The sequence below is a fragment of the Hirsutella rhossiliensis genome, assembly GCF_020360975.1.
Source record: "Hirsutella rhossiliensis strain HR02 chromosome Unknown scaffold00022, whole genome shotgun sequence".
In the NCBI taxonomy this organism is placed as follows: Eukaryota; Fungi; Ascomycota; class Sordariomycetes; order Hypocreales; family Ophiocordycipitaceae; genus Hirsutella; species Hirsutella rhossiliensis.
The window spans coordinates 30,639-95,108 of NW_025408688.1; the positions used below are offsets into that span (position 1 = coordinate 30,639).

Sequence of the window (64,470 nt, forward strand, 5' to 3'; positions counted from 1 at the left end):
GCTGGTTCTCAGCGCACCGTACTGTCCGCGAATGGCACCGACATTGACGATACCCTAGCTCGTTACGGCGATATGGAGTCCGCCGCTGCGCTCCCGGGTAGTGACCTCGATGAACAAGGCCCTCGGATGCTTGTCGACGTCAGTCCGGTCACTAGCTTCGTGGAGATGGGACGCACCACCGCCGCTAGCTTTACACTGAACTATCTACAGACCATGGCCCTTCAACTCGTTTGCGTATTTCTGGACAAGTATACTGCCGATCCGGACTCAGCTGGTCAGCATCTTCAATATACCGGCGGGCCGGGAGGCACGGGAAAGTCAAGGATTATCGATGCCCTGAAGGGCGTGTTCGCGGCGAGAGACCAGCCACATCTTCTGCAGATAACCGGCACATCAGGCAGTTCGGCGGCCCAGATTGGCGGCACGACGATCCACTCGGCCTGTGGGTTAGATTCCCATCGCGATCCAAACAAACCGCCTCCCCTTCTCGGAGGCGAAGAAATGGATATGGAAACTGAAGCTGGTACTCGTGATTGACGAGGTCAGTATGCTGGGAGGAGCCACTCTGCACAACGTCAGTCGTCACCTGCAGGCACTCCGTGACTGTCCGGACGAACCGTTTGGCGGCATGCCCGTCGTTCTACTGATGGGAGACTTCTACCAGTTCGCCCCCGTGCGGGAAACAAGCCTCCTGATCAACAGACCGCCGGACCGAACACAGACCCCCCTGCGACAAGCCACCATCTCTCACCACAGCGGCTGCAGATTGTGGCATCTGTTCAAAACCGTGGTGCTCCTCGAAGACCAAGTCCGCGCACGCAACGATCCCCAACTCCGTGCACTCCTGGATCGAGTTCGTAACGGGCGCCAGACCCATGAAGATCTGAGCTTGCTCAATGCCAACATTGTAGGACGCTCGCAAATCACCTTCCACGATGGTTTGCGCGCTATAACGCCGCTGAACCGCACCCGGTGGGCCCTCAACATGGAAGCTGTTGTGGGCTGGGCGCGCTTCAACCAGCGGCATATCCGTATCTTTGTCTCGACTCACACCTGGCGTAGCGGCGCGCTTTCTCCAGACATCGTAGTGCGAACCATCGGACAAGGCGACGACTCTGCCTGCAAAGTCCCCGGCGTCTTCTTCTACGCCCAGGGCATGCCCGTGGTTGTGAACAAGAACATCTACACTGGCCTGAAGGTTGTGAATGGGGCCGACTTTACCGCCGTGGACGTGATAATCGATCCCAATCACCCGGGATACTGCTTGGCAGATGACGTGACCATCCACTTCGGGCCACCGCTCGGCATTCTTCTGCAGTCCGAGGAGACGAAAGCCTTGGCGATACCATCCCTCCCGGTCGGGACAGTGCTCATCAGACCCATGTCGCATACGCTCGATTCGACTAGCTCTCACTTCAAATTCTTGTCGGCAAGATGCACACGACGTGGATTACCCGTTGCGCCAGCGTTCGTCCTCACTGACTATAAATCTCAGGGTAAAACATTTGTAGAAGTACTCTTGGAGCTGCGTGGAAATCGTCTGACCAATGGCGAACCCTCCAAATGCGATTTCACGAGCCTCTATGTTCAACTGTCCAGGTGTACTCGGGGGGTTGACTAGCAGGGGTCCGCAAGGCCCCCCCCTCTCCTACGGAGAGGGGGTCACAAAACTTGTTTCTTTGACGGTTGTTGGAATACTAACCTGCTGAGTAACCCGTGCAATCGGGATACCATCACGGTTCATGCACGACTCCCACGTGACACCCTACCCCGCGATCAGGGCACGCAGCCCCGGCTGCATGCCCCCATTACCGGGTGCACATTCCGTTTCTTGTGAATAGCTTCCTCTTCCTAGTTAGTTACAATTGAAGTCATCACCGGTTACCCTACCTGTCGTGACTGTGACTCAGCCTACAGCTTGTGCGCATGCGTATCTGTAGGCACATAGGTGCCTACCATCACTGATCAGTGGTTCCAGGTCCCGAAGGAGCCACAGAGCAGCAAGGTAGACGAAGAGTCACCGATCTGATCCGCCTGCAATTCACCGTGCCGTTCGGAGAAAGTGATACTTTCCTCTACGGGTAGAAGAGACAAACTCCGTGATTCGTTCCGCCGAGCAACTCACCGACCGTTCGAAGACGACAAGTTTGTGCTAAGAGCAGGAGACACTCCTTATTCCGATCCGCCTTCAACTCACTGTGCCGTTCGGAAGAAAGAAGCAGAACCTACGGCTAACCTATTGCTATTCCTAACTGCCGTTCCGCCGAGCAACTCACCGACCGTTCGAAGGAAAGGAAAGACATAGCTTAGCTGCGTCAGCAACGCATTCCGACTCCTCGCGATTGTGCTTTAATCAGTACAATTGATTACTACCATTCACCTCCGACACTATGTCTGCAGGACCTAGCAGCAGTGCCCCGGGAGGCAGTAGTAATACCCCGTCCCTACTATCTATATTGCTCGCGATCCCCAAGCCAGGAGAGAGTGCAAGGATGGCTGGACAAATATACTGGCATACCGATCGACCTGTCAGACATTGACCTATCCTCTGGCATACCCCTGTGAACCCAGAGGAAGAGCCAACGCCACGCCACCTGATCACACAACTCGCCCGTGCGTGGACCGACTATGAGAGAGCCAATGTAGGAAGAATCGACACTCTTATTATGTTCCAAGAGCACTTCGAAGGATGGAATAGTGCACTCTTCGGAAGGATTGAGCCAACGATTCGAGCTGCATTCGTCAACTATCTTCGTACGAAGGAAGTGATCACGGGCCCTTTGAAAAGATGCCGACATGACTATCTTCTCGCTTCCTCGTCACCGAAGAATATTGGGAAACCCAGGATACCCCGGTCACCTCCATCGACGAAGGAGCACAACCCGTGCCCGCAGCCATCCCTTTCCCCCCTCACCACCTATTCAACCGCCTGTACAACCTGTCCAGCAGGCCACTCAATCCGTCACCCCAACCGCTTTTACAAACGCTCCGACGAGCTACACCTTCCCTCACCGCACAAGGATAGCTCCCCAGGTAACACCAGCTCCCCCTATTACCTACCCCAATTCAGTGGCGATTCCCCCAAGAGCCAAGTCAGATCCGCCACAATACACCCCATACCGCACATTGCCACCACGAGACGTGCCGAACACCCCGACCAATGCCCAGACTCTCGCCCTCTTCGTCAAGATTTGGAATAAGGAAGATACCTACTCAGGTCAACCTTACGATCTCCTTGACGATAAGATCAGGAACTTCCTAACCACCTGCCGTTCGGTTGAAGTCCCCGAGAGTCAGCTACACGCCTTTCTCCCCCGCGCCCTTACAGGTCGAGCAAAGACCTACTATGACCTTTATCTTGACCCAGACCTCACGTTCGCCGCCGCTTACCGACAACTTAAGCAACATTTCGATACCAACGTGAATCTGGAGCATTACCATACGGACTGGTCAACTATCACCTTCAACAGTGTCCGTAGCAAGCACAGTGACAAGGACCTCCACGCTGTGCTTGATATAATGCTTGACAAGCTCCAATTGTGTCAACGAGCGATTGGGCCGGAAATAGCTGGCGAAAGCAACCTCCGCAACGCAGTCATCCGCGCTTGCCGTGGAACGCCTGAGCTCAAGCAAGCCTTGTACAAAGCCCCCGCCCATTGCGAACAACTCTTTGCCGACCTCCGCGCCTCTATTGAACTTGCGATCACGGACAACGGTAGCACCCAATGGTATACCGACCGCAAGTATCAACAGAATAGACCCCCCTTCCGCAACAATAACAGCGCGAACCCCAAACGACAGCCGCAGAGAAAGAAGGCGTGCTTCATCTGCGGCAAAGCTGGCTGTTGGTCTACCAAGCATACCATAGAAGAACGGAAACAATCACGGATGTATTTCCTTAATGCCCACAATGCCTCCGACACGACCCCGGACTTCGCCATGTTCCTCGCCGAATTCGAAGGTCATGAACTTGACGAGACCCCTGTCCCTGACTATGATACTGCCAATGAAATTGACGATGAAGACCCAGCGATTGGCTCGCTGTTCTTCACGCAATCATTCCTCGCAGATTACGCTGTTTTACACCGTCTGACTAAGGAAGATGCCTATAGCGCTCCTCAAAGGCCCCGGCACAACAATTCCTTGTCGATGACCGTTACACAACGCGTTATCAGGGCATCATGCTCGACACAGGTGCTTCCGACGTTTCAACCGCTGGCCTAGACCAATTCCATGCCTGGCAGCGCGAAGACCACTGCGCTACCCTCGATACCACCCGCGCAGGCCAGGCAGGCATCTCCTTTGGAGATGGACCCCGGATTGTGTCTGTCGGTGCGACCGCGATTCGCACGGCATTCGGGCCCGTTGATTTCCACGTTCTTCCCACTAAGACCCGTTCCTCCTCTCCTAGCCGATATGGACCGGCTAGGCTTGTTTTTCAACAATCAGACCAACGAAGTCGTCCGCGATGACATTCGCGTTCCCGCAGTACGTAAATGGGGCCACGCATGGTTCCATCTAGGTGAAGAAGAGACTGCGAGAGTATTCCTGACCGAACGCGAATTGCGACGACTTCACCGACGATTCGGTCACCCGGCCACAGCTAGACTCCACCGACTGCTTAGATGTGCCGGGCATGATGATATTGATGAGCAGTCAATCCGTGAGATCACGAGGATGTGCCACCACTGTCAAATCAACGGCACCTCCCCAACGCTTCAGGTTTACCCTTAGAGACGACCGCGAGTTCAATTTCGAGATAACCGCGGATGTAGTCCAAATAGGCGGAAAGCCTGTGCTACACGTGATCGACGAAGCCACAGCGTTCCAAGGCGCCAGGTTCCTCCCTCGATGACCGCCCGAGACACCTGGGAAACGCTACGGATGCTGTGGATAGACACCTACCAAGGCCCCGGACTTTATGCGCCACGATGCCGGCACTAACTTTGCAGCAGAGGAGTTCCAAAAGAGGCATCGCTGATGGGTATCACTTGCAGGCAGGTGCCTATCGAAGCCCACAACTCGATTGGAAAGGTAGAAAAGGCACACGGCCCTCCGCCGCGCCTACGATATCCTCCAAGCAGAGTTGGGTGAGTCGAGAAGCCCAGATGCCCTCCTCCAAATGGCTGTAAAGGCAGTCAATGACACAGCCGGCCCGGATGGCCTTGTCCCTACCCTCCTCGTCTTCGGCGCATACCCACGAATCAACCACGATTCACCGCCCTCCCCTATGATCAAGCGCGCAGAGGCTATTCGGAAAGCCATGGCAGCCCTGCACCGTGCTGCCGCTGCCCGTCAGGTTAGAGATGCCCTCAACACGAGGAATGGACCAAATGTAGAGCGCGCTGCAGAGCTTCCTGCAGAGCGAGGTCCTCGTGTGGAGAGAGGCTGACGGCTGGACCGGCCCGTGGATCGTTATCGGCAATAACGGCCACGAAATAACAATCAATCATGTCAATGGCCCCCGCAACTTCAGGATCACAGCGGTCAAGAAATACCACCGTGATCCTCAGGCCCCCTCATCACAACCCCACGACGACTCGCAGCCAAATCCCCGACGAGTCGACCCCAATGCACCCCCTAACCCCGATCAAGATGATGCCCCTGCCCCTGTGCTCCTACCTGAACAACGCCGACGAGGACGCCCCAAAGGCTCCAAGAACAAGCCCAAGACCGGCGTAGCCAACCTGTCAAAGAAGGAAGTTAATCACTATGATCACGCTGTTCAATTGCGCCGCGAAGGCCACATCACCACACCAGGTGCCCCCTTTGAACAGTCCGATACCCAAGAGATTAACAACCTAATCGCACAGGGTGTGTTTGAGTTCATTCGTTTCGACCCCGTGGCCCACAAAGGCCAAAGACTCTTTAAAGCACGCATGGTCCGCGAAGTTAAAGGACTCGGACCAACCACAAGGCCCTACGAGAAATCCCGTCTCGTCATTCAAGGCTATAACGATCGTGATAAAGGGAATATCCTTACCCAGTCGCCGACCGTGCAACGGGCAGCACAGCGGCTACTCCTCTCAATTGCCCCCTCCCTCGCAGGTGAAGCCTCCGTCTTCCTGCGTGATATCACACAAGCATATATTCAGTCCAAAACCCCCCTGAATCGTACGATACTCGCACGCCTCCCAGCGGAATTAGTGCCCCGCTATCCCCCAGACACCATCATCCATGTCATCCTTCCCCTGTATGGCATAGCAGAGTCAGGTCTCCATTGGTTCGTGACATATTATAGGCATCATCGTGAGCGCCTCGGTATGACACATTCCACCTTTGACCCCTGCTTGTTGATCTCCAATGATCAAGCCGCCGGCTTCGGCATGGTCGCTATGCAGACGGATGACACCCTCCTCCTCGCCTCCCCTGAGTTCGCGGCCGCAGAAGAAAGAGAGATCCAGAAGGCTAAGCTCCGCTCGAAACCAAGGAGCCAGCTATCGGCCGCGACTCCCCTCGAGTTTAATGGTTGCACACTTCTAGCCGAAAAGACGACCTTATCATCCAGCAGAAGGGCCAAGGCCAGAAGTTAGCCACCATCTTTCTCTCCTCCACGGATCGCGCGCAGCAATACGCCCAACAGCGCGCGCGAGCATATATCGCATCAATCTGCCAGCCCGAGGCCACGTTCGACTACTCAGTCGCAGCACAAGTGCAGCAGCCGGAAGCCCCGGACTACAAGACCCTGAACAAGCGGATACAATGGCAGACCGACAACCTGCAACGAGGACTCCGCTATGTTCCCTTGGCCTTTTCGACTGCGAAGCTAATGGTATTCACGGACGGTTCGTTCGCGAACAACAAAGACCTAAGCTCACAACTGGGCTTTGTTATTGTGCTCGCCAACGAGGAACAGAGCCCTGCTGATTTCACGATCAGAGGCAATGTCCTGCACTGGTCATCTACGAAGAGCAAGCGAGTGACCCGGAGCGTGCTAGCCTCGGAGATCTACGGCATGGTCCAAGGTTTCGATATGGCCATTGTCATCGCGACCACCCTGCAGGCTATTGTCAAGCAGCTGGACCTACCCCGACTCCTCATTGTCTGCACCGACTCATACTCGCTATACGAATGCCTCGTAAAGCTCGGGACCACGAAAGAGAAGCGACTCATGATTGATATCATGGCGCTAAGGCAGTCCTACGAGCAGCGCGAGATGGCAGAGATCCGTTGGATCAATGGGGATGACAACCCGGCTGATGCGATGACCAAGCAGCACCCAACCGTGCTTTGGAACGGTTGATTGAGACGAACAGGCTGACGATTCGAGTGGAAGGATATGTACAACGACCCGTGACCGCAGACACCACCTAACGACAAACGACTCCATGATGACGAGCCTCCCTTCATTGAGACCGGAATGAAGGGCAGGCACGGCAGTCTTCGGATTCCATCACGAAAAGAAAAGACTGCCTGTGTTGGAATACTAACCTGCTGAGTAACCCGTGCAATCGGGATACCATCACGGTTCATGCACGACTCCCACGTGACACCCTACCCCGCGATCAGGGCACGCAGCCCGGCTGCATGCCCCCATTACCGGTGCACATTCCGTTTCTTGTGAATAGCTTCCTCTTCCCTAGTTAGTTACAATTGAAGTCATCACCGGTTACCCTACCTGTCGTGACTGTGACTCAGCCTACAGCTTGTGCGCATGCGTATCTGTAGGCACATAGGTGCCTACCATCATATACCGCTGTACAGCCCCCAGCAAGCTGATTCGAAAAACGCGTTCAGATCCCTCAACATCTCAATACTGCGCGAACAATTGGAAGTGACACGAATCGAGTCAGCTCGCGATTTGGAGGCTGTTAGGGACTTATCTACTCCTCGAGCCCAATATGACTGCTACTTGTTTGTCCATACAAATTAGCCGATCAGGAAGTACCCGAAAAATCTGCATGATAAGGATATATTGTGCCAACTAGCCGCGTTCAGACGCGTTATTTCCGCTCAGTTGACCACCTGTTAATTCTACTGCTGTCGGAAAGACAGGGTCGTCAGCCCATCCACCTTTGCCTGCGTGGCGCAACGGTCTTCGCGACAACTGCCACGACATTATTTTACCACGACCTCGCCTAATTCCTGCTTCGATATTCCGACAGCGGCTTCGGATCAGCCCCCGAATCAACGCCCTGACCGACGACCTATCCTACCCGTTCAACCCCGACTCCTTGACACTTTATTGTGGTTTATTTGGTGTCGTTCCGACTACCTGTGTCGCGTCCATTCTCGAGCCTTTCAGCCAAGATCAGGTAAAACTTCATTACTCTCAAATCTACCCTCCTTATTTAATTACCTTACGAGTGGATAGCTAATTATAACATGATACGTAGTATGGCCCTGCTGAAACAAAAACATCTGCCGCAGCGAATTTCTTTGCTCCAAGGACCCGGCGTAAATTGCCAACGCAGAATTATGCCCGCATCGAACGTCCTCAATTCAACCTCGGAATCCCGCGCGCGCGCTGATTCTAGCGCAACTCCGGCTCCTTCCTCTCCTCTTCCAACTGGCGAAGATACAATTGTCTGCGCGCCCCCGGGTCATCCTGACTGTGAGTCAGATGATGACATGCCCGACGCGGATACACCAGAGCCGCCATTGAACAGTAGTCATATGACGCTCGCAGAGAAAGCCGGACTTATCAAGAAGTGGGCCGACAACAAACAAAAGCATGTTCGCAAGAAGAGAGACAAGAACAGCCACGTCTATTGGTATATGCAGAGGAAGCTATAGACAGAAGCTTTTACTCAGAGGATAAGGATGGGCCGAAGATCTTCCAAGAGTTCCGGTGGACTTGTATAGAGTGCCTTCAAAATCCCAATACTCTTCGGAAGAGATTCCAGGTCCTCGAATCGAACCGCCGAGGGTTACCTCTGGCATGGGAGACCATTTAAAAATCCACGGTATTACGAAGGAATCTCACCACGCTCGAATTAATGGATACGGCCGCGCCATTGGTGGAGGAGATTATACAGAGGCAGACGCATGGAGCGGTCGACCTAGGCAGAGAGCAAGACTCACGGCAAAGGAGTCTATCCGCCGGTGGTTTGTAAAACACCGACAACCCTTCTCTGTTGTCGAGACTCCTGCTTTTCAAGAGATGTTCTTGGCTCACAACACAACATGTGTGTACAGGAGTCGTATAACGTTACGCAATCATATATATACAGACTTTGTCGAACGCAGGAGAAGCTGAAGATTGAGCTTGAGTACAATTGTGCCACCATCTCGTTCACCCTTGATATCTGGACAGCACCGAATCGGGTGCCCATTTTCGCCATTATTGCGCACTGGATTACACCGGAGTTTGAGGAGAGAGAGGAAGTTATTGAGTTTATTGAGCTCAAAAGATCTCACACTGGCAAACAATTAGCTGAGATAGTTGAGAGGACGCTTGAGGAGCTCAGGCTCAAGCCTAAGCTTCTCGCCATTACGGGAGACAACGCCGGCAATAACGGCACGCTCTGTCAGTCTTTGTACGATTCTCTCAAGACCAAATTCGACGACAAGGTGAGCCCAATAGGAGGCCCCGCATGCGCTTTCACGGCAGGAAGAGTTGGATCCGCTGTCTAGCTCATATTACCTCGCTCATTTGTGAGGGCGTCTTGCAAGATCTCAAAGCAGGCACAGCGAAGGAAGCCAAGAAGATGCTTGACAAGTGGGACGAAGAGAATAAAAGCAACAACTACACCATTCCGGGAGACTCTAGTCGAAGTGGGATTGCCAAAATCCGCCTCCTCAATCTCTGGATGTTGAGATCCGGGTCTAGGGAGCAAGACTTCAAAAGCATGCCGCGCACGCACTACCGGAAGCCAACCTACGATGTCGACACTCGCTGGAATTCGGCCTACGACATGATTGACCAATTCCTCGAGCTTGAGGCAGAGTATACTGAGTTCGTTGATACTCACCCGCAAGTCAAGTGCCTCCTGCCCTTATCAGAAGAGATTGTCGCTCTCTATCAACTGCGGAAGGTTCTGAAGCCGTTTAAAGACCACACTCTGAAAGTCTCCGAAGTTATGCCGCCGATCTCACAAAGTCTCGATATCTATTGGGATTTGGAAGCTCTCCTTGATGATGTAGTCGAAGGAGTTGGCGACTTTACAGACCTTGATATGTCCATTCGAGACGCCTTCTCGAAGGGCAAAGCAAAACACGTTACTTATATGAAGAAGCTTGACGATCAAATGATGCTATTCGCAGCTCACATCCTGGATCCGCGTTATAAAACTCACCAATTGGAAATGATGATACCGGATCAATACTCTGAGATTATGGCTAAAGTCAAGAAGTATTTCAAAACGGAGTGGCCGGAGCTAGCAGCATTGAATGCCACAAACTCAACTATGAGCCAATCCAGACCAGCTGAGCGTCCTCAAGGAGTCTCCATTGCGCAATGGAGAGCCATCCAAATGAAGAAGGCGAGGAGGCGGAGACGGGCGCGGCGATCCCTATTTCGGAGCTTGAACGGTGGCTTGCAGCTCCTCGAATAGAGTTCGACGAGTCTATTGCAAAGTCTCCAGACTTCCTACTGAAGTGGTGGAAAGAACACAAGGTCGAGTGGCCACTTTTGGCTGCGGCGGCGCGTGATCTTCTCTCTGTCTCTGGCTCTGAAGTTGACGTGGAACGCCTCTTCAGCGGTTGTAGAGACGAATTCGGTATCCGCCGTCACGCCTTGAAGGCAGATACGGTGCGAGTACTAACACTTTTACGGAGTGCTTATACTCAGGAAGATAAGATCGATCAGGCGTTGATCAAGGCGGCCATGGAGTATGACATCCTGCCCTTTGCCAATAGTATTATTTGGAGACCAGACCACATTCCGGGCAAGCTGGAAGATGGTATGTATGGATATACCCTCATTATATATGTAGGTATATGCTAATCTGTGTTCAGGCGAGAATCCTCCTCAACCTCTTCCTCCCACCGAGGCTCCCACCGAACCCCTACCCCAAACCTCCTGCATCCCAAGCCGATAAGTCTGCGATATCAACCCCCTGTCTAGATACAATGGAGGCTTCGGAGGATTGGGGCTCTAAGAGTGTAGCCGTGTACAGTGGCGGATTCGAACGCGTTGTACCGACGTATTTTGAGGATTCGGCAGAGCTTTGAAAGTGCTTATTTTCAGTCGATTTGCCTAGGACAGGCGGATCAGTATTTATGTAAGTTAATTTTTGTAGTATTCGGGATTATCGACTTCTTAGAAGGCTATAACTTAAAACTATATACTACTTATTGGCGTTTTTGAGGCATCTTTGCAATCGCTCAGGTACACACCAAATTCACTTCGTTTAGGGATCCTTCAAACCATTCATGAATGGTTTGAATTGGCCCAAACCCAACTTGAATCGCGAAAATTGGAGCTTGAAGATTTTGAATCAAGATCCAAAAAATTCAATTCATTTGATTCATCCTTCATTCAAAATCTTCAAAATCTTCACCTTCGTCTATCACCCCTACGCAGGGTCGTGACACTACCCCCCGTCTAAGGCCTTGATATGCGTATCAAGGTAGTCAGTCGTGGCGGCGGGTTCTTGGTTTCACGGCTTTCTCTGCTGTGTCATCATCGTCTCGTTCCTCGCAGCCCTCCTCCGCTGCAGCACATTCGATCCAGTATTGCAGGTTGACGGGTGGGCCTGCTGCGTCCGGATGTTCATCGTGGAATACCTTCAATGCTATTGGTGCGTTACGGAAATTCCTAGCCGGGTACCAGGTCTCATCAGGTCACATCCCTTCCATAAGACCTGGTATTCCAGTCGTCGACTCCTACCGGTTACTCGAGACTGCTGGACTTGATCAACCTCCCACTCGGGTTCTCCGTTGATCTCCTCGGGTGGCGGAGGTGTCTGGATCTGCTGGGGCAAGGGGTTATCGGCTGCTTTTCGAAGACGGTCGGCGTGGAATAGGTTCTTCATTTTGTACGACTCGGGCAGCTGCAGTACGTAGCTATGACCGCGTTCTTCCAGGATTACGAACGGACCTGACCATTGGTTATCTAGCCGAGTAGTCGGAGCGTTCGTGGCGAAGCCTTTCCTGCTGAGAAAACTCGGTCACCGATGGCAAAGTCGGTTGGTCGTCGTTTCCTATTAGCCTGTTCCTTCTGACGTTCTTGAGCGGCGATGGCAGCATTCCTGGCGTCTTCCTGGGTTTCCTGGGCGGTCTGCACAAGTTCCTAGCTCTGGCGGCGGGTCCGGTGGCAGCGGTCTTGTTAGTCGGGGGCAGTGACAGGGGGTTCCGGATATCTCGGCCTAGGGCTACTTTTAACGGTGCCATGTCGATGGAAGAGTGCCAAGACGAGTTATGGGCGAAGTCGAGGGCGGGCAGCAGGAACTCCAGTTGTCTTGATGCTTCGTCACGTAGAATCGTAGCTTTGATCCAGGTATTGATTTGTGACTTCTACACCCCTTGGGTCTGAGGGTGTAGGAGCTTCCATGACGATGCTTCGTTCCCGTGAGCCGGTTAATCTCTGCGAGGAAGGCAGAAATAAACTGTCCAGCGTTGTCAGAAATCCATACGAGGGGCATACCGAAGAAACGATAGAGGTAGCGGAAGTAGCGGCTAGCTAAGACTTCTGCTGTATCGTTTTCTTTCCTGGGAGCGTGGCGATAATCCGGCTTAGCTTGCAGACGAAGGTCCAAACATAGTCATATCCGTAACGGTCTTTCGGCATATCCTTCCCGTCACATTCGACGTGCTCCCAAACAGAAGTCGGCACGGGCAGTGGATGGAGCAGTCCAGGGGTCTTGTCTCGAGGGGTTTTGTTGCGGCGGCAGTCGTGGCAGTTCCGAATATAACGACGGATATCCTCCTTCATCCTTGGCCAGTAGAAGTCTCGTTGGAGCAGCTTGATCACCTTGTTCTGTCCGGCGTGAGCGAAGATCTGGGGCTCGTGGGCTTCGCGAATGAGCGCGGTCTGAAGAAACGTCTGCTTGTCTGAGGTCTGGGCTGGTACGATCAGGTGTGTTCCATGGGTGCCGAGGTCTTGGAGGAGGTTCTCTTGGCGGATCAACGAAACGAGTTCGGCTCCCTTCGGGACCGAGTTCGGGTCTAGTTCTGGGCGGTCTTGATCGGGCGTCTGCTGTATCCTTGGTCTTCTGGGGTCTGTAGGGCACTCGTGGCCCTCAGAACTAATGGTCTGGTAGGCTTAGGTTCGGGACTAAAGTTCTGAGGGGCAGGTGGCCGGCGGCCGTAGGGTCTAGAGAGTCGGTCGCGAAGCCTAGCCTTTCCGGAGGGATCAGGGTCACCGTGCGTTCCTCGGCTTCCCGGGCCTTTACGGTAGGAAGCTCGGCTGTCTTCCTGGAGAGGGCATCGGCGACTACGTTCAGTCGACCGGGGCGGTAGAGGAAACGGATGTCGAACTGGGCGAGAAAGTCGGACCATCTGATCTGTCGTACCGAGAGCAGGCGCTTCGTAGAGAAATGGACTAAGGCTTCGTGGTCGGTGATCACATCGAACTTCTGGCCTAAGAGCTCTGGGTAGAAGTGCTCTAGACTCTGTACGACGGCGAGGAGCTCTCGATCTTGGATTGGGTAGGCTCGCTCGGCCGGGGTCATGGTCTTAGAGAAGAATCCAACGGGCTTCCAGGTCTGATCAGGCTGTTCCTGCCATAGAACACCAGCTGTGGCATTCCGGGAGGCATCGGTCTCCAGTCGGGTCGGCAGTTCTGGTCTAAAGAAGGCGAGGACCGGGGCTTCGATAGCCAGGCGCTTGAGTTGATCAAATGCTTCGCGTTGCTCCGGGCCCATCACAAAGGCAACATCCTTCTTAAGCAACCGGTTCAAGGGTTCTGCCACTCCAGAGGCGTGGTAGCAGAAAACACGGATGAAGTTGCATAGGCCAACGAATGATCGGATCGCGGTGCGGTCTCGGAGGTCCTCAAACTTCCAGTCTTGTATCGATCGAACTTTCCGAGGGTCGACACTAAGGCCCACACCGGCTTCAAGCAGAACGCCGAGGTAGTCAACCTTGGTCACGTTAAATCTAGACTTCTTGATGTCTCCTGGAGGTTTGCCTGATGGAGTCGCCAGATCACTTCTTGACAGTCTTTCCAGTGGTCTTCTTCTTTATCCGAGTAGATCAGGACGTCATCTGCGTAGGCGCTGGCGCACCGGTCGAGGAGATCGTGAAGCTGCGCGTTGATAAACTGCTGGAACCAGGCGGGACCTACCTTCAGACCGAACGGGAGGACTTTCCAGCGGAAAGTTCCGAAACGGGTGCGAAAGGCGGTCAAATACTCGGAGTCAGGGTCCATGCGGAGACGGTGGAAGGCCTGGATCACATCGATCTTCGTGAAGCGTTGAGCTTCACGGCAACCGAAAGCAGTACCTTCGAGGGACGGAGCGGGCGTGATGCGACTTTTAAGATGATCGTTCATCCAACGGTAGTCGATGCAGAAGCGGCGTGCGGACTCGGATCGGGCTCGATGAAGTCTATCTCCCGGAGGTGATCGACAGTCTCTTTCTCTAGAGGCAGATACTTAACGGGCGTGCGGTACGATGGGGGTCCTGTCGGCGAAAGAGGCTTCTCAAGCTCTAGGACTACATCGTGACCGGGTCGGCTCGAAGGTAGGGTGTGGGCCTCTTTCTTCGAGAAGAATCACTCTAGATGGGTGAGCTGGGGCGGTAGACGACTACGGACACAAGCAACATGCTCAGGGTCTTCTCCTGAGGGAACGGAATGCTTTGTCCCTGGTAGGTCTTTTGATCCGGGAGACTTTAGCAACGGTTCGAGCACTAGGGACGGTCTGGTCAAGGCCGGAGCTTGGCTCGAGCTGGACTGGATCCCGGGGCATCAACGGTTCGAGTTCGTTCCACTGTTCGAATCTCTCGTGAGACTCTACTTGGCAGACCAGGGCGTTAATCAGGGCTTGATCTTCGGAGGCTTGGATCGAGGCGACGGAGACGAAGTCGGTAGCAGGGGCGGTCGTGAGCTGAAAACGGACAGACTTCTTGGCAGACGGAGACTTGGACTGAAACGACGGAGACGGAGTCGGTAACGGGGTCGGGACAGAGGCCGGAGGAGTTTGATCAGAGCGGCCCCAGTTCTTGTGGAGGATCCGGTAGCGTTTCTCCTCTTTCTCGAGCAGGCGGTTCCGCCTCTCAGCGTCGGCCTGGATCTTAGGGTCGATCCGACCCGAGAGCGGGGCTTGACGAGAGAGCTGGATCGTCGGGAGAACTTGGCGAGGCAGGAAGATCATCTGGCCAGATGATCTGTCGGGCGGCGCAGTCAAGCAGGAGGCGCTTCTCCGCATCCAGAAAAGACCGATAAAGATATCATGGCCACACTCAGCTATATCAAATGTCTCGTTTGCGAACGAACGGCCATCGATGACGAAAGTGGCGACCAGCTGTTTCTGGATATAGCCGGCTGGCTTTCCACGGAAGTCTTGGAGGGGAATCCGACTCGGGAGCTCCTTAATCTGGGCTCCGAGTCTTTGGGCGGCGGACTGGGCGAAGGTTGGGCTAACCAGCAAACGGGTTTCGGCTCCGGTATCACAGAGGGAGCGGGCAGGTAGGCTCACACCATCCACTTGGACTTGACTTGGCAGAGTGAATGACTTGCTAGACCTACTCGCTGTCTGTGACACCTTAGGGACCATCAAGGAGTCTTGTGATGGTCCTATTCGTTTCCCGAATCTTGATCAGAGTCGTTGGCAGGGACAGGGACGGAGGCGACACGGGAGACAGCATGGGTGCGGTCGGGACACTCGCGAGAGAGGTGCCCTGTTTTTCCACAAATAAAGCAGGTGCCATTATCCCAATGGACCCTTTTCTCATCGTCGGTCAAGGCTCTGCCAGCATCACGCGAGGTGATAGGGGTCGAGCCGGTCTTGTTCGGAGTCTTGGCGGTAGTCGGAGCAGTCTTAGTCGGCGCGCGGCGAGATCGGTCGGAAGAGCGGGAGTCCTGTGTCTGCCTCATACTCCTCTTCTGGCAGTGGACAGCGTCTTTAATGAACCCACAGAAAACCTCGTAGGTCACGGACTCGTCGCGGGTCTTGGTCAAGAGGCTGTTATCTAGGTTGGCCGGGATGTGCTGCCACAGGGTATGCTTCATCTGGTCCTCGGGCACGACCGGTCGCAGTTAAGTAGTCAAATTCCGCAAGAAAGTCCACAATGTCGGTCTTCCCATTCACGGTAAACTGGAGGCGTTGCAGGCGGTCAAGAGCCTCGGAAAGCTCATTCGGATTGCCATAGGCGGACTCAAGGGCTTGGATCATCTCTGCCACTCCAGAGAAGGGTCGAGTGTCAGAGGAGAAGCGGGTTTCAAGTGCTCGGCGGGCTTTTCCTCGAGCAGGTTATACAGACAGACCATCCGGCTGTTCTCAGTCCGGAAGGTTCGCACGTCTTCGTCAAATTTGTTCTTTATGCTCAGGATGAAGGAATGGAACTCGTCCTTCTTCCCTGAGAACGTCGCGAGACCTTGATGCGCGATTTGGCGGCGTCGCTGTACTCGGGGTTCTTGCCCTCTGGGAAGGGGGCAAAATAGGCCAGGCAGCTTTGCCTGTTGGTCGGAAGGCCGGGCCATTTGGGCCGGCAAAAGCAGTCGAGGCTCCCGGTGCTGTCGATTTGATTCAACAGACGGAGAGCGTTCATTTAGACGGGCCGTTAAGGCCGCATCTGTTCTCTCATCTCGCGGATGAGAGCGTCTTGGGGGTTCGGGGCAGCCATGGCTACTATTTCGGATTCAGTGGCTTGGCCAGCAAGCCGGGTGGAACGGCGAGGCTGATCCGATGGCAGGGCTTCCTCAGATATCATAGTCTCGAGGTCAGAGTCTAGGGTCGGAAATGATACCACGCGGAATCACGGTCAGATGCCTGCACGAGCAGGGACGGTCGGAGGTCAGACGGGACGAATCCTTGGTCGGAACGGTTGGTCGGACGACTACACACACGCGTAGTCTTGGTCGGAACGGACGTGATCTCAGCCTTGAGGATCACTTGGTCGGTGGTCGGAGTCTTGGTCGGAACGGTCAGAACGGATGCGCTGGATTTACGTCAGGCGCGTGTGACGTGAAAGCTCGGTGCCTATTTGCTTAATCGCTGGCAAGCGATCTTATTGAGCTTTGAGTAGTGTTACGGCCAGGCACATACGAGCCTTGACGGCTATAAAGATGTATTGGCACTATGAACAAAGACTCAAAGCTAAGGAGCAAGAAAGGAAGACTAGACTACACGACCGAGCGGGCCCTTATATAGACACGAGGTCGCGCGTGGGCACGTGATGCTGCTTGGGCACGTGACACTGGTGAGGTTCTGCGCTGGCGGCTCTACGCTGGCGCCCAGGGTCGTGACATAGGCGGACTCAAGGGCTTGGATCATCTCTGCCACTCCAGAGAAGGGTCGAGTGTCAGAGGAGAAGCGGGTTTCAAGTGCTCGGCGGGCTTTTCCCTCGAGCAGGTTATACAGACAGACCATCCGGCTGTTCTCAGTCCGGAAGGTTCGTACGTCTTCGTCAAATTTGTTCTTTATGCTCAGGATGAAGGAATGGAACTTGTCCTTCTTCCCTGAGAACGTCGCGGAGACCTTGATGCGCGATTTGGCGGCGTCGCTGTATTCGGGGTTCTTGCCCTCTGGGAAGGGGGCAAAAACCGGCCAGGCAGCTTTGCCTGTTGGTCGGAAGGTCGGGCCATTTGGGCCGGCAAAAGCAGTCGAGGGCTCCCGGTGCTGTCGATTTGATTCAACAGACGGAGAGCGTTCATTTAGACGGGCCGTTAAGGCCGCAATCTGTCCCCTCATCTCGCGGATGAGAGCGTCTTGGGGGCTCGGGGCAGCCATGGCTACTATTTCGGATTCAGTGGCTTGGCCAGCAAGCCGGGCAGAACGGCGAGGCTGATCCGAGGGCAGGGCTTCCTCGGATATCATAGTCTCGAGGTCAGAGTCTAGGGTCGGAAATGATACCACGCGGAATCACGGTCAGATGCCTGCACGAGCAGGGACGGTCGGAGGTCAGACGGGACGAATCCCTTGGTCGGAACGGTTGGTCGGACGACTACACACACGCGTAGTCTTTGTCGGAACGGTCGTGATCTCAGCCTTGAGGATCACTTGGTCGGTGGTCGGAGTCTTGGTCGGAACGGTCGTGATCTCAGCCTTGAGGATCACTTGGTCGGTGGTCGGAGTCTTGGTCGGAACGATCAGAACGGATGCGCTGGATTTACGTCAGGCGCGTGTGACGTGAAAGCTCGGTGCCTATTTGCTTAATCGCTGGCAAGCGATCTTATTGAGCTTTGAGTAGTGTTACGGCCAGGCACATACGAGCCTTGACGGCTATAAAGATGTATTGGCACTATGAACAAAGACTCAAAGCTAAGGAGCAAGAAAGAAAGACTAGACTACACGACCGAGCTGGCCCTTATGTGCATCTGCACGAGGTTACCTCAGCAGCGCTCAGGTAAGCACGAGGTCGCACGTGGGCACGTGATGCTGCTTGGGCACGTGACACTGGTGAGGTTCTGCGCTGGTGTCTCTACGCTGGCGCGCAGGGTCGTGACACCGTACACTAGGAACGAACGTACCGGCCCTTTCATCACTGTTCCCAACACCGTTATAGTTGGTAACGATATATGTACTGGCATCGCCAGTTGCTGTTACTGGCATGCCAACAAACTGTCCCATCTCCGTTGCTGCTGATTGATCTAAAATGCCGCGCTTCGTGCCGAAAAGCTGTTGCAATGCTTTCTCTAGTCCTCGAGCAGGATACCTGCAGTCATATGCTAGGGATAGCAGAATCTGCCAAAAGACACGAATAGGAGGAAGCCATGCTAGAGGAAGTTGAGACACACCGAGGCCTGAAGGCTAACTTCGCTATCGCTTCAGAAGAAGCTATGCAATCTTCTATTGGCCAACCGTTGATGAAAAGTCCGCAAACGCTGATGGCCCCTGGTTTGATAAGCTTCTGTTGCGCGAGCGGTAGAACGGCAGTACTGTACCTGAGCTAGTTCCGTAGGCAACCTCGAAGTGGTTTTGGACGGGGTATGGCAGCCTGACGGAGTTATGTATTTCCTGGAGGAAGGTTAAAGGTATGCGCGCACGAGTCCCTCCCCCATCTATGCTCAGAACACGGACTGATGCTGTGTCTGGTTTGATCGTTATTCGAAAACCTAAGCTGTCCATCCCACACAAGAGACAAGAGTAAAGGTATAGCTTGCTGTCATCTTTATGCAGAGTTGGAAATCGATCTTATAGATCGATTTTCGAGCCTGATCGATCGAATTTTATCGATCGTCACCTTCAATCGATCGATATCGATCGATCGCTGTTTGATTCGAATCGATCGACGATCGAATCGATCAATACTAAAAATCATCCCTATCTAGGTGATCTTGCCCATCAGTTGAAGAACTTGCCTCCAATTGTCCCCTTCAAGCAGACCAAGAGGAAGTGTCGGCTGATAGATGCCAGCTTTACTCCAGGAACGAAGACACTGCGCCATCGCCACAATATGGCGTCGTAGGCGAGATCTCAGTGGTGTTATCATCCTCCCACAGCTGCTAAAATCTCTTTCCGTTCCTGCTGAAGACGACGCGATGGTAAGGTAGTCAACAGCCATATAAGACAGCCGAGGAAACCGCGCAACACCAACGTCCTTCCACCAAGCGATTGGGTCCGTTTTGTATGCGATATTTTCCACCGGCGGCTCTGATAGGTACTGATCAAGCTCGTCCTGTTCTTGCAAGGCGGTTGACTGCTTTGGTCCTTTAATTTGCCGCCCTCGAGGCTCAGGGCAAGCCAATGATCGACTAAACGCCAATCGACGCTCAATATAGTCCAAGCCACTATTAGTCGTATCCGCTGAAACACCATCGCAGGATTGCCGATGAGCCATGTTCTTGTACCTCTCTTTCCAGACTGTCGCTAAGCTTCTCGCATATGTTCTTTCCCACTCCGACGTCTGACGAGACGGGAGTTGGCTCCAAAGCCGTTCCAGAGCGCGCCACTTCTTGCAGGGTGGAACACCACTGCCGCTACATATGCGGTTGAGGTCAGCTTGCTATAGTAGTCGTTCAGCTTCTTCCATCCGAGCTTGATGTAAATCTTCAAAACCCTGCGAGTTCTTGCGTCCATGTCATTGAACAGGTGAACCTCTTTCATGGTCTGATCTTCGTTCTCTTCGATTATAACTCCTGAACTGCTAGTTCGAGGTGGTCAAGGAGCATCTCTACCACCGGAAGTACTCATCGAACCCTCCTGACGTGGAGCGTTTACCAGCAATACCCTCGCCCTGGAGTTGCTTCGAGGCGATCTTGAATGGCTGAAGGATCTTCTGAACCGCAACAACGACCTTCCATTCTTCAAGGGAAAGTTGTTCTTTCAGTATCGCTGGTTTGTCCTGTTCTTTGCCGCCTTTGCCAAGCCATCGTTCCTCGATGATGGAAAACATCCTGTTCAAAGCCGTACGCTTCAGCAGAGCGCGTGAGGCCATCGCCTCATCGGATTGCCAGCGAGTGCAGACGTTTTGAACCCACGTAAGAATAGGTTCAGTAGGAGCGGTTTGCCGTTGAGCTTCGTAAAAGACCTCGAGAAGTTGACTGCTCGTTCGAAGAGCAATGCCAATATTGTGAAGTTTGCCAAATGGCCCAAACTTGCGGTACTTGTCCACTTCTTCGCCATTGATGATGTCGGGCAGTACGTCCTGATCCTGACTGCCTTCTGGGACTGTTTCAACCTCGAATCCTTCTTCCATGCTCGGCACACAGAAGTCGTCGTCGGTCGCCAGCTCATTGATAGCGTCGGACAACTGGCGCTGCTCTTCCTCTTCAGCCACAAAGTCCTTATCGCCCCAATGAGCAAGCAACTCGTTGAAATTATCCCTTTGCTGCCGTACATCATAGCCCTGACGGCCAGGTTCAGAAAATGAGGGCGCAGCGGATGCGACGCTCTTCCGATCGAAATCGAACTCAGCGGCAAGCGCTTCCACAGCCGTATCATTATTCGTAGCGTTGTCAAGCGTGTAGTACCCGATTCTGACGCCGGATAACAGTCAAGATTGTCAGCTAACGGACCCAAGAAGTGTTGACTGTGGTTCTATACCTGTCTTCAAGACCAAACGCGCATATTGTATCTGCAACTTCATCTGCAAGCGCTGCTCCAGTATGGCGTTTCGCGAGAGCCGGCAAAGCCAAGAGGATTCCCATTGGTTCCAATCTTGGTCGATAAAGTGGGCGTTGATACCGAGGAATGATGTGTTTTGTCGGGAAGTCCAGCCATCAAAGGTAAAATGAATCATACTTCTCGCTCTTTGAAGCAGCTCGCAAAGCGGACCAAGAGCGCGATTATACTCATCTAGTAGCAGATTCACAAGCGTTTTGCCAGTTGGTATCTGGCCTTCCTGGAGAGCCGGGTTGTTGTAGAGAAGGAGTCGTCTGAAGCGCTCAGAGTTTACGACATTAAAGGGGAGGTTATGATATGTAAGCCAGTCGAGCAGGAGCAGTTGATTCATCTTCGGATCGAATAACGTATGCAGATTGCTGAGAAGAGTCTGATCTCGAGGGTTCGTCGGATCGGCGCGAAGCATATCAAGCAGGTTCCGTTCTGCACCTCCACTCCCGGTAACTGAGCCTGCACGTTGTCTAGAAGGTGGCTGACAAGTTAGCGGGCATGATCGAACGACGTGGAGATGGGGTACGGAGAGGTGGCACAAACCACGACTTTGTGCTCCTTCCTCAGATGTCGGACGACGCTTCCCCCAGTCGAAGCGATGAAGACGTAATGTGCTGTCTTCGGCCTGTCCCGGAGGAAGCATCTCTCGCAGATCCATACGATCTTGTGGGGCCGTGACCTGTTGTCCTTCATTCTGAATCCGAATTGCCACCACCACGTCCGTTCTCGAGAAGGGTCGTGGCAAATCGTGAGCCGGGGAACCGCCCAAATTTATCAGTCGTCCAAGCTTCATAATCTGAAACCCCATGGGTGCATATTTAGTTGATGCTGAACTGGTTGTCGGCTCGGAAGGCGGCGGCGTGGAGGAGGCGATCTCTATGTCCTCATCAAGCGCGTCCATGGTGGGAAACGTCCGTAAACAATGTGGGCGAGGTCAAATCGAAGGGTGCGAGGCTGATAAGGTCGAATCTGTATGAAGTCTACTCGGACAGGCTGAGGCCCGAAATAATTCCTGGTTGCGACGCGTACTGATTCCGTTGAACGGGAGGACTTGCAAACGCAAGAGACGGAGAGATCAATTTACTTTTGTCGACACGCGACGCGCGGCAACAAGATAGATATGACTGGCTGCCTGGGACCCCCGGTCGTTTGCCAGGGTGTTTGGCAGACGCGTCGGGCGGCAGCATCGTCACGCATCCAACCTACGCAGCCTACCCTGGACACCTTGTATGGACATGGCGAACGACGATCAAATCGATCGATTGGAGGTTGGATCGATACGATATCGATCGAGCAGGACTTCTAATCGATCGATCGAAATCGAAATCGATTCGATTAATCGATTCGATCAAATCGATTGTACGATCGATTTCCAAGCCTGTCTTTATGGCCAAAGACCTTCAGGCAATTCAGGCACACGAGGTGACCACAAGGTAGCTTGTACATCGGACGCCGAAAGAGACAGCTGAAACATGTATCTTCGGAATAAAACCGTATCCAGTCTTGTCGAAACCGCGCCAGTTGCTCGCGATGGAAAGTTGCAGCAGGCTTGCCATAAGACAGGTACGATTCAAATTGAGAGAGTAGCTCTATTGGGAGCGACATAATAAAGGCTTACCATGCATTCGCGGTACATACTGATCCAGTATGAAGCTGGAGGCCAGGACCGGTATGGCGAAATTCTTCAGATTCTCTAGAGAATCAAATCTCCGAGGAAGTCTTTCAAATAGGTCGATAGTTTCTCGGGCACCGTGTTATTTGAGCGAGAGCTTCTACGAAGTCGAATGGCTCTAGTTGACTTAATTGCTGTTTGGCGGCGCAGTGCACAAGGCGTGCGAGGTGCGTCGCAGAGAACAACATGTGATTGCAACCACGCGATTTCTGCATGTCAATGACAGAGCTATATAGCTCGTTCTTGAATTGATCCCAGCTAGTATGATGATAGGTTCGGCTTCTTCTTAGCCTTACCCATGTAGAAAGACCTACGAGGCGGATTTTCTTGCAACGGTTGTAGGGATCCATGGAGTTTTGAGACCGCAAAAGATCTTGGAACTCGGTATACTCGTGTACACCTAGTTCCTTCTCTGTAACCAGAAGGATATGGGGTAGAATATAAGGCGTAGAGGGCTGTCCTTTGTCGATCCAACGCGAGATCTGCTGAACTGCATCTGCGATGCCGCCAAGATCGTCGGTGAATAGACATACGACGTCTGAGAAAGGAAACAGTATGCGATAATGGACGCCAGCAGCCAGGCAAGCATATTTCAGAGAACCATTCTCGTCGTTCATCGGTAAGCTGTATTCGATGGTCTCATGACATCGTTGAGGCTGGCCAGAGCTTTGGAGTCGATTGTGGGACGGAATGTCCGTCTCCGCTAGCAGCAAGGGTCTTGGATTCCGCTTGCACGCTGTCGACAAGAAAAGGTGAACTTCCCCGTGGCCACGGTGTCCGCTCCCCTCCCAAGTGTCTAACCCCAATTGCTTCAGCGCCCTGGCCTTAGCTCGGTTGCCTACCAGGAGGATAAGACTCGGTGTCTCAACATCAGGTCGCGCAGCGATTCGATGAGACAATCAGGTCGGTTCGTGGCTTGAAGCTTCACTTCGCCCTCTTTCCGCACGAGTCGTAACCAGGAGCTGTGCTTGCAGGACATATTCTGCAACGATTTACTAGATTTGTGAACTGAGGCTAAGCGTTCTTTTATATGACGAACAAAAAGCGAACACTCCGCTCCAATTCATGCTGCAGCCATTTCCCGCCACGATACAGTGAAGCAAAGCGTCCTCTCGCGGTATAAACACGAACGGTGTAGCCCGCTATGTAGCTGGTGGCGGGTCGTATTATCTCGTGCCCTGCCGTCGAGATCGAATTCGTCAAAATGCTGTCTCGACTGGAGCTTCTCTTTATTTGTAAGAACTGCCAAAGGGCTCGAGTTCGGACCTGCAAAACTCGAATCGGACTCCCGGGGCTTTTATACTGCTATTTTCGAGCTCGGTGTGGACGCCAGAGCCTGGTCATCGATGATCTGTGCTCACATTGCCGGCCGAGTCCAAAAAAAGGACCAATAGTCACTTACGAACATCACCACTTTCATCACGACTCTGCGCCCATTCGCCACCCAACTACTGTGCCGAGCTTCCGTCAGCTCCTTGATTCAGCCACCAGAGATGCAAGCAGCGCTTACTGGCTACGAGAATGCACAGGAAGCTTGATCATGGCTTTGGACTGTTGGATCTGCCCCGTAATTTCTAGCTCAACATATGCCGGGTCACCAGACGGTTAGAGGTCAACAACGTCTACGCGATGATCAAGTACTCGGAGGTTGCCTGTTTCTTAGTAGGGTAGAGACTTTCAAAAACTAGAACAGAAATAGGCCAAGGTCAATCGCGAGGGCCACCATTTGCCCCCTTTCCTCTGCAGTACCTCGTCCTGGAGATGGTCTGGCAAGGGTGGCCTTGATTGAGGTGTTTGCCGCTTCTACCTGGCAGGAAGTTGTGCCGATAACGTTCGTCCACTCTGGTAGCTGGTTCTGCACATGAATGCTTTCAAGCGTATCCAGCTCGTCTTGAATTAACATGGAAGGTGACAGGAAAGACTTGGGACTGCCGTCATCCAGTCTTTGGATGACGATGGAAAACTGTCATCTTGAGCCTCAGTCGTAGACGCTGAATCGTTATTCCCAACCATTTGCCAGCCATTGCCATCGCCACGCTGGCTACTTGATTCCGCGTCGTGAGGCATATCGTCATGGATCTGGTCGATCCCTTCAGAGGAGTTCTCGTCCGTGTTGAAACCATCGGCTTCGGGCTCGACTGGAGCCTGGATAGCGTTATCTACAGAGTCGGGCGTCAAACTGTCCCTGTCATCCAGCGAAGCCGAGTCCTCGCTGGCCTGGAACTGCACAGGCATTAGAGGCCAACCTCCCATTTCACTCCAGCTCGACGATAAGCCGAAGAAACCGCAACTCGAATCGCAGATGTTAACCTACAACTCGGTTCAAATCGGGTAGTTCCAGGCCTCGGGGCACATGGCTTTTTTACCATCCACTTATGATGAGTTGGCTCCCAGTAGAAAGCCCCCGCGATAATGTCCGCCTTTCGCCCGACGTCGTAGCCCTTGTTTAACAGACTGGGCCCTCTCTTGCGAGCTGCCTCTTTCTGTTTTCTGTTATGTCTTTTGCGAGCCATTTCTTTTAATCGCGTGAACTTTGAGCTGTTCCAGTGAGATTCTTGTGATGCAGCCTGATATGGGCGCAATCGGCTTCCTAGAATTCAGGTCATCCCTCTTTGCCGAGGAAAAGGAGATGTGAATCTTCGAGAGGTCGTAAAGGTAGTGCAGCAACCTTCACGGCTCGTCTCGTGGTGGCGGAGGTAAGGAGCAAAACATCAAAGCATTTAGAGACAATCAATTTAATGCTCGCTTTTGCCGCATTTCCTAGCCAACATGAGTGTCCTCGTCGCATTTGACCATCAAGCGGGACCAAAATAGGCTGCGTCACACCATCCACACCATCACACCTGGCAAGCTAGCGCGCGCTCAGTCCTCTTCACACCACCTTACCCAGGCATGATGCACCATCTAGCAAGGATTCTGAGGCATCGCTTCGCAAGCCACCACACCCGTCCCAAACCCTTTCCTCCTTCACACCCTCTGCCGAAGATGGCTGCCACACTCGAACGATCGAGGTTATGTCGACAAACAAGACAGTGGGAGCGCATTCTGGCTCATGCGTGGCTGGAGCGTGCTTCGGCAGCTTCAAGTGGTGTGAAGCATGAGCGCGGATTGGATGCGTATGGCGGCTTGCGGAGCACAGCCTGCCCTTGTCAGTACGTACCGCTCCTCTTGCCGGCATAGTGCGAGAGCAGTCAGGAGCATGTTTTGGCCGCTCTGGGTGGCACGTAGGAGAATCGCATTTTTTCGAGCGGGTGAGCGGTTACAGAGCTTTCTTGTCCAAATGTCTAATTGCGCCTACACGAGCATCAGGCTTTCGACAATGCAGCAAATCCAAGACTGAGCTTCTTGGTGGCGAATAGTTCTTCTATTTTCACACTCTTCAGTACAAAAACAAAGGACGAGCAGATCGCGTGCCCTCGTTGGGCAGTATCAAAGTCCATGGCCCCCACTTTTGGCTTTTTCTTGCCCTCTGCCGCTCTTTTCTTTCTTACATACCACATTTGCTTCGAATTTGCCATGTCAGAATCGCGTCGAACTCAATTACCTATGTTAGGCACTAGCGGTGTCAACCTCCCCCCCCAGCAATCAGGAAATTTTGCCTTGCAACAAACTGCCAACCTTCCTCCGCAACAGCCGTCTAATTGGCAACTTCAGGTACCTTACAGCTATTCTCAACAGCATATTCCGTACATGTCGCAGCAGCAACCGATTTTTCCTATTCAACAGCCTTCCAATTGGCCATACCAGACATACCAAACTCACCAGCCTCCTTCATTCGACCCGAATCCAAACCCTAGCTTTCAGTAATCTCTCGTCTTCTCCTGCAATTCTCTTTCATCACTAACAACTACATGAAAGGCACCAAGCCTTGAATTGTCTTAGCCGACCTCATGGCCCGACAGACCCTCTGCTTGGTCCTCAAGATGACCCGCAAGAGGAGCCTCGAGACAACTATCGAGAAGCCAAGATGGCTAGTCAAACCCAGGGCAAACCACCGGGTCCTGCTCCAACGACTGGACATTCACGCCGCGATAAGGCCGGGCTTCCAAGTATGAGACAATCCGCACATGCCGGCCCACAGCGAGGGCGATCCAGGTCCCCGTCTCACGAAGTAGAAGAAGATTCGGTTCACCAAGAAAATCCAAATATAATTACTCGGAGGCAACGAACAAGGTACCAGACGCGAAACAGTGAAGCTGCTGGAGCATTGGAGCCGCAATCCGATCAGATGTAAGCAAACTCGCGCAGTCGACTAAAATAGCTGTGCCATGGCTTATCACATCCAGATCGAGGCTCCTCCAGAGTATTCACGATACGCTAAAGTCTCAACACGAGGATTATATGACAAAGTTCGCCGAGCTTCGAGAAAAGCAAATTGAGTTTGGGGAACATAACCGGTCGGTAAGAGACTAGTAAGGTTGAAAGAGCACATCCGATTGAGACATGGCTGACTTCTCGGATAGTGCAAGTGCCATGAAAGAAGGGTAAGCCATTACTGTTGCTTCTCATCAATGCTTCGATCGCAGCCTGACTGATGGTTTCTGAAGCTTTGAAGCTCTGAAAAAGACGTGCGAATCCCACTACCTTCCACTACATGCAAATTTTAGATATCTAAACGTCGTGGTAGATTCCGAGACCACCCAGAGAAATTTCGCGAGGCGTTGAATATAATTCAAGAGCCGGTTGCGGAAGAGGCACAAATATCTGCTCGGTCGTCTGACTTGGCGAATTATCCTTTTCCTCAAATCTAAATGACTTGAGTGGACGCAACTGCGAAGATAAGGTGTTCCGTCGAGTAGATATCAGATGGCATCAAATTAATGAAGCGCGGAAGTTTCGGGGGCAGTTACCGTATAAATCCAAAGTTTCCTTGCCGGTATACAACATCTGCTTTAGGTCACAAAAGAGAAAGAGAAAGCTTCATTTATCCGTGGTACAACATCTCTATAGTAATCAACCATCGCTGTTTCCCACATATCAGTCTGCAGACTTCACCATGTACCTATGATGACCCATTTGGCGCATTTTAGTCTCAATGAAAAATTGAACTTTCCCGGATGACCCGACACCAGTACCGTTCGTCTCCTTTAGCTAAGCGGCTCCTCGAGGTAATATTAACACCGGTGAAGTGTTCAAATCATCAAAGCCCTTAATACTCTAGAAGAGTGGAGTTTAATTGGGTGATGCCGATCGTGATTCTAAGGCGCAAAGAAAAGGTTCCAGCAAAGAGATACGGGTGCAGCTGTGCAAACTCATTGAGTTGATGAGCTAAATTAGACTCAAGAACATACCAACGAACAATCGTGCGTAAACGTGTCTAGTATAAATGCAAGATCACCGTTATAGTGATCCACCATATCATCAGTACGGAGAAAGCAAGATTATGTTGTGCAAACGCAGTGACAACTGGTGAAACGGGTGGTGCCATCGTCCAACCATGAGTAGAGTTGTCGGGTAAGGTAGATTGACCGCTGCCTGCTGTACGAGTCCAATTCTCTACTCGATGTATGCTCGAACCAAGAGATGGAATAGATGTTGACGTCCCGGAGAGTCCCAGTATAGCATTTGAAGATGGGATCGAGAAATTGCAGCATTTCCCGTCATTGCCAGGTGGATTGGACAACTAGAGGCAAGCTCTATTTCAGTTTGGGAATGCCCAGTAGATCTCTTCTCTGTTGCGTTCATGATATAAGAATGATTGTGCGAGCACAAGTAGTTTGAGCGGAGACACCTTTGTAAAGTTTTATCTAGGTATTCCAAGCGCCAGGTATTGCTTTCTCGGGAAGATTTTGGAGGCTCCATGAATCATTCAGGCTGCTCCCTCAGGAGCGGATTTTAGCTGGCAGGAAATATGCAAGAGTAACCACACATCGGCTAATTTTCTCTTTCTTAGCCAACATCCGCCGGCTGAATTCAGAGCTGCGATTTGTTACAATTATACGCTCTTTTTTATTTCATATCTTGCAATGGCGCAATACTCTCGTTTAAGCCCGCGTCGAGGAGACTTTGTCAAGGTCCCATGGTCAGCAAATGTCACTATCGTTGAACTCATTCAACAATTTCGAACTGCTCTTTCAACATTGTACGGCGTGAGAGTCGAAAACCGCGATGAACGGGGTTGGTTGTGTGGAGCACACAAGTTGCTTTGGATCTATGACGATGGTCAAACTTTCCAACTGTGGCAAGACTTTCAACAATGTCCACGAGACGCATACTGTGCTGTAGACGATCAGATTGAGCGTGTTCTCGGGCATTACGAGATGGATGGAGGCGAAGTATATTACGCCATAAAGTGGAGAAATCACGACGGCCCTACTTGGGAGCCAGAGGATCAATTGTCAAATTATAACACTCTTCTGACACGATATTGCCTCTGTTTAGACGATAATGCTCGTGAAAGTAAAATAGATCATTAGAGGTCAAATTGAGGGCTGCTACACATTTTCTTCCTTCTGAAATCCGAGCTATCTAGGCTGGGAAGCTTTCTAAATGCTGCAAATTCCTTCCACCGCCACAGCACCTCCCACGTAGGCACACCCTTTCAGCCGACTGTCCGTTTTGTACGCCCTGAAATACAATTTTCGAATGAATGTTTGCTACCGCGAGGCACTGGCAGACCTCACACCCATTCGGCGGACGAAATAAGGAGTTCTAGTTCCAGTCGTGGTGGGAGGCTAAGGGATGGAAACTAACTATCACTGGCGTGCCAGTCTGGCGGGCGGGAATGAAAGAGAATGAATGACAGCCCACGGAAGGTAATAGTACTGTATCCTTGAGCTCTCCCGGTGGATTCCAACGTTCTACCATTTTTCTGACCCATGCTGGGGCACTCTCCGTACGATTTTGATTTGTCTGGCATAGTCAGTGTATAGTTATTGCAAATGGCGGCTAATGTTTTATCACTGCAGTCGGCCAATGCGTTGTTCGGCACGTCCTATTCACCGGGTAGCCCCTGCGTAACATTCACCCCGGACTACCGTAGCTACATAGATGACACTCTCACTTCAATGCTCCTTCCAGGGCACTTGAACGCGATCGAACTGTCAAGCTTGAAGATGGTTGACATCTGACTTGAACATCTGTATGCGTTTCGGCCTGAAACAAACCTCCCCTTGCCGTGCGAGGCCTGTCGAGAAGACACGTTAACGAGCGAGCCCTGAATGAAGCCACTCCTGATGTCGCATTCAAGATGCGTATGATGAAATATGCGATTGTTAAGCAACGCCATGGAACTTTCTAGATAACATTACAAAAGCACCCTGGGTGGCAAGTGGCAACTTCGACACCGCAAAGCAGTCACATTCCCTCAGGACTATAAGAAGACAGAACTTCTCACATTCAGTTTAGATAGACGACAATGAACAGATTGACTCTTACCCTCATTTTATTGCGAGACCTGAAGTCATATCGAGCGACCTCTCGCAGAAGCACGGACTGACTCCAGTGTAGAATATCGGGATACTCAGGCGAAGAAGTGCTTTCGGGCTGCAGTGTGGTCGGCTGTCCAGTGGCACAAGGTGTGGCAACCGTCCCCAGGAGGGTGTACAAAGCACCACTCCCTCCCCCCCTCCTCCCTTCCCGCCTTCTCCACCAGAACTTTTCTTGGCTGTTCTCACGAAGTATGTATGTATGTATGTGTATTTTCCGTCCAGCGGCCGTAAGGCCGCTCAGGTCCCGGTGGGGCACAGGACGTGCTGAGCTAGTAGGCTGTCTACAGTCTCCTCTCGCAAACGTAACCAACCACCATCCAGCATTTCATCGGCTCTGAGGCGCTCCGTGTTGAGCCTGGTGCCCGTCAGCGGGTCGTGCAGGCGCGGTGGTGAGATTGCCATTCAGTTTTGGTCTCCAAGAGACCGTTGTCGGAGACTGCAGAGCGCAGCCTCAGTTGGCCCGGCCGGGCAAAGGGTGTTGCAGCACCTCTGCCTGGCCGAATCCGGGGATTTGAACAAAGGAAAGAGGTGAGGAAAGATGTGATGCAGCCGCCTAGTGGCGAGGGCAAGCCCATTCAAAGAAGGAGGACGCCTTCGCCAGCTTGACGAACCTGTCGAAGTCTCTGCCTATTGCGCGATTGACTGCTGCATTCGGTGAGGGCGTCAGCCTCATCCGATGCCGCGGCTCGATCTTTCGGCAATAAAAGACATGGTTTGGCTCTTTTCGTCGGCCACATGAGCACGTCAGTCGCGCATCGTCGTGGTTGAACCTCTCGTGGTAGTCGGCAAAGTCCCCGTGACGGGTTCTGGCTGCAAGCAGGTGGTGGAGAAGCGGTCGGGGGAGTTTTAGCTCCAGGGGGCAGCCGGTCGTCGGCTTAAGGTGCAGTGGCTTGTACTGTTCGGGTGCGGAGGCTTCCCACCAGGCTTTAAATGCACTTTTAGGCTGCTGCCTAGCAGCCCTGCGGCTGTTCTCACGAAGAAAGTCTGTTTCATAAGTTAACATATAGGGTACAGTCCCGATCGATTTTAGTTTCACCCCTCAGACCCAGATAATAAGGCTCAGCTAGGCCGGTTCTGGCTGCTGCCCTCCAAGGTGTGGCTGAGGTGCGACTAGAAGTATTTTTTAAAACCGACAGCCCCTGCATGCACAGTGGGGTTCAGGTACAGCGTCCGGGCTTCAGTGTTGATTTAAACTTTGAATTGAGCGGCCCAAAGTGGCTCAATTTGAGCCATTTTGGGCTGCTTGAAATGCACGACCAGCAACCGCGAAACCGAGCAGATGAATGACTGCCCAAAACCGCTGCAATCAATTTTTGATATGTTTGAAATCAACTCCTGGCAATATGGACATATCTCCATGGTATATACAGTGAGGTTTAGGTTTAGCGTCCGCAGATCAATCAATGGGTAAGTCTCAGCAAGCTGAGAGCGCGGGCGGAAGGATAAGGGCAGGCACAATTGAGTCCAAACGATGATGCATGTTTTCTATCTATCTGTGCGACATTGAGGGGGTATTTATACGAATAGATACCAATCTTGGACCCGTGGAGGGCCTGAATCAGGGCCAATTCCGTGTATCCTGATTAGGCAATGTTCCTCTACTGTATCGATACCTGACTCAAGTCCCTGTGTCTGACCTGCCTCTTTCACCGGAGTTTATACGTGTGCGGATTAGACCGTCAGTCTGCTCCCTCTGACAGTAAGTTATCCGTGGGGTTATTAGGATTCACAATTCAAGGCTGAATAATGCTTGCAGAAAGAGTGTCTGCCTTGATTTAACAGCTATATAACATGGCAACATGTCCATATAGCCAGGAGTTAATTTCTAGACCTATCAAAAATTGATTGCAGCGGTTTTTGGGCAATCATTCATCTGCTATTGTCGCGAAGAACGGCCCATGGTCGAGTCAACCAGGTCACCCATGGGTAGCTAGGGCAGCAAGGGAGCTGATAACCAGGTCTGAACGAGGAGGCTGGAAAGCTCCTCTTGAAAGACTGGAACATCTCCAGTCGAGAGGCTGGGGACCCTCAGGTCCCCAGCCTCCCTGAACACATTACCTTTACTACGAAAGAGGGATATAAATAGGGGCTTGGGTTTAGGGCAGAAAGGGAGGAGGACAGAGACAAGGTATACAATGAAACTACAATATGCCTTTTCTGCTGACTTTCTTCGTGAGAGCCATACGTTCGGTTTCGCGGTTGCTACCTGGCCGTGACTTTCAAGCAGCCCAAAGTGGCTTAATTCAAAGTTTAAATGAACACTGAAGCCCGGACGCTGTACCTGAACCCCACTAGAGTGATGGTCTGGAATATAGCGGCGACTTGTTGAGCTGTTAAATCAAGGCAAATGCTTTCTGCAAGCATTATTTGGCCTTGTATGGTGAATCCTTACAACCCCACGCATAGCTTACCCCGTAATTTTTTTTTTGATTGATCTGAGGACGTTAAATCTGAATACTAGCGTCTTAGCAGGATAGAAACAAGTAATCTTTGCCAGCATGATGTGTTCACGCCATTACCAAAAGAAAACACTCAACACATCTTTCAGAATGAAGTCCTAATTCCAATGCCCCCGAAAGGGTAGCGGGTACTTAATCATCGGGCACAATAAATCAAAAGATGATAAGCTCTTGAGAACTTCTACCCAAGTCGAACCACGAGCTAGAGAACCAATATCAACTTCAAACACCAACAATGACGGTTCAAACGTCGACAAGTCTTTAGGGCTCATCGCGTGGACTCATCCCGAGGACTCGTCTCAAGGGCTCGTCTCAAGGGCTCGTCTCGAGGGCTCGTCTCAAAGGGCTCGTCTCAAGGGCTCATCTCAAGGGCTCGTCTCAAGGGCTCGTCTCAAGGGCTCGGTGGCTCTCCTCAAGGGCTCATCTCAAGGGCTCATCTCAAGGGCTCGTCTCAAGGGCTCGTCTCGAGGGCTCGGTGGCTCTCCTCAAGGGCTCATCTCAAGGGCTCATCTCAAGGGCTCGTCTCAAGGGCTCATCTCAAGGGCTCGTCTCGAGGGCTCGGTGGCTCTCCTCAAGGGCTCATCTCAAGGGCTCGTCTCAAGGGCTCGTCTCAAGGGCTCGTCTCAAGGGCTCGTCTCGAGGGCTCGTCTCAAGGGCTCATCTCAAGGGCTCGTCTCAAGGGCTCGTCTCGAGGGCTCGGTGGCTCTCCTCAAGGGCTCATCTCAAGGGCTCGTCTCAAGGGCTCGTCTCAAGGGCTCGTCTCGAGGGCTCGTCTCAAGGGCTCGTCTCAAGGGCTCGTCTCAAGGGCTCGTCTCAAGGGCTCGGTGGCTCTCCTCAAGGGCTCATCTCAAGGGCTCGTTTCAAGGGCATGCTCTGGGATACCCAGGACGACACCGGGAGGAAGCCAGCTGTACTTATACTTATTACGTTTCCCCCTCTTGCAATGGCAATGGGAACAGCGGAACACCATCTTCTCATGTTCCCTCCCACGTCGCTCATGAGGTAGGGTGTCATTGATCTGCGAGTCACCATACATGGCAGAGGAAACGCACCACCCTCTTATTAAGGCTGCCACACTCTGCAGGGATGCAATTACCAAACCCCACCAGCCGCCGCGAGATGGGCAAGGAGACATAAAATGTAGACAAATGGTGAACGACACGGCTTAGAGAAAAACCACGCGGACCTCCCGCCTGAAAGAGGCCAATACAAAGTCTAGCATCGGATTTTCTCAATGCACCTATATCATGTTTGGGCGCGAATGTTGAGATGAATCTGTACTGTCCAGCCGGCCGCAGAAAAGCGGGTATGGTCCGGGATGGCAGTCACCCCGCTTGCTGGCAAACGCCCCTCTATTCCATGCTCCCCAACCCCGGAACGCAACTTCCCGAGAACGTCGATGTACCGCTTTGCAAAGTCGTGATAGCAGTGTAATTTGAATCAATAGTCTGACATACACTCCACGAAAAGATGGTGTGCAGCCGGAAGTAGCCCACGCTTCTTCCTTGGTCTGCGCAACCCGCACTCGGGTGCCTCGTCAAATGCGACAGCCATATGGAAGAAGTGGCAGAATCAGAAGGTCCTCACGGCGGCAGGCGATGACTGGTAGAGTTATCATCAAGTTTTGTTCCCTTGGCAGGGCGGTATTTCCTTGAAATGGCGTCATGAAGCAACAGCTTGCTCGAAGTCACTCCCCGTGGCAAAGCAAAACGGGCTCTACCCAAGACACCGTCCGAGGCTTTCGAGCGGGTGCCCGCCCAAGCCAGCTCCCAGCCAACCCAAACGCCGCCGACTCCCGGTCCCAGAGGACTTCTCCGACGGCGTTGACTGGGTCAACGGTCAACGCTCACGCGTGGCGGTCTCAGCGAGGCACGTCTTCTTTGTGCCGTATTTCATCGGTTTGACTCCCAGATTCATGCAACGTGTCGTTTCTGCTGCTCGGCGGTATTGTTCTCGGTGCTTTCCAATTCACCAAGGCAGTGAGTTGGCCAAGCGCTGCCTCTAAGACTCGTTTGTACTCACGCAAGGATCGATCGTCCTGACTGGAAGCGCCCTGGCCGTAGCTACCTGCAGTCCACTTCGGAATGGACCTTTCTAGGTCTTGAATCAGTTTTGCCTCATCTTCTCGCCATGCTTTCTTTCTTGCGTGCCCCTTGCCAATATTCAGCGGTAGCGGCTCTAAGAATGGCGCCAGTGCGGCGCACAAGTCCTGCTCGCTCATTGTCAGATCCCAATCTAGGTGACATATGAGCTGCGCTTCCATCTTATTCACATCGCCTTGGGTGAACTGAAGAGCCGAGGTAGCAGTCTGGACGCTAGAGTGAAACACCCAGTGTTTGTTTTTGGGTGGACTATCATCGAGAAATTTGACGGCCACGACGAGTGACGCTAGGAATATGCGATGTGGTGTAGAAGAGACGCCATGGGCTGTCGTATTCAGCTTTGACTTGAGGCGGTTGAGATAGACGAGAGTCGACATGAGCGGTAAGGCTCTGACCTCCGATGAGACTACTAGATTCGCGATGAACTCCTCCAGTGCCGGTAGCCTAGACTTCTCAGGCTCATACCAGCAAGCTCCATACTGAAGTAGTTCAGAAGGAAAGGGCGTCGAATCCTTCTGCTGAAGAGAGGCGCACGGGCTCGTGAGCGGAGGTGGTGAACCGTGGCTTACTACACGGTCCACGATCCTCGCGAGATACGCGATCATATCGCTGCTGACTGGCTGGTTTCAAAGTGCCTGAGTGCTTGCTGGTTGAAGGCATCGACAGTGGGAGATCGGGAAGCATCTTAGATATTGGTGGGCAATGGCTATCCTTTGGCTGTAGAGACCGCAATTCGAGACTGCCGACGGCGTCAGTTTGGGCGCAAAGAATTAGAACGCGAGGAACTAGAGCTCAAGCCCACTGACCCACGGCGACACCTACGTCCGAGTTTGGGAATACGTAGTTCGTGACGGATGAAGATAGAAGTCTGAAGGCGACTGCGGCGAGCTTGTCTGGATTGCCGAGGTTGAAAGGTGAGTAAATGACTTTGCATCTCTCGGATTTGTGCGATAGCGACGAATAAAATGGTTTGGTCGCCAGTTCTGCCTCACTGGAGTAGAAACACTCACAAGCTTTCGCGCCCGGCTTGCATACTGTATTGCTCCCGCACGCAGCAGACAAATTGATAGGCTGACTTGTCTGTTAAATTGGCACCTTCTGTGGCTAATAAAGGCTGATTTTAAGGTGAGATAAATCCTGAGGGGGGGCAACGCAACGATATTTGTCAGGTAACCGTTACGCCCCAGTAAACGTGTAGGCCAACACGTAGTGTAGAAATAATAGTTCCTTATATGTTTTATGGATTAGCCAAGGCACGAGTTGACCGCAGATCTGCCACCAGAAAAGAGGGGGTAGTGAGGGGCTTTCAAGACGCGAAAGCGCTTCCCTTTCTACTTCACTACCATGGAGCTCTATCAGGATGAGGTTGAGATTCATCTTTCAAGATCTTTCGAAAAGGATCCATCAGCGGGTGACTTTTCGTTGCGTTTCACGCGCTTATCATGTACGTTCGCCTCAGCGCAGTGAATTTTAGATGCGTTATAGCGCAAATGGGGAGGTATACCTGCTGTTTTCGACTCCTCCGTATCAAGTATGCAAAACAGAGGCATACCGGTAGACTAAGAGTTAAGCATCATGTTCGGAAAATCCTACACAAAGGTTCGTATTGCTTCTATCGTTTCTTGTTTACACTTGGAAATTGCCTCTTCAGCCTCGTGCCTGCTTCTGTCGCTTTCCTGTGCCACCACTGAACATGCGTTTTCCCGGCTCGCTAGAGCGGAGAGGAACCACGATGTTAGCCGAAGTGTGGCTTCTGCTTTTTCGACCTCGGCTGCGAAGCTCCCGCTTTGTGGGTGACTCTCCCTTCGAGACATTCGAGCTCTTGCTTGCTTCCTTCTGTCGTCTTTACTAGACCGAATTCTCTTATCGGTCTCATACATGACAAAAACTCGACGTCTAGCATGAGCCAGTCGCAAGACACTGTCGGGTATTTGAATGTGCGCTGTCTTCATTGGGGCGACTCGAGTAGTTGCCCGCTGCGACTCCTTTTGACGAAGCTGCGCAAATCCAGCGGAAGAAATACTATTTTCCATTTAACCACGGTCGCTTCGTACGTGAAGATCTATATGTTCAATCTAGATGAGCTGCAAGTTATGTCTTTTGTGCTTAATCTCGCCCCTGTTCTCAAATATATTTGGGCTTAGGCACTCATTCGTCTCATCACTGGATGGGTCGTATGTCGTACCAAGAAGTGTAGATCAACTCTCGCGAAGGAGAGATCAAAAGTGGGCATAAAAGTGAATAAAGGGACATTTCGTAGGTAGATTCCCAGATGATCTGATAGTCTGTGATGTGCATGTGTTGATTGCTCTGCCCCAGTTGCCCTTTTCCCGTCCAAACAGCCCCTTTTGTATCCCTCCAAGCTTCTCCCAAGTTGATATCCCGTTTTCAGGTATAGTATACATTCTATCAGGAAGAGGGCACTTCTTGCCACTTACTGAAGGCCACGTAAGTCATCTACGTCAGCAACATCAGCTCCATCTCCCCGATCAAATAGCTCTGCTAGCTTTTGGATCGATAGTTCAGTCTCTCGAGGTCCCCGAGCCAGTGATAGTTATGCCGGACTCCTCAAGGGTCCCTGTTCGAATAGGAGATCCTCCGGACCCTCAGTGGTCTAGGAAGAATAAATAACAGTCTGCAGACTTCCTTCTTACCTGGTTTCAAGCTGTATTACCTAGAGAGACCTAGAGACGTCAACTCGTTCGGACCTTCTTCTCGACATCAACAGCTAACTTTGGCTAATTTTTTTTATGGATGCCGTCGCGTAGACCACTCTTGGCTGGACATCACAACATGGAATGCCGTGGGCTGGTAGGTACTCACAAATTGACCTCCTTCCGAATTCACGAAGTAATACGTAAAGAAATTCTGAGCATTGTGTTCTGGAGCTTCGCTACGAGTGGCGTTCATCGCCTGTAGCAGGTCTTGGCTGCAGTGTGTTGACTTACCAATGATACGCTCATGCCCTCGTCAAGTGTGGCATCCATCCCGACAGAATGGCATTTCGGTTTGGCCAATTTTCTTGCAAAACTCACGCAGTTGACAATTACATAAGGCCCTGCAACTGTCGCGAAGAACGGCCCATGGTCGAGTCAACCAGGTCACCCATGGGTAGCTAGGGCAGCAAGGGAGCTGATAACCAGGTCTGAACGAGGAGGCTGGAAAGCTCCTCTTAAAAGACTGGAACATCTCCAGTCGAGAGGCTGGGGACCCCCAGGTCCCCAGCCTCCCTGAACACATTACCTTTACTACGAAAGAGGGATATAAATAGGGGCTTGGGTTTAAGCCAGAAAGGGAGAAGGAGAGAGACAAGGAATACAATGAAACTACACAGAATGCCCTTTCTGCAAACTTTCTTCGTGAGAGCAACAGCGTAGGATTTAATTCCGAGTTTAGTGGGCACTAAAACTCGGTGCTGTGCACCTGAGCCTCACTGTACCGTAACGACACCACTACTCCAAAAAAGATGGTCGGGGGAGGAGGCCTTCCGGCTGTTGCGCAGCGACTTGCCGGAACTTCAAGACATTTAGTGCCTGTTTGGGTGTGGTTTGACGGCTTGTAAAACGGCATTGTAAGGGACCCAAGACGGTTTTACCCCGCCGCCCCCGACGTTGCAATACGTGAGGGACAAGAACTCTGTAGGTCCGGCAATCATTATCTGTAGAAGATGGTGTAAGGATCCCGTACCGGCTGCAGTGGGGCGGCTTTTTGAGAAGGTGTTGCGAGACAAGCTGCGATCCTGCTGCTGTCTTGTCGCATCCAAAATCCACTTCTCGCACCGCCGCATCCCGTCTGTCGGCTTGATCACCGCACGGCGAGAACACATGGGGACTCACCCCTAGGATCATCACGAGGTGCGAGAACCTATGGGTGGTACTGGTACAGTATGCCGGGTCATCGACTCATCGTCGGGTCGCTCGCCATTTATTGTCTGATACCACGGAACGATTTCTCCAACTGGTGTCGGGGCTGGAGGCCTCGGCATTTGCGCTACTGTTTAGCATTAACGTGAGATTCGGACAGGCTCGGGCACCAAGGTCGTTGTTCTATGTAGGAGACGAAGCACACGTAACGGCATAGCGCTTCTACTTGCTGAAACGTAAGTCGACTGAACCCTACAGCCGCGTTCATTGAAGACTTCGATGGGGTAGCCTTCCTCATTGTCTCCGTTTAACCAGATAATGAACATTGTCACACAGGATGTATCAGCCTCCAACAATCTGATTTCCATATTCGCACAGCTGGCCCATATTTTAGGTCGTGGCTGTTCGTACTGCCATATTAGTGATGGATTCGAACCTTCTAGATGACATCGTCATCTAGGCTGCCTGAGTGGCGATATCGGCACTCAACCCAACGTCACAAGTATAAGAAGCCAACTTCTCACTATCACTTATATATAGAATCAAGAGTTCTTCAGTCCCCGATCTTCATGCTTGCTCGGCTCATCCTCCGTGAGATAATCGTGGCCGCCCTGGCGGGCAGGTCAGATCGTTGGCGTCTCCATCCCATACGAAAACGCCGAAATGCTCCCAAGGTGAGAAGTATCGACAGGACTTACTTATTGTACAGCATCACTCCAACAACTTCCCACTTCCAGGCGGCAGGGCGAACTTGCCTTAATACCGGTTCTTGGGGTTGACGTCTACTATCAGTCGCCAAGCACCCCACATCTTCCACCTCTTTCTCTTCTCTTATCTTCTCACTTACACTTGGCGGCTATATCTCTTCGTCGTAAGGCGGACTTATTATCATCCAAGATAATCTGCAGCTGGTAGAGCAGGGCATAGTAGTCCGCAGAGAACTTTGTCGCATGGACCACCCAGCCAAAAGTGAGATGCACATCACAACAGCACCGCTGCTAGCATGGCTGATGTGGCATATTTCAATCAATGGAAGTTTAGCAATGTGCAGTAAAAACAGCTAGACAGCATCTACTGTATTTCGGAGTGATGACGCAGCAAATGCTTCGTAAACCAGGCCAAATATCGCCACTTATTATCACAACTCAAGGGGCAACAATACATTTTGTAACGATCCATGAATACATGTGGGCCAGGATCTTCCACCCTGAGACTTGAGTCAATTCCGTAAGAAGATTCTGTGGAGAAGTTGGGGCCATCCATTAAATCTGGACGTCATCGAATAGTTAGGTTGCTGCGTCACTGCCATAACATATATAGCGGTGTACGTGTCAGTCGCCCCATATCAATGATTTGAGATCTGACGAGGCTGACTGTGTACTCACTAGAGTCAGGTCCGTCCAGGAATGCCAGCGAGTCTTCATGGCGCCGCAGAGCCGCGTTGTCTCGCAGCCGCAAACACTGATTTACGTCTCCAGACTGTTCGTCGCCATTGTCCCGTGTCTGGGTCACAAACTTAGCTTGCTGGTACCTGAAAATAGTGGGTCTCAACGTTTGTAAGGTGTGCGCGTAATGCCAGTCCTTCCCGATTTGTCGCTAGTTGAAGGAAACCTTGAGACGTCCGCGTCGCAGTAGCCAATCGCAACCCGTCACTGCAAAGTTTATCCATGTCTTCGGGTTGAAGAGCTTGTTTCTCGTATTCACAATCATCCAAATCTGACGTGGATGTAGGTGCAGTAGCAGTCTGAGAGTTTGTATGAGGCAGACAATCATTAGCGCCAACACCCTCAAGTTGGCGTCCCACGTCCGGCCCATTGGGTTGAGCTTCGCTCGCTGTTAGGCTCAACATCCAGGATTTCGTAGAAGCGTGACGAATTCTGCGCATCGGCCGTCGCCTTCGAATGGTGTTGAGGCGTCGCAGTTCTAGCTTCGTCTAGTATCTAGTCAGAGTCTCCTTGTTTTTTCCCAGTGCGACACCGACGTACCGTGGTCCAACAAAATTTGCTCAGGTCCGTCTTGGGCAGTGTTTGGTGGCCGCTCATCGCGCACTATAATCGTAGTATCAGAAGCAAGATGATCCTGCAGGCGTGACCTCGTAATCCCTTCGCTGCATGGAGTACCATCGTCAGATCCTGAGGTCGAACCCATAGTTGATATGGGAGCCTTCGAATGAGGTGCAAGACCGAAGTCCTCCTTGGGGCGGTCGCCATCGCGATCCTGCTCAGATTGGGGGCAGCTCGCTGTTTCTCGATTGGGATCGCACCCAAGTCTTGGTTCCGAATCGTCAGTTGAGCATTCCCCGTCGATTGAGACCTTCGGGTCCTTTTTGGCCGCGCATAATCCGATTTCACCTGACTGAGATTGATCTCCGCAGCTGGTTTTGGGCGTCAGACGGAAAGCCCCTAAGCTCCTAGTATCGTCACCTGGGAATAGTGTGTTAGAATTGGGGTTTTCTCATCAAGACCAGGGACTCACCATCAACAGACCTTGCTCGTTGAGAGGCAGATGCATCATCCTTATCCTTTGCTCGTGACTTTTCCCGCTCATTGACAAACTGGCGAACCCGCCCGACGTGTTTGATGCGCTTGTCAATATTGGCATCCATTAAGTCGAAGCTTCGGAGGTCTCTGGCAGCGACCCAGCCGACTGAGCTTCTCTCCGGAAAATCCAAGCAATCAAAAAATATGATGGGGTATTGCCGCTCTGCGAAAAGACGTCCGCCACCCTCGTACTCCTTTCGCCATCGAAAGCTTTTCTTCCCGGTCGTACTCATAACAGTGCGGGACGTTTTTCGTCAGACCCAATGCCTCGATTGTAATTGGAAGGCCAACATCGTGCAAATTGTCTGTGGGCAAGAGAAGTACTGGCGACCAGGCGTCGGATTTGAAAGCAAGGTAGACTTCGCCAGGGTGAGAGATCTGGCTATATCATCCTGCAACTGCCCGTCATTCTCGTTCAGTGAATCGTCACTATGCCGCTCTTGGCTCTCAGTGATTCGTCGCCTCTTCCACTGCGGCTGAATCATCCTATCGAGCCTTCGTTTAGGCTTGATTCGTCAATATAGTCCTTTCGGTCGGGCATGGGCAACTTACCCTGTTGCTTTTGCCGCAGGTGTCAGTGGTCTCCGTGCAAGGCCCCAGGAGGCCCACGACGCCCAACTGATTCGACGGGTGTTGCCGGTTGAGAGCCTTTCGGCTGATCTCTAGTTGACCCATTCGGAAGTGTTTGCTGGAGCTCCCTGTCTTCTGCTTCTTGCGGTGTATTTGGAAGCAGCATAGATTCCAATACTGCGATAAGCCCTTTGCAAGAGTCTTTCCAAACAGCATCGATACGACGCTGGTAAGAAGCCTCTGCACCCTCGAGGCCCTCTTTATGTTCACTTTCAATCCTCTCCAACTCACGGCCATAATTCAGAATCTTGCTCTGGAGCTCGGAACGATCGATCGGGCTTTGACCTGAAAACAGACGTTCCCAAGCCTCATCAATGCGGGTGTTGACATCGGTCAGTCTCTCCTCATACTCGAATCGTGGTGACTTGTGGGACTTTAATTCTTGCTCGCACTGTGAAATTCGAATTTGTATATCTTCGATTTGTTGAAAGATGCGAGAACTGGACGGAATCGTCATAGCCATGATCAACAAGACGTGATGAATTGAGGTTCGGACTTATTATGATGGTGCGGACCAAGTATGGAACGTAGAAATTGAGCACGCGACGAAACATGGTATTTATTGCGGTTTGGTCTCTGGAGAGAATGGCCACATGGTACAGTAGCATGGTATTGATGTACTGTTACAAGCAAACACTTCGCGCTTGTCCACATCTTTCAGGCTCCAGCGTTCAAATGTGCTGCACCTGCCAGCGGCAATCTGGTCCGAATATCCGATAGGTTTGTGGGGGGGTGGGAACCAAGGTGGGTATGCCCTGCAGTTGGTCAGCCTTGATTCTTGAGGTGTGAGGACCTAGCCCAACCAGCGGAACCGCATAGTGTAATTCTCTTTAACTTGATGAATTCAGACAGCACCAAACTACCCGAAGCTCCCGAAACAAATAATGCGGACTGGCATATCGCAGCACGGAGGTCGGACGGTCGAACACAGTCGCAATCACGTCTTTAGTCCCCCGTGGCCTCCTGGGTAAGGGAAATCTCCACAGGTCTGCTGGGGCCGTTGGTGTAGCGGCTGGCACACCCTGGGAGCTGCATAGGGGGTGCACTCCACCACTGCTGTTTGCTTCCCAACTAAGGGATATACTCGGCGGTCTTGCGATAAGTTCTGTTGGTTTGCTGTCTCGGCCATAATCCGCCGACTTGGCTTCTGTGCGGAAGGGCTCGGATGGTGACCGATACTGTATGGGGGGCGAAAACGCATGTGTGCATTTTCTCGTATTGGAACTTGAAAGCACGAGCATTTACCTGTCGCACAGCGCTCGGTTCTCTAGGTATCCGGCACTTTGTCAACTCGATTCGACAGCGGCTGGCTGGCCTTTGGACGATGGGTAGAGTAGCGACCCCGCCGCTGGTCGCGGGAATTTTCCCACTTCTTCCACTTTCACCGACACACTTCGAATCGTCCGGTAATGCCAAGAACGAAATGCCTCCAGATTGTATGACCCAACACAAGCATATTAAGACTCTCGTTCTTGACGTCCGCTCACATATTGACATCGCGAAAATAGCTTCCTGCAGCGAGCAACTATTCGCAGAATTCGACTGAAATTGAGAGGATTTGAACTCCGAAGTGGTCGTCCTCTGATGGTAGCTCTTTCGATGTCACGAGCCCTACAGAAGCAACTATCCAAACAGCCTGTTCCGTGACGAGATGATCCCAAAATTTGTTTCAAAAGCCAGGCATCCCTTCCCTGAGTATAACACCAGCCAGTGCTTTGAGGCTGGGTAACACGTTGAGAACTTGACATGTGTGTATTTTTTGTCCAGCGGCCTTCAGGCCGCTCAGGTCCCCGAGACGGGGCACAGGACGTGCTGAGCTAGACTATCTAAAATTCCTGCCACCGAAAGGGCACCCAGTACTCCCTGCAAGGCCTCGCAAAGGCAAGCTGTCGAGGTGGATCCCTGGAGGCGGCTCTCTACGCCCGACGGTAGGTTGTCGCTGAGCACGTCAATACAACGTCAATACAAGTGACCAGAGCCCCCGCGGCCAGTCCTCCCAAATGTCCATCCAGCATTTCGTAGGCTCTTTGGCGCTCCTTGTCGAAGCCTGTCTCCCGTCAGCGCGACTTCCAGGCGCGTGGCAATTGCCACAATGGTCAACCCTTGGTTTTCCTGGTCAGGATTATCTCGCTCGCTGCTAAGACTGCTGCCGCAGTCCATGCTCCGGTAACCAAGCGATGGACTTAGCGAGGAGCGGCGGTAGGGAAACCCCCTCAGAAGGAATCAGAGGCTGTCGCGCAGCTTGCCTTCAGGGAGAAAAACCTCCGCGACCAGCCACCGTTGTTTAGAAGGGCGGACCTTCCAATACCCACAGCTCCTTGGTTCCGAAGAGAGCCATGAGGTCCGAGTGGACGTGTTGTCGAGACCGGCTTCGCAGAGGAATATGAACTCTCCTAAGGTTTTCCTCTGTGCTGTTAGGGCCACGATGGACCCCGCAGCTGAAGCGCTGTAAATCTGACCCCAGCTAGCAAGCCGCTAACAGCCTCCAGGGACAGAATTTTTACAGGGAGAGTTGGACGATGTGCTGCATGTACGTACCTCGACGGTCTATGGTAGTTGTAGGCATAGAGCCAATATGGCGGGAGGTACGGATAAATCACACTGATAACAGCCACAAATACCTTGAGGTTGGTCTACATTCTTCTATTGAAGTCGCAAAACCCGAACACACCGTATAGCGGTGCTCAGGCTCAGCGTCCCCAGATCTGTTAATAAGAAAACGCGGGGCAGAGTGACGCGTGGGGTCGCCACAGATCATCATTACAAGGCTCAGTAATAAGCATCTGCAGAGAGCATCTTTGTGGGAATGTAGCATATAGCTATAGTAGGATTGTAAGGGAGGTGCGCACACACGCACACGTGACCCTTAGCGTCACGTGTATGGACCTCGGGGATCCGTGTATAAAGGGCACGTAGTGTGCCCCCTCATTCCCTTCCTCCCTTCCTAGCTAGACATCTTGAATACAACCCATTGCGTTACTGCAGTACAGACCTCCTGACACTGATCAGTGATCGATTTGGTCGATCACAGATTGGCAAGGAAGAAGAGATAGAACGCAACCTTCGAAAGCCCAACTACCATATTCCTAGCGATATTGCCCTGGTTGGACCTAGAGGAGGTTTCTATGCTAAGATCAAGGACTCTACGATTACCCGGACCCGGCAACCAACTAGCTCCCGGTAGGCCATTGATAGATCCTTCCAACTTCACTTAACGGTTACATTAAGTGTAAGTGCGTCCACAACGCCGATTCGACAACTACGTGACAGCCCTCACGATTCGACAACTACGTGACAACCCTCACGATGACAAGCACGACCCCAACCCCGAACCCCGCCTCTACGAGGAACGACGCCTTCCTCGACCAAGTAAGGAATTGGTCCAAAATCTCACGATCCCAAAGACCCAATATCAGGATATCGATCCGACCCGATGGGAGGATGAGATCACGCCCAAGAGGAAGATAGAATAGCTGTTATGACATATACCGCACGATTTATGTCAGAATGCGAGGAGAACGTACACCTTCATGGCACTAATATCCTTGAATTCTTCCAGGATCACTTCCAACAGTGGACCGAGGCAACGTGGAGAAAGATGCCAAAGGAATTTCGAAGGGAGCTACGTTACCTTTTAAAGAGACGTGGTATCTATACAGGAGAAAAGGGTGACCACATCATCCCACAGCTCGTCTTCCTACAGACGATCGATAACCCACCAGCCTGGCCCGACAACGAATTCATGGTAACCCAATTCGATAAAGGAACGGAGGCCTATACAAGAAAAGAGAGACGACTAACGCAGAACCCTCCCACCTCCAACACGGCGGAGCCATCCATGCCGTTAGCCCCTATTCCGACGCTCCTGCTCCTCCGCTACGACAATTGCGGAACCGCCCACAACGACTGCTACGCTTCCCAACGAACAATACATCCTACAAGCTATCAGTTCCAGCAACAGAGCATCGTTCTAGCAGAACCCTCTTCTCCCACATCCTCGAAGCGTACACAACGCTTCCCCCCGACATCCCGAACGGCATCGTCGATGCCAACACACAACAGAAATTCACCAAGATCTGGGACAAAGAGAAGAACTATACGGGGGAACCCTATGACCTTCTCGATGATAAGCTACGCATCTTTATGAGTATCTGTTATAACATTCAGGTCAAGCCGGACCAATTCCACGCTCTTTTCCTCGAATCCTTACTGGCCGAGCCCAAACGTACTACATTGACCACATTAACTGGACCTCAACGTTCCGCAAGGCATACGATAGCATCAAGCAACATTTCGATACGGAAGTTAACCACGTTCACTACTATACTGAATGGACGACTATTTCCTTTAACAAGCTCCGTGCCGATAATGCTACGAAATCCCTACACGAGGTTCTTCAGCTACTCCTTGATAAGCTACAGTTATGCCAACGAGCTCTTGGCAACGCGTATGCAGGAAACGTTCCACTGCGTACAACGCTTATTAATGCATGCCGCGGTGTTCCTGAACTTGAATACGCTTTATTCAAGCCCGCCGAAGGAATCGAGCCCTTTTGCAGATCTTCGCTCTTCCGTTGAGACCCATCTTGCACGCGGAATAGCGCCTCGTTATCTTCAAGGAGGCCCTCAATACCATCAAGACCTCGAGGAACCATCTGATCATATGGATCCCAATGACCACTACTATCTCGATCGAAGATACAACAACAATCGCGGAAGATTTGGTCAGAAGGGGTATAGAAGGTATAGAGGCAACGCTCAACGAGGCAGCTACAACGCTCCACGGGGAAGCTTCAATAGTCAACGCTTTAACCGGCCACAAGGCCGTTACGGCCACAACCACCCGTGGAATAAGAAGTGCTTCGTCTGCAATAAGGAAGGATGTTGGTCTACAAAGCACACTGCCGAGGAACGTCAAAGATCCCGAGACCAATACGTCGCCCACTGTCACTTCATAGGATTACCCTCCCAGGACCTTACAGCCTACGTTCTTGACTTTGAAGGTCACGAGATGGATGCCCACGATGATGCTAACGACCCTGGGACGAGGACGACAATGAAGATAATGACAACAACCCAGAACAGTGGCACACAAGCCAAATGCTCTGCCAGCAAGCCTTCAACCATCTGATCACAGGGGAAGACGTGTATAGCACCTCTCAAAACAACGCTACACCTGCTTCCCAATTCATGATAGAGGAGCGCTACTCAAGACCCGATTCCAGGGCATCATAATTGACACAGGCGCCGCGAAGGTTTCCACAGCTGGCTACGACCAATGCATCGCTCTACAACGAGAAGACCCTGCTATAACGCTCGATAAGACTACAGCAGGCCAAGCTTCTATCAAATTCGGCAACGGCGAAGCCATTCTATCCTCGGCTCTATCGCCCTTAAAACACCTCTCGGAAGGATCACATTCCATATCCTCAAGACCCTACCCCTTCCTCCTCTCTCTCGCTGATATGGATCGCCTAGGCATCTATTTCAACAACCTTACAGACACCATTGTCGGACGAACAACCCTCCCGGTTATCCGCAAATGGGGACATCCTTGGTTCCTCCTACCTAAGACCAACGAGGCCGCTATCGCATTCCTCACGGAGAGCGAGATCCGCACTCTTCATCGTCGATTCGGGCACCCAGCGGTCCCAAGACTTCACAACCTCCTACGGCAAGCTGGCCACAACGATGTGACGATAGATATCCTAGAGAACATCTCGAGATTCTGTCATCACTGTCAAATGCACTCAAGCTCCAAGACGCTTCAAATTCACCCTAAAGGATGACCAGGAATTCAACTACGAAATCGTCGCTGATGTGCTCTACCTTGGAACCCTCAACGCCCCGTCTTGCACGTGGTAGATACAGCAACAGCGTTCCAAGCAGCCAGGTTCCTCCTATCGATGTCAGCAAAGGATACGTGGAAGCCCTCCGAGCCCTCTGGATAGACACATATCTCGGACCCCCTGATACTATCAAGCACGACGCAGGGACCAATTTTGCCTCCCTAGAGTTCCGTAACGAGGCAAAGCTTATGGGGATAACCTGCAAGCAAGTCCCTGTGGAAGCACATTGGTCCGTTGGAAAGGTTGAAAGATATCATGCCCCTCTCCGCCGTGCGTTTGAGATCCTCCACGCAGAAATCGGGACCTTCACATCCCCCGAATCGATCCTTCAAATGGCTATCAAAGCCATCAACGACACAGCAGGGCCAAATGGCATTGTCCCTACGCTCCTAGTCTTTGGCGCCTACCCTCGAATGGCGTTAGATTCGCCCCCTTCTGCTACGACCCTGAAAAGGGCTGCCGCAGCCCAGAAGGCGATGAAAATGCTTCGTCAGCTCTCAGCAGAGCGGCAAGTGCAGGGCGCCTTACACACAAAGAACGGACCATCATCAACAGGCGTTATACTATCGCTCCCACTGCAAAGCGAGGTCCGAGTGTGGAGAGAAAAGCTCGGCTGGCAAGGCCCTTTTAAGATTAGTGCAATTGATGGCTCCAATGTCACAATTGATACTATCAACGGACCCCAGACCTTCCGTTCCACCCTTGTGCAGCCTTATTTCCGCGACGAGACGACGATCCCTGCCCCCGCTGCTGCTGCTGCGGATGATTCTGACATTCCTGTTTCTGATCCTGCGAGCGATTCTGTTCCTGTTTCTGCCCCTGCCCCTGCCCCTGTTCCTGCTCCTAATCCCCCGGCGCCGCGCAAGCGAGGCCGCCCCCCTGGTTCGAAGAACAAGCCAAAGACGACGTTCCTAGTCAAGAAGGAAGAAGATGCCTACCAACTAGCCATCAAGCTACGGGACGAAGGCATTATCACAACGCCAGGCACCCTTTGAGGAATCCGATAGCACGGAGATCGATGATCTATTGGTACGAGGAGTTTAGCTTCGAACGCTACAATGAAGCAAAGCACGGGAACCATCATATCTTCCGCTCCGCATGGTCCGCGAGGTTAAAGGCAAAGAAACCAAACCATACGAGAAGTCAAGGCTCGTGGTCCAAGGGCACAACGACCAAGAGAAAACCACCCTATTGACGCAATCCCCGACAATTCAACGCGTCAGTCAACGGCTTATTTCTGCTATCTCCCAGACCTCCTTTCTCACGGCATGACCTCTCTCGTGACATCACACAAGCGTATCCCCAGGCGCAGACCGAACTATTCCGCACCATTCTCACGCATCTTCCCGCCGAATTAGAAGGAAGATACCCGGAAGGAACAATCATTCGCGTTATTAAGCCCTATACGGAATTGCGGAGGCCGGAGTCCATTGGTTTCGAACCTATCACGGGCATCATGTCGATAACCTCGACATGTCCACATCAACCTACGACCTATGCTTCCTAATTACGAATAAGGGACCTGATAACTTTGGGATTGTGGGAATGCAGACTGACGATACCCTTATGCTTGGCACACAACGTTTTTCCGCGCTAGAGGAAGCGGAACTCGTAAAGGCACAATTTCGGGCAAAGCCGAAGACAACGATGACCCCGGGTACTAGCATTGACTTCAACGGTGCAAAGATAACCCTCCAAGACACCACTTTCCACAACGCTCTACTGCTTCAACAAAAGGGTCAAGCAGCCAAGATCGAACCCATCGACATCAAGGCATACGATCGAGCCCAACAGTACGTGGAACAGCGTGCCCGTGGCGCGTATGTGGCTTCAATCTGTCAACCAGAGGCCTCATTCGACATCTCTATTGCTGCCCAGGTCCAAACCCCTACGGAAGAGGATTGCACGACCCTCAACAAGCGGCTTCAATGGCAGAAAGACCACCAGCAGCGAGGCCTAACGTATATCCCTATTGACCTCGCCAATGCCAAGCTTATCGTCTTTACCGACGGTTCCTTTGCGAACAATAAGGACCTATCGTCACAGCTAGGCTTCGTCATTGCCTAGTCAATGAGACCGAGACCGCACGTACCAAAGACCAATTGGGATCAAGGGCAATGTCCTCCATTGGAGCTCAACGAAGTGTAAGAGGGTCACCCGAAGCGTGCTAGCATCAGAGATCTACGGCATGGTCAACGGATTCGATATTGGGATATCACTAGCAACGACGATACGGAAGATCACAGACCGCCTCAATCTTCCCCCTATCCCCCTAATCGTTTGCACCGACTCTTTTTCCCTCTACGAGTGCCTCGTTAAGCTAGGCACAACGAAGGAGAAGCGATTGATGATAGATATCATGGCCTACGTCAATCCTACGAAAGGCGTGAGATCACAGAAATCCGCTGGATTAACGGCGCAGACAACCCAGCAGATGCTATGACAAAGGCATCGCCTAACCGCGCCCTCGAACGCCTCGTCGATACGAATAGCCTTACGATTAGGATAGAAGGATCAGTCGAACGCCCTCCCGCTAGCTGCCGCTCGAACCGTCACTCTTTCGCACCCTTGCGGTTGCTGCTACGCTCCCGCACCTGCTGCTACTGCTGCGATTGCAGCGATAAAAGAAGATTTGCCAGTGTGGGAATGTAGCATATAGCTATAGTAGGATTGGGAGGTGCGCACACACGCACACGTGACCCTTAGCGTCACGTGTATGGACCTCGGGGATCCGTGTATAAAGGGCACGTAGTGTGCCCCCTCATTCCCTTTCCTCCCTTCCTAGCAAGACATCTTGAATACAACCCATTGCGTTACTGCAGTACAGACCTCCCGACAATCTTCCTTATTCTTGTACAGTGGGGCTCAGTGCTCGTTTTATCCAGTGCCCTGTAAACATTTTCTTCCGTTTTTAAATCACAGGCTTGCCAGCCCCCTAATCGTCAAGTCCAGATCCCAGAGTGTTCTTACTGAGGATCTCGCGCTGGAGATTGTTTCCTTCAGAAGACTGGTCTAGAAAAGCCCCAATATCATGAACCCAGCGAAACGCCACGCCCTCAACCACTCCGTGTCTCATATATAACCGGACTGCGCTGTCCTGGTTAATTTGTAGTAGCTCAAGATCAAGTCCATGATCTATGGTCAACCCCCGTGCCAGATCATAGTTTTGTTTCTGGATCGAGCTTCGACCTTTGTACACTGCCACGCGCAATACTTGTTGACTGCGTCGTCTCGCAAACTAGATACTTCTTTGCGGGGTGAACTGGTCAAACGTCAGCGACTTCCGAGCAGTTCGTTGCGTTGCCGGTCAGATTATTGCATGGAATGTTCCAAGCATACCTGAGGACCTCTTCGCTGTCAAGCCCACGATCTTGTCGGGAGGATGTCAGGGCTCGCTTCCGACGGCGACGTCCTTTACGTGGACTTTTTCGCTGGCCTTGGCGAGCCAAAATATCGGGGCTCTTGGCCTCGATTAGGTATTCACCAGATAAAAACTGTTGATGAGGCAGAGGGAGCGAGTGGTGCCTTTGTTCAAATAAGCCTCGTTGGCCTAGCCGATCATTTTCCCGCTGATCACACATCGCTGAGCCTAGCGCTCCGTCGTTATCGATATTGTCGGTGTGGTAAATGTTCCAATCGTTGCTATGTTCGCCATGGAAGTGGGTACGTGTTATATTCGAGAAGTTGGTTTCATCCCCGGCCATGATGCCAAGAGAATCCGTGCACTGAAGCTGGCTCCCAGGGATCCCAGCTTGACCTCTACGTAGGCCCATCAGCGATTGACATACTCACGCAGGGTAGAATACGTACTGAAGGCTAGAGGTGAAAGCTTGCATAATGCATGGAGGCAGAAATGAAGGATGCTGTTGAGCAGGGGACTCAGAGTGCTGCTGTTGAACAGGGAGTTCAGAGTGCTGTTGTGGAACGTGGTTTATATACTGACGGGGTAAGGGTAGGAGGGCGTTGCAAGGCCGGATACTGCTGCGGGAGCAAACTGCAATCTTGCGAGTTATCCGCCACAGCACTCTGCTGTACTTGATACTGATAGGTGTCTGACATCGTTATAAGTGAACAGAGTAGAAGAGATGAGAGATCAAAACGTCTCCAGCCGACGCCTATAAGTACTCGACACCTACATCAGTAGCTCCAACACTGTTTCTCTCTTGATACCGTTCTGCCCCCTCCTCAATGCTTCTCGACCAACAGTCTCACTTCATCTCCCGAGAACCTAGAAATGGTTGCACGAGATGCACGCGGACTCACTCGTTACACCAGGCTGCTTAAGTAGGGTAAAACTTTAGTGGCCCATTTTTAAACACTCGACAATCACAGGTAAGTATCCAACAACAGTGAGCCGTACATTCATCTCTTACGGCAGAACCCTATCCCCTGATGCTTTCATGACACTTGATCAAAAACGGCGCTCGAAATAATCGGTAGGTAGTTGAATTGCACGGCTGCACGACACCATAGCAAGCCCGAGACGCAGCTGCTCAGGCTTGATTGGTAGGCAGGGGCATTATTAACACCTATGGCAGCAGGTTATGGAAATGCACGCTCGTGCTGAAGGATAATGGTTAGGTAGGCAGTGAAGGCCCTACAGGGGCGGGACACCTCCGATTGGTCTTAAAGGCCGGTTGTTGGTTCTTGGTTTGTTGCGGCCTTGCAACTAGTAACGGAGTCATACGCATATACGAGGCGCATGGCTCCCGTTTCGGCGAAGACTGCGTCTACATGTGAGCATGTCGTATTTTGAACTGAACCGGGCGACAGTCGTGAGCTATTTGGCTTCCATATCGATAAGCGAAGACGAGTAATACTGCCCCAACTGCCGCTTCGCAATAAGAGGTGGAGCGAGGAAGGGAGGCACAGCGAGCCGCATTCACGTGCTACGCATCGAATGTATGTAGGGTTGCTCCAGTTGGTGGGAACCAACTAACCTACAGACATGTGTTTTGCATGCTGCCTGGACCTGCAGACTGACCTGTCACTCTCAAAATCCTACGCTAGCTCTTATCGATCGCACTCAGCTTCCATAGCCGCCCAGATGACGTTCCTCCCGTCTGGTTCATGCTCTGTGATACGCTAGTGCATCCCAGTATGTTAAAGTGGAGCCCACCAACGGCTGCGATGATCCATTAGCAGCACAGCAGACCAACAATGCAACGATAGGGCTCACCAATCACGAGCCATGAAGGACCAAAGCGGAACGGGGAAACGCACTCTTTATTGCCGCCGCCTTCCTCGTCCTGGACCATATTTTGCACTTATAGGGGAAAAACAGGTTTCTGCAGGGGACGAGAGAAAGTGGAGCAGAAGGTGGAGAGAGGAAGGTACGGCACGGTTAAAGCCTACGATTATATCTGCAGCCCTGAATTGAGTCACGTCAGGTTGGCGCATGACGCTAATTACCCTGTCAGCCCGCCCTATCCCTTTGAGTGCGCGAAGGCCGGTCGAAGGTCACTTACAGAGATGTTAGCCAATGAACATACCATATAGCAGCTATACTTGGTATCTCTCGCGAATCTCACTAAACACTAGGTACCGTCGGCTTAACAAATACTTCTTAATCCCAGCAAATGCAGCAATCAGTAGCAAGAGTTTGCTTAGGCATATGTCTCGACTTAATATGGGCCCGGTAACCTCAGACCGGCCTTCGCGCACTCAAAGGAGCAAGGCCCGAAGAGGGGTGTCACTTCTGGCCCGCTGATCACTGGAGTCAAATGTGGAGACAAGCAGCGGAACCGCTTCCTATTCGTATCTCGTAGCCATAATTGGGCCCCGACAGCCCTGCACACCTAGTGCTACCTCAACCTGCAGACCCGTGGCTAGGATTGGGCACTCTGCATCGGTTTGGCCACGCCACACTTCATCGGCAGCGCGGGCAAAATCCGCTCATATGCAGCGCGCTGTGAAGACCCTCCAGCTCCAAACCAATTAGCAAGGAAAGTGGAGAGCTCGGCAGAAAGTCCAAAGTCAAAACAGGCCATTTCCGCGTGTGTCGATGGGAGCCAGGGGGCCAAGGTTACATGGGGCCGGCAGCCAACGGCAGCCAATAGCGCATCAACGCTAAAGTGGAAGGGGGAAGAGGGCCGAGACGGACCGTGGGACGCATGCTAGATTCTCTTGCGGTTATTCGTTACAGTACAGCCACGGAGCCGCATTCCAGCCGGTCTAAGCTGTCCCCGCCAGACGAAAATTCATTGTTTCTGAGCAAAAGGAAGTAAGGCAACGCTCAAGAACACGCCGACAGTTAGAGTTCCCACGACAGACCCTAGAATGATGGCGAGAAACAAAAGCACGCATCCAAAAGTCCGCACCGGCAGCACAACGACCGGAGCCAGCCAAGCTCGTGCGAGCCGAAATCCACTCACCGGCCAAAGCACGCCAAAAGCATCGCTTCGCAGAAACCGACGCAATAAAAGCGACAGTGACAACGACTTTGGAAGCGGTGTCGATTGTGACGATGCAAAATGCCGAGAAGCTGGGGATTCGGCGCTATCGAAGTTTCAAAGATCTCAGCAGGACGACAGCCCCCTCGGACGAGCCAGCAAGAGGCAGAAAAAGTCCAACTACGAGGTATCCGATACCGAAAATCTCAGTGGCGGCGAAGGTGCAACCCCTATATTCTCCGACGAGCCACTTACTCGCGGCGCTAAAGGAGCTCCAGACCAGGGTTCAAACGTCAGCGACGGTTCAACAGAATACTCCAAACTCCAGATCGACGATTTGAATGAGAATCTGCAGTACATCAAGAGCCACCGGAAACCCGAAGTCAACGAAGAAGTCACTCCATATTTTGAGCTGTACTGCCTCCTGCGGGACGGCAAATATTATTGGATACGCGAGTCTGTCGTTCAGAGGGCGGCCTCTGCTGCAGTGTGCACGTACTGGGGTTGCGGGGTGAGGGGGAAGCTCTACGACAGACCAAAAAGAGGTGGGACGAGAGTTGTGGAAGCGCCCGCTAGCGACAGATGAGGATGGTGTCCCCCATGCCATTCTGGTTGTGGGACACGATCTTCGCGACGACGGTCAATCCAAGTTTCTCGTGCAAAATGTCGGGTATCCTGCGTCCCGAGCGAAATGGTACGTCGAAAGGACAGTGAAAAGTAGGTGGCGGAGCGAGTGCGATGACTACCACTTACGTGATACCGAATACTACTCCCCAACCGACAAAGCTGGACCAAAGCTCGATACGATCGTCGGTCATCGCGTGTATCGAAGCGGCAAGAACAGCTCCTTCGGAGCTTTCAGCTCTCTTGCCAGTGGGAGATGGCACAGAAACTTGGGAACCCGAGGAGAAAATCCAGCAGAAGAACAACGCCTCTGTTCTAACGTACTGGCAAAGTGACCCACATGTGCGTAAGAAGGGCAAGGTGCCAGACAGACCACCTGAGTCATAAGCCACACGGTCGTGGGGAAAGTTGCGTTTGCGGGTACAGTGGGTGGGTAGGTCTGCATGTCGGGGCTGCCTGCTTCACCAAAACACTCCTGTCCGACGACATACCTTTGCCTAGTTGCAAGTTTAACACTACGTTGGAGCTGCCTGAACGAGCAACAAAGCTATTGCCAAGGCAGTCCAAGGAGTATTTAGAGAAGTATAGCCTGATTTTGACTTAAGATGCCGGGTTCGGATATCCTCGAGAGGACGATAATACTGGAAGGCGGTAGAGTGTGCGCATGCCGATGCTCATCGGTGCCAGCGCGCTTCGAAAAGAAACGGAGCTTTAGAAACAAATACATACATACGCGCATGTATATTATCATTCCCTTCCGGCTCCGATGTATCGTCTACCTATTGCTCAATAACAATGTAAACCCCTTACGCCAAGAGCACCCGAGCAATCATTCGCGCCAGCGGTCCAATTATCTGATCGTACGGGGGCGCCAACTCCCCCGAGAAAGTGTCCGCAAATGTGAAACGTGTCAGCTCGCTGACGAAGAAATGACCATCCGGTGATATTCCACAATCGTATCGCGCTCCAACATGTACAGTCTCGAACCTCTCGCCCTTTAATTGACGAATCTGAGTGTCGGTTTCCAGTACGAAATCCAAGAGCTCATCTCGCTTCTGCTTTCTGGCAGTTTCATCGTCCTGGGAGTGCCAGTTGAAGTCGCTGAGTTGGAGTTGCCGCAGAGCCATCGGCTTGGCACGCGCATCCCAATCTTCTTTTGTTCTGAAGGCAGCGAGCACTTGTCCCCCGCACACCATGACCCTGAACTCGCCAATTTTCCTAAATGTCGGAATAAATTCCTGATGGAAATAGAATATACCTTGTTCTCGCACACCCGAACGTTGAGCGCGTTTGGTAGGCTTGGTGCGCCTAGCCACTCGATCTTGCGTCGGAGTCGTGCATAGCAGCTTCCCGCGTTGTGTGACAGGGACAACATGAACGTGAACCCCAGCGCAGCTGTAGCTTCTCTTCAAGACCATAAGACCGCTCTCTACATCACGGAGTGCACAGTGGCCCCTTCCGAAGCACGTCCTTGGTCGCCAGGTCTGCAGCTTCGCAGCGATGTCGTCCATTACCCTGACGTCGCCTACCTTATTCCGGCACCAGGACAGTTCCGTTTTGCTTGGGTAGACTCGCATATTACCCATCACAGCCTCCAAGTAATCAGTGGTGTCGTAGAGCCTTCTCACTAGGCCAGATGTGTCGCAGCTCGTGTCGGATACATATACAAGAACTTCATCGCAGCTAGAATTTTGCACCGTATGTATCAAGTTCTGTTCATCCAGCTTCCAGTTGCAGAAATCGACGGTTGCGGAAGATATGTGGACAGCAAAGAGCATCATCAAGACTGACTGGTGTATGAACACCACACCGTTACTATCGTACTCAATGAAAGAAGATCCAAGTCTGGCTTCGAGATCTTTCACCACGTGTTCGGAAACTGACTGAAATGGAGAACAGTGGTCGTTGAAGAGTTCCAGGTCTTTAAAGCAAACACGGACGTGGATGAACGAGTTTTCCCGGATGCTTCCGTCGCCAGCTGGAATGCCGACCCACACGACGTGTCGTGTCTTTGCCGGGCGAAGAGGACGCTGTAGCTGCAGGGCATTGCGTTCGCCTCTGAGCGGTATTGTCAAGTGGTGAAAAAATCCCCGCCAAAGGTTTTGATCAATCGGAGCCTGTATCTCAACGTTCATGGCAATGGAAAAAGCTTCAAGGAGGAGACAGAGGTTGAAGTCTTCAGTCAAGGGGGGGTGTGCTATCTCGCTCAGTGTCGCACCCCGAAAGCACGGGTAACGTTCGATGCTATGCCGGGCCTTGTCTAGGATCTCTTTTCGCATAGACTCTGTCGAGGCGCTGGTGATGACGGCTGCGTGGCCGCTGCTAATGATCGCAATAGCCCAGGTATTTTCCGACTGCAGCGGAAGGAGAGCTTTAGTGTCGCGGCGCTCTATACGCGATTGGCAGCTAAACGCGGGTAAGTCTGGGCGTGCAACCTTGAAGATCCCTTGACCAAGCTCCTCGAAGTGATCGAGTAGATTGGCGGGGTAGATCTCGTCCGATATCTGCCCTCGTTGACCGTCCTCATCGCGCGACGTCAGCAGGGTTGAAAAGAGACGAGACCAAGCAGAGGCATTAATGCATGCCGTGATGGTCATGCCTAGGACGCTACGCAAACCACTAACAGCAAGATAAAGATCGCGAGCAGCCTCGTTCCTACAGTCGCAAGTACGGCCAGGATCATTCGGGCCGTCGTTAGGTTGGTGGCAGGATAAAGAGTCGAATGAGATATCGGGTTGGAGCGAAAGATAGCTTAAGCAAAACTCTTTGACCGTTCCCGCAATGTCGTAGTTCGCCACTGATCCTGATCCGTAGATGGTTGCAAAGCTTCGATCTCGGTTGATGACTGTTAGGGCCTTTTGGTTGTCGATATTTAGCACCAGGACGATGATAGCTGTGTCATTAGGTGTGGCTCTCCATCCCACCCAGCCGTATCGACATTGACTGTCATGGTTTTACCAGGCCAATATTTTGAAGCACCCGAAGGGTTTTGTAGGTGAGGTCGTAGCGCTCTGGCGAGGCGTCTCGCAAGAGAACTTGCTCGGCTTTTTCGCAGTCTATCGGCGTCCATGTATCCTTGCGCCTTGGTTTACCCCGTTTTCGTTCCAGACGAGCCCTGTCTAGGGCGGAAAAGATGGCGTCCAAGTCCTCGTGTGGAAACTTTTCAACGAGCTCGTAAAGTTTCATGACAAATTTGTGGCTCGCACCTTGAATTCGACGTAGTAATGCATTCTCGTCAGATTTAAGTTTTTCAGCAATCACCAACGTTAGCCTTTTCCCCTTGCCTCCTCGCCGCTGAACAGGCCGCCATTCTCGTGACATTGGATTGAACCCCCGCCCAGACACTCGCTGCAGTGGAAGCTTATAGGTCGTCTGCAATCGAGGAACTTCGCTCTGGAAGAAGCTGAGACTTCGAATAAGTAATCCGCTACGAGGGTTGAGCCCAGTCAATGCTTTTGAGACGGTAAGGGAAGCGGAAGGTGGGCCATCAACCGGCCTCCGGTGCTCAGTGAAAGGATTGTGGTCAAAGTCGGGGGAAGGGTTCCTGAAACCCGAGACTTATAGCAGCCGGCGCTACGTAACCTTAAATAGCTTCTGGAATTAGCGCGAATGCACCAGTTAGGTTCAGTTGGTGGGGGTACCCATCCAAACCCTGCCACGTCGAACCTTGCCACATCAAACCTTGCCACATTAAACCTTGCCATCTCAAACCCTGCCACGTCAAACCTTGCCACGTCGAACCTTGCCACATCAAACCTTGCCGCATCAAACCTTGCCACGTCGAACCTTGCCACATCAAACCTTGCCACATTAAACCTTGCCATCTCAAACCTTGCCACGTCAAACCTTGCCACATCAAACCTTGCCACATTAAACCTTGCCATCTCAAACCTTGCCACGTCGAACCTTGCCACGTCGAACCTTGCCACATCAAACCTTGCCACATCAAACCTTGCCGCATCAAACCTTGCCACGTCAAACCATGCCAAATAAATCCTTGCCATATCAAACCATCAAACATTGCCGTTCTAAACCTCGTCATTCCAGATTCAGCGACTCTTCCTCAACCTCGCTTGCATTGTATTGCATTAGTTACTGTTGGGGAGTCCTGTAGCTTCCGTTCCTAGAACAAATGCGAATGGCCAATTTCAACCTTCATTATGCTCAACAGGCGCTTCCCGCTGTCCCGGAAGAAAATCGTTAAGTTACAGAATGCCGACGCAGCCACCGACGACGTCAGAAATGAATCACTCTCTTTGGGGTGTCACATTACGTAGTGCAGCAGCTCGAGCGTCAAGACCAGGCTGCGCGATGACGCTACGGAAGGCCGCGACTATCCGTCGGATTTTGTGGGTGTATCAAGCTACGACACGGCCAGAGTCGAGTTAGACGAGAAAGCTATCAATGAATTGGGGATGGCGTCCGCAAAAGCATGTGTTCCTTTGCGGGGCTACTAAGTGGACTGCAGCCATTCCATAATCCATCGTATCACGGGGCAGACCTAGGATGCCAGGAAGATCTATGTTGTGCTGTGAGGAGGGCAAACTACGGAGGTGGAACAGAGTCTAGACTAAGTATAGGAGGCACGTGACAGAACCCAGGTTGGTGCCGTGACACATCGTGTGCTTCCATTTCCTTACAGTAATGGTTAGCACAGCATAGATCCTTCATGCTTCATGTCTCGCTTTGATCTTCTCGAAAGAGTCCTCGAGGCTTATATCACGCATCTAACCCTGCTACTAACTCCATTTCACGGCCGCCACCGATATATTGGAGCTCATCACTCGTTTCTCACGTTGTCCTTTTCGCCTCGCCTCGGTTGTCCTTGACCCATTGAGGTTCAACCTGCACCTCATATGGAGTCCCTTGCTACTGTATAGCTCGCGCAGGCCATCCAGACCTCCCTTCCAAACTTACTCATTGCTTCAAATGTGCCTGCTCTGTCCGTTTCCTTCCCCATAGCTTCTTCAGCTCAAATGAGAAGCACCCGTACCTCTTCAATCTTCTAAATCACGTGGTCGAATGCCTCAATGGCCTTCTGAAGGTTTGTTTCGTCATGTCCACCGCTTCTGGCTCAGCCATGGATACGCTGCCGGCCATTACGCTTGGACGTGCCGCTACTTTGAGCTGATTCCTTGTCAAGGTTCAAGCGAGCCGCGGGGTGACTCTATTGCATTCACACCATCAAGGTGGTTTGGAGACAGAAACAGCTGCCGCCTTAAGCTCATATGAAACACTGTCGGTGCTCAATATTTGGCCCTCGAATTGGCCGGTATGTATAATTGCTGCAGTAACTCTAAACTAAGGCTCAATAGGTACCTGTCGGTGGACCAGGGTAGCCCTGTTAAGGAGGGTCCAGGGACCCGGAGAAGGGATTCCTGGCCTATGTAGCAGGAACGCATGAGGACTTCCTGAGTAAGGAAGGCTACCCCTTTATGCGTGGGCACAGCCACGTATGCGTGGGTAGAGCCCATTACTCAGGAGGTCCCCAGAAGTCCCTAAGACCTCCTGTATAAATAGCCCCTTCAGACTGCCCCTTTAGACATAGAACATGCATCTTGAACCTTCGTGTGTGACCCCCTTCTTATTCCGATGTGTATTGGCATAACGTTCCACCAACAGTACCGTATTCGCGTGCTTGGAACGCCGTAGACTACTGGGAAGTGCCAAGCTGACCAAGCGATGGTGAACCATAGCAAAGCATCGACGTATGAGCCTCAACTCTCGTTATGGGATACGTATGAGTAAAGTCAGACCAAAAGAACAAGATTAGAAAGTCGGGCTCTTCGCTTGAGAAGAAGATCATCGAATTGGGCGAAATCGGAAATACCATGGCGATTTTAATCTATGCTAATCCAATGCGCCGCCGATTGCTTTGCGCAGCTCATGTTCCTGGTGGGGAGGACTTACCAACCAGATCTAAATCGCACCGTATGTTTAAGGCACAAACGTTCCGGTAGATCAAGACTGAGAATAATAGGTCAGAGATCACTTGCGGATACAAGCCGTATCCCGTTGATTAGGCCAGCAACCGAACGCTGGAAACCGATGATAATACATTACAAACAGGCCGCTCATTTTCAGCAGCCGGCGACTTAGTATCCTTGACGAATGACTTCAGATGGATAATCAAACTCCACATAATTTCCGATAGCCGCCCTTACTATTGCTCTGCATGAGAAAGGGCTAGTTGCGGCGAAGTGCTGCGATGTCTGATCGAGAGGTTCTGTGCAATTTGAGGCCGGGCAAATGTGACAAGAGTGTCAAACGACATTCCGCCTCAGTCGAGGACGTGTCTCGACCCACATGGGCACCGTTCTTGTGTATATAACTGGGACCTTCGTCCCCTTGACTTGGGCAGTGGTTAAGGCCAATAGACTCTCTATAACCGTCATATGCATGGCATCTCTCATTTCCTTTGACAAAAAGCTGCCGAGTCGAGATAATGAGCCAAGCAAATTCTACCAGTTTTCTCTCGCCGGGTCGAGCTACTCTAAACCCATCCCATGTACCACTTTGACGCCGCGTATAGAAGAAGTTAATCGTCTTAGTCGGGCTCTCGAGGAATCGCTTAACAGACTGACCATCACGGTGGCGAAGTACGATAGCAAACCTTTCGCGAACCGCCTTTTTCCTCTTCCACGTTACCCCTTCGATCCCTTGAATTAGCCGGTGCCCAATTTTCTCTAAGACAGACTGGTTATCGTAGTAAATAGCATATGTCGACACCCCACGTCCCTCTCGGCGAAGAAGTCTTGCTGGATCTTGGATCGATAGGGACTCAGACGATCTAATAGCATCGTAAATATGCAAGGTAATTCCAGAACCCTCAAGGTGAACCTCTGAATTGGCTTTATCGAATGTGTGGGGCTTCAAGGAATGAAATAGGGTTTGCTTTGTGAATTGAACGTCCCCGCCCCAGTCGTTAGTGAGCAATGCTAGGTACGCTCCTTGTGTCTTTCCCTTGGAGACTTTGATGAGATCCTTGCCGATCAAGCACGGGACTGGTTGTTTGTTGATATGCCCATATGTTATATCAACAACTTCTTGAAGCCAAGCTTCGTCCTTGAACAAATGGGCCCATATACTTGCAGATTCCTTGATCCTTGATGGAACTTCGCGGTGGTTCTGCGTTTTGAAAAGCGAGTCTTTCGATAACGGTGAGAGGTAGCTCACGATTTGAATGAAAATATCGTATGGAGTTCTTGTCAGAGCCGAAGCAACCATTTTTCAAGGACTTATAGGAGAGCTGTGTGCACATAACTCTTCAGTCATGTGGTGTTCATACCCATTATATATACACAGAGCTCTTCTGGGGGAAACAGCAAGTATCAGCCAAGTGCATTAAGCTGCTTTATGACAATGTTGGCTCTGGAAAAGCCTGAGGCTTCTATTAATTAACACAGCCGAAATCAGCCATTTTCATATCACGCACTGGACCTCGTAAGGCACGGAATAAACACCAGCAATCACGACAGCAGTCTCCGCACTTGTTGCCCTTGAGCCATACTGGTTTCTGATTTCGCCGCGTGTTGCACTCTGGATCACATGATATCCATTAAGTCACCTTCACTCATTTAGCGGACTCCTTTCTTCCTTTTCCATGTACTCAGCGCTCGAAGAGCCACCTTCACATAACCGTCGGGACTGTGCTTTCTCCCTCAGCGGTCTCGCAAAGTCGACAGGAAGCATAAGACGGTCCCGCTCGATGCATGCCAAAAACTTGTCGGCCCCGTGCCTCAATAGGATCTCTACGTTTTGCAGGCGGCCCCACAATGCTGCCTCCATGAGAGGAGTGCGGCCGTTGATGTCTGCGGCGTTCGCATTGGCACCCTTGGAGAGAAGAAGGTCAACCGTCTTAGGTACTGCTCGCACGCAGCCATGTGCAGAGCAGTCGTCCCAGATATCTCCACCGCGGCTTCCCTCAAGCTTGTCTTCTCGTCCTCATCATCGGACGCCTCGCTAAGCAGCCCGTCCCATGAGTCAACTCCATGCAGAAAGATTTTCGCATCGGAATGGGTCCCAAGGTACTTTCGAACATATGGGACGTTACCCTGCACTATCTGTGTCACCACGGTGTCGATCGTCCTGTACGAAAATTTCTGGGATATTGTCTCGGTCTCGGTCGCGCATGCTCACTTCGGTTCTTTTCGACTTGCCCTCTGAAGAAGTGCCTCAGTCGCTCTGCCTCGTCATCATCTAGGACCCCAACGCCAGATGCGAGTGAAACGTGCCACGAAAGACTCTCGGTTTTCTACCTCATGAGTGGAAGAATCTCCTTCCACGAATAATCTGATAGAGTGCGTGGCGCTGCTGCTACACTGCGACCCAATTCGCAACGGCGAAGTCCGGACTCTGAAGTACCAAATTGAGTTTCCCATTCACCCGCCTCATTTCGGCTATGAGATCGATAAGCAGAACGTTCGATTCGTCGCCGGCGAAGCTCTGGAGATCTTCTGCCTGATCGGGCGATACAGGTATCGTAAGAGCCCTCATTTCCTGTTCACGAGTCGGTGAGGAAGACTTTGACCGCTGACTTGGGCGGCGTTGAGCTGCCGCGCTGAAAGCGGCCGAGTTCGCCAGAAAAACGCTGGTTTTGCAATCGTATTGCTTGCAGGCTGGACCATTAGCTAATCCCGCTTGCGAGGGCGCCATATGAGGCCCAACGGGACGGCTCGCCTTATCCTCATCTTGCTTTTGCCTCCAGAGACGGCCATTGCTCTTATTGCGCATGATATGGCGCTGGCTTCGATAATCACTTTTTGGAGAAATAACGGCCCATCCCCCCTTAAAAGGGACGAGAAAGCAATAAAGAAGGGTGATTTCACCATCTGACGTCAGCTGTCGATCTGCCTTTCCCCATCACAAGGAAGCTCTTTGGTCTTCACACGAGTCGCGTGTTGTGGAAGTGTCTATATACATACCTCATTATTATGGACTCGCATGGTACGAAAGCCCTTTGAGTAATATCAAGAACTGTACAGACAGCCTTGGCCAAGCGAGCCGTGAACGATATGGCGCTTCGTCGGACGAACGACCTGCGCGTATGACAGCATACGTGGCCATGTTGTGCGAATTTGAAAATACGCCCTCAAATACAACATCGCTGCGAGCGCGCTCGTGGCTGCTCCTTGCCGGCTACCTTGTCTTCCCGTCCACATTCGCCTCGCTCCGTAAGTCTTCAGTACTTGAAAAGGCGGGCGCCATCGGTCATTCGGTGGACAGTCTGGCGCGCGATGTGCCACTCACCGTCTTTGCTTCGCTCTTTTGCCTGTCCTCAACGATTGGGCTGCTATGGCTCTGGTGGAAGCTTCAGACAAATTACATTTGGGTCCAGCGACGCATCCTTCTGTAAGTCTAGAGTCATAAATAGCTTGATTTCAACTGAGGAGTTGCCTCTGATATCGCCCTTCCTCAATGTAGACCCATCCTGATGAACTCAGCTATGGGCCTTTGTCGACTCTGTTGAACGTCTACACGACGCACGGCGGACACTGGTCTGTGACAGCTAAAATCACCGCCGGAGTGACGGGGGGCTGGTTCATACTTTGCAGCAGTCTTTACGTATTCTACGAAAAAATACTCGTCCCTCCGCTCGAACACATATATATCACGTGAAGCAATTGTTTGACGAGTTGTTGCACTAGGCAATAGAAATCTCATTTGAAAGTTATTGGATAGCCTATTCGAGTAATACATGTATCACTATTATCATACCCGAAGACGTCTCCAGAGCAAGAAGCAACGTATCGAGTACTATCTGCTCATTTGTATGTCTGAGGGAGAGTCGCCGCGAAGCTCCCTCTGAAC

General features: G+C 51.9%; 8 protein-coding genes across 8 annotated transcripts in view; 3 read left to right on the plus strand and 5 right to left on the minus strand.

Moving 5' to 3' along the window:
• HRG_11660 (ATP-dependent DNA helicase PIF1) overlaps positions 1-1,407 on the plus strand; it is a gene marked incomplete at both ends in the record, with an annotated part of 1,425 nt that extends 18 nt beyond the window's left edge. The window contains 3 exons of the mRNA XM_044870130.1: positions 1-446; positions 547-1,317; positions 1,368-1,407. The exon at positions 1-446 is cut by the window's left edge and continues 18 nt beyond it. Of these exons, the coding sequence (XP_044714625.1) occupies positions 1-446; positions 547-1,317; positions 1,368-1,407 (1,257 nt within the window). The remainder of the gene's footprint in view (positions 447-546; positions 1,318-1,367) is intronic.
• A 2,774-nt stretch (positions 1,408-4,181) lies between these two features.
• Positions 4,182-7,243, plus strand: HRG_11661 (polyprotein; the record flags this gene model as incomplete). Its single annotated transcript, XM_044870131.1, has 12 exons — positions 4,182-4,194; positions 4,285-4,332; positions 4,412-4,522; positions 4,604-4,655; positions 4,723-4,839; positions 4,998-5,090; positions 5,477-5,723; positions 5,778-5,939; positions 6,096-6,114; positions 6,205-6,249; positions 6,313-6,521; positions 6,569-7,243. 12 exons carry the CDS (start codon positions 4,182-4,184, stop codon positions 7,241-7,243), a joined length of 1,791 nt encoding a protein of 596 aa, XP_044714626.1.
• A 1,883-nt stretch (positions 7,244-9,126) lies between these two features.
• HRG_11662 (uncharacterized protein) lies at positions 9,127-10,496 on the plus strand (the record flags this gene model as incomplete). Its single annotated transcript, XM_044870132.1, has 3 exons — positions 9,127-9,132; positions 9,190-9,479; positions 9,527-10,496. 3 exons carry the CDS (start codon positions 9,127-9,129, stop codon positions 10,494-10,496), a joined length of 1,266 nt encoding a protein of 421 aa, XP_044714627.1.
• Positions 10,497-11,994: 1,498 nt separating this feature from the next.
• Positions 11,995-14,254, minus strand: HRG_11663 (his(2)-Cys(2) zinc finger domain-containing protein; the record flags this gene model as incomplete). The annotated part of the gene is made up of 4 exons (XM_044870133.1): positions 11,995-12,399; positions 12,632-13,081; positions 13,161-13,983; positions 14,112-14,254. The coding sequence occupies 4 exons, from the start codon at positions 14,252-14,254 to the stop codon at positions 11,995-11,997; spliced, it is 1,821 nt and encodes a 606-aa protein (XP_044714628.1).
• Positions 14,255-19,779: 5,525 nt separating this feature from the next.
• Positions 19,780-21,793, minus strand: HRG_11664 (Ribonuclease H-like protein; the record flags this gene model as incomplete). Its single annotated transcript, XM_044870134.1, has 7 exons — positions 19,780-19,892; positions 19,946-19,965; positions 20,164-20,382; positions 20,440-20,771; positions 20,840-20,964; positions 21,032-21,581; positions 21,644-21,793. The coding sequence occupies 7 exons, from the start codon at positions 21,791-21,793 to the stop codon at positions 19,780-19,782; spliced, it is 1,509 nt and encodes a 502-aa protein (XP_044714629.1).
• A 12,974-nt stretch (positions 21,794-34,767) lies between these two features.
• Positions 34,768-35,368, minus strand: HRG_11665 (cyclin domain-containing protein; the record flags this gene model as incomplete). The annotated part of the gene is made up of 3 exons (XM_044870135.1): positions 34,768-34,813; positions 34,866-35,281; positions 35,333-35,368. The coding sequence occupies 3 exons, from the start codon at positions 35,366-35,368 to the stop codon at positions 34,768-34,770; spliced, it is 498 nt and encodes a 165-aa protein (XP_044714630.1).
• Positions 35,369-40,413: 5,045 nt separating this feature from the next.
• Positions 40,414-42,259, minus strand: HRG_11666 (uncharacterized protein; the record flags this gene model as incomplete). Its single annotated transcript, XM_044870136.1, has 6 exons — positions 40,414-40,559; positions 40,612-41,049; positions 41,102-41,394; positions 41,458-41,672; positions 41,719-41,992; positions 42,024-42,259. 6 exons carry the CDS (start codon positions 42,257-42,259, stop codon positions 40,414-40,416), a joined length of 1,602 nt encoding a protein of 533 aa, XP_044714631.1.
• Positions 42,260-55,466: 13,207 nt separating this feature from the next.
• Positions 55,467-58,664, minus strand: HRG_11667 (uncharacterized protein; the record flags this gene model as incomplete). The annotated part of the gene is made up of 3 exons (XM_044870137.1): positions 55,467-57,182; positions 57,619-57,891; positions 58,302-58,664. 3 exons carry the CDS (start codon positions 58,662-58,664, stop codon positions 55,467-55,469), a joined length of 2,352 nt encoding a protein of 783 aa, XP_044714632.1.
• Between the last annotated feature and the right edge of the window lie 5,806 nt (positions 58,665-64,470).